Raw genomic sequence first — 72,089 nt, 5'->3', positions numbered from 1 at the left:
ATATATATATATATATATATATATATATATATATATATTTATATATGTATATATATGTATATATATATATATATATATCCCTGGGGATAGGGGAGAAAGAATACTTCCCACGTATTCCCTGTGTGTCGTAGAAGGCGTCTAAAAGGGGAGGGAGCGGGGGGCTGGAAATCCTCCCCTCTCGTTTTTTTTTTAATTTTCCAAAAGAAGGAACAGAGAATTGGGCCAGGTGAGGGCATTCCCTCAATGCCCAGTCCTCTGTTCTTAACGCTACCTCGCTAATGCGGGAAATGGCGAATAGTTTGAAAGAAAAAAGAAGATATATATATATATATATATATATATATATATATATATATATATATATATATATATATATATATATATATATATATGGTTTCGGTGCATTACACATGACAGCTAGAGGCTGAGTGTAAACAAATGTGGCCTTTGTTGTCTTTTCTTAGCGTTACCTCGCGCGGGCTGGTGGATGAAGGCAAGCAAGTATATGTACATGTGTATATATGTTTATGTCTGTGTATGTATATGTATGTATGCGTTGAAATGTGTAGGTATGTATATGTGCGTGTGTGGGCGTTTATGTATATACGTCTGTTTCCTTGCGCTACCTCGCTAACGCGGAAGACAGCGACTAAGTATAATAAATAAATAAGTAAGATATATATATATATATATATATATATATATATATATATATATATATATATATATATATATATGTGATGAATAATTCAACGAACATGTCCTCCATACAATGGTAAATCATTTCTAGATTTGCCAGCAAAATGTTTGCCCAATCGCTATTGTTCGTCTTCTTCAAACTACACTTACCATATAAATTGCAAGTTAATTTATTCATTGCTTCTAATCTTGTTAAAGATGTTCTCACTGTGTAACCTATAACGAATTTCAGTCATTGTGGCCCACTCCACGACCTGTGGCCCTGTATCCCCTTCTGCGCCACCGCCCGAGGGCTAGTTAGGAGCGCCGCTCTTGTGGTAGAAATCAAACAGTAGGTGACTACACGTAGACCAGATCTGTAGTACTGTAGAAAAAGCTTCACGTCGGTTGTATTTTTTCCAGGATGGCGTCAAAGCATGAGGTCACCAGGTCACGCGCGTGGAACGTGTACATGACATGTGGAAACTGGGTTCACGGATGAAGACCAGAGTCATCCCCTACGCAGTCCCTGCCAGAGGCCAGACATACCCACTGTGTGCTCCACCACCACAACGCACCAGGTGAGATGTCATAACCTTTTACCTACGTTACCTCGTGGAGTCTTGTATCTGTTCACACAGAATATTTTGTGCTCCTCTTACTGTCTTTGTTCATTACGTATCATATGATAGGACTTAGAAGTCTTACAAGTTGATACGTAAAAGGAAAGAGGAAAGTATATGTACCGTCAGGTTGTTTGAGCTGAAGGAATGCAGTGAGCGGCCACCGGAACCTTCATACAGTTCAAGGTTGCTCTACGAAGTACCTCAGTGTCACGCACTGACGTTAGCAGACTGTGTTTGTCTCTCTTATTTACGTTAATTTTAGATCTCGTTGTATTTACTTACGTACTTCCTGCTCAAGGAGTCCCTTCTATCTTCTATAGAGCTCCCGCAGCGCTCAGGAAGCCAGCCACGTCCATCGGGCGAGACCATAGTGTGGTGGTGTCTGTGCGCCCTTGTTGAGAGAGTATGAGGCAACTGAGCTGTATATTTCGGTGTCATCAATGTGGTACATGCTCCGTGGGCGTGAGGAGTCTTGGGGCAAATTAAATCGGTGTTTGGTGTGTTGTAGGAATGGCTGATGTACTGAACGTGGACGGAGGAGTGTGGCGAGTGTGACTCGTCTGGGGAACGTAGTTTCAGATGAGTGTATGTCTGGTGGGCTGGTGATCAAGACTAAGATGGGAGGCCGGTTGTTCAGTGCTTATCGGGTCGTTTCAGTATGTTTTCTCAGGCAGGACATAAGTGTTCTCCATCTACTGGGGAGTTTGGCCTTATGAACAGCAAGAATGCGTATGGTTGACTTATCCATAACACCTACTTAAAGTGCTAAAGATTTTTCGGTTGATGGACATAGCTTGCCATCAATAGCCATGATGACATGATGATTCTAGCAGTTGATAGACCTCGTCCCAGACTAGACGGTTCCTGGAGGAGAGGAGTTGACTGCTGCTGTTGATACAAGTCATGCTTACCGCCACGGTAGACGTGCTTCAAGAATTAACTAAAGCTAGTTTGCCGGGCTTGTCTGGGAGTGAGCAGCTAGCGCTAGACAGAAGCACTGCGGCTGGTGAGGCACCGCTACACTAATCCTTCACCTCCCACTCAGGTAGACTCTGACCTTTTGGAAAAAATCCGTCGAGGTGTAAAGCCTCTCAAACGTATGATCTGGTTGCCACCAATAGCGAAAAAAAAGAAAATCGTTTTCCTTCTGGATGATGCGAAGAAGAAACAAGTTTAGGCTGGTTGAAGACTTCTTCATCTGAGATTGACTGGAGGAATTCTCCACCGGGAATCTTTCCCTCCATGAACCATATTGCTGTACAGTGTCCCGGGTAGATGACACCGCTGGTGGTACGTGATAGTGTTGACAGTAATGCTCTTCATATTTGCCCAACGACGTCCTCGAGGAATGTTTAACACATCGGTAATAAAAACGAGAAGGCAAGCTACAGTATGAATTCTGTTGAGCTGCAGAAGGTAATGAGGAAAGACTAAAGCGTTGCAAGTTCCAGTGACGTCACCTTGTAACTAGTGCGTAGATGTTGAAAACGAGACAAAATTCTCCCTTTTTAAGAAAAGGTACGACATCTGCCCTCTTCCTCTCTCTTTTTATTTGCCCTTCCTCCAGCAGCATCATGAACAACATACATTTCAAGCGGCCTGTCAGTCATATCATCACGGTCTTCAGAACATATATATCCAGGTACTCTTACCTGAAACCACGGACGTCGGTGACACCGCTCAGCTTACCATTGTCGTACATAGTACGACTTCAAACTCTGAAGTAACTGAAGACCTGTTCCATTTAGCGAACTTGTAAGGTGCCATTACAGGTGTAGATGTGATCAGTGAAATGATGGATACATTTTTTCAGAACAATTTGAAGGTAGAGAAACTGGATGATATAACAACAGATGGAGCTCCAGCCATGGCTGGGTTGGATATAGGCTCCGCTGCCAGACTTGTGGCTGAACGAGAGGATGAAGAATGGAACTCCAAGATTGCTGTTTTGTACTGCAATATTCACCAGGAAAACTTGTGCACCAAACGAGTGCAAGTGAATCACGTAATGTCACTTGTTATTTGTATACAGTTATCTACATGAGAGTCCTGGCTCTTCATCACTGGCTGTTTAGAGGATTTTTAATCATCTTTGTTCAGGATATCACGACGTCACCCACCATTACCGACTGCGATGGTAATGTAAGGAAGGGAAAGTATTCATGAGGTAATAAAGTTCTTGGATATGCCTGGGAAGCAAGTACAAGAATTGTCCAGCAGTAAGTCACTTGTAGACTTGGCCTTCTTTGGTAGATTTGACTGTTTATCTCAGTGAACTGAAAGCGTAGCTTTAAGGAAAAGATCAGGTTGTAACAGTCTTGTTGATCACATCGAAGAGTTGAAGAAAAAGCTATGTTTATGGGAGGATCAGTCATCAAGAATCAATGCAGTATACATTACAGCGCTCGCTGCTCGTGCCACCAGCGAATATAGCGCAGCTCACTCTGCAGATGATGGACGTGTTTTAGAAGGAAGAATTTAAGTAAAGGTTTGCCACTGTGTGTATGCTCTCGAAATGGAGCTACATCTCCATGTACTGTTAATATCGACACAGGTCTTGTAGTGTTACTGATGTAACTGTTAGATTTGCAGTGAAACAGTGAAAGTGCATTAAAAGATAAGCCTCATTTGCTCGCGGCCATTCTTTAGCTGTCATGTGTAATGCAACGACACCACAGTTCCCTATCCACCACATCCAGGCCCCAGAGGCGTTAATCTATTTGAATGTTCAAAGTTGTATGTGTCACCACAAGCGTATTCTAAGCTAATATCACATGCAATGAAGATAATCTCTGTATTTCCAAGTACTTACATTTGTGAACAATTATTCATAGCATGAATATCGTTAAACATGAAGAGCGAAATGTTATTCCTGATGCTCACCTAACGAACACACTGCGTGTTGCCTGTTCATCGATGAAAAGAGTTCTTGAAAAAGTTCTTGAGACATATCACTGCCATTCATACATCACAGTAATAACCTTCAAATCCCAAACTTTTCTGCTAGCAGCTTTTAGTCAGTACCGCTGTGTGTGTGTGTGTGTGTGTGTGTGTGTGTGTGTGTGTGTGTGTGTGTGTGTGTGTGTGTTTACACCAGTTTGTGGTCATACATTACGTGATTACAATATGAGGTTGTTCTATAAGTATAAATGAAAGACTTTTAAAGTTGTGTTTACTTATCAGATACGGTTCATTCAACGCGAACAGTATAATAGGAAGCGTCACACACACACACACCCACACACACACACACATACACACATACACACACAAACACACCCACACACACACACACACACACACACACACACACACACACACACACACACATACACACACACACACACACACACACACTATGACCGACAATAGCGTCAAAATGTTTAGTAATGGCACACTTGCATTAAAGTTTGGCCACCGCTGGCCAGGTCCTTCTCACAGACAGAGTCCTCCAAGCTTATATCCTTCCGCTATAGCCCATCCTCAATACCCCTACATCTGCTCTTGTTGATCTTCATCATCCATGTACCAGAGGAACTTCAGAATCTGTTTAGGTCTTCATGTGAACTGAGCTAGTCATTCACTTCACATGTTGAAGCTTCTTTATGTTAAGATGTTTTGTTCCACCATTGTTCACTCTTGCTTAACCTCTCCTATGTACTTGTGACTCGAGGTACCGATTGTTCATACACCTCCACTGTAAGTTTCACAGAACCTTTTATTGCACTGGCCTGTTCCCTGGCTACTGAACTGTGTTTCACAGTCTATGTTACCATTGAAATAGCTGAGGACGTATGCATTTCTCCTTTACGTCTTGTCTCTTTTTTTGACATCGTAACTTACCACAAAGCTTAACTTGAACATTGCATGATCACCTTTTTCTAATTGTTTTTTGTTTCTGTGTGTGTGTGTGTGTGTGTGTGTGTGTGTGTGTGTGTGTGTGTGTGTGTGTGTGTGTGTGTGTGTGATGATAATGATAGAATAATGATGATATATAATTTGTATGATATTGAGAACAGTAATGATAATAGATGATATTAATGATAATAATAATAATAATAATGATAATAATAATAGTAATAAAAGTAATGGTATGAATGATAATGATAATAATAATAATAATGATGATAATCCAGCCAATATTAAAAGGTACTGATGGTCCTGGAAGTCACATCATTTGGTTGTAGTTTATGCCAGTATTCTACAACTGTACATCAGGAAGCCTTTTTCCCTCGTTAGTGTTACTGAATGTAGACCCGACTCGTAAAGGTAGAAAGTTTACAGGGAGAGAGAGAGAGAGAGAGAGAGAGAGAGAGAGAGAGAGAGAGAGAGAGAGAGAGAGAGAATATCACAGTTTCCTGTATGTGGAAAGAAGGAGGTGCCATAACGGTCATATCTCCTAAGGTTGGAATCCACAGAAAAACTGTGGGAAGCAGCAGCCACACACGAGCCGCGGCTGTAAGCCTGGGTGTTGGGGACACACTCACACGGCTCACAAGAGCAGTGGCTCAAAATCATGCCTGTAGAACAGGGAGAAAGAGCAGTAACGTCAAGAGAAACTGAAAGCGGTTCTTCGAGGGAGGGAATAGCTGGAGAGTTAACGAGGCGGAAGCCTTTTGACTCCACTCTAGATAATAGAGAGGTGGAGGATGAACCACCCTAGATGTGTGAAGGGTCGTCCACACTAGGACAAATAGAACCCCTGTAAAAGTGAAGCAGCTGCTCAGTTAAAGTGATTAAGGCACCTATACAACACCCCTAGCTTTTGGGAAGCAGACTATTTGATGATGATTATGTGGGGTTTCCAGGAGAGACAGAGAGTGGAATCTCACCACAGAAGTGTGAGCCTTTGTGTCTCTGGCTTTATCTACAACTTCTCCTTTGTCTAGTAAGCATTGGTCCTGTTTGCCTTGTACGTTTTCTAAACCTTCTATCAACTCGCCCATATACTTCCTTGATTACTATATCTCTAACAATACATAATATTCTTTCAACAGCTTCACTTGATTTCCTTTGTGTGTGTGTGTGTGTGTGTGTGTGTGTGTGTGTGTGTGTGTGTGTGTGTGTGTGTGTGGTAAATAGTGGTCACATGTTTGTACATAAGGAGAAGATTTTTGCATCCCTGAGGCCCCATCTTATAGCTGTTATATTCCAGATATTTTTTCTTCATTCAATACATCTTCGTTTATTTTCTTCCACTGGTCTACTGAGCTCTAGCTGCAGCAGTATTTCTTCCCACCTTTCTGACTCGTCTCTTTCTCAGCTCCCTGTTTATATCCTCCAGCTGATTAGTTGCTCCCTCTGTCAAAGGAGCGTCCTACATCTTCAGCGTTAAAGCCACAAAAAAGATATATTAAGCAGTATCCATATTCTGTCCTGTCCAGGACTGCACAAGTCTCCCAGTAGTTACTTCAAGTACAGCTGGTGTTGGCCATTCTTGGACCCTCTCCAGAAAGACGCTTGTGTGTCTCGTAAGTGGGCTGACCTGACTGACGCCCTATGATCTATTTTGACTTTGACAACTGTCTTAGATATTTCTAAAATCCCTTTTTCCTGTAACTGAGGGTAATTTTGACACACATCAGATCAAAAGTGTATATCCTTGAGACAGTTCATTTACTGTGGTGTTCGGTTAACAAACTGGCCACTGTGTCGACCCCTGAGTTCCTCACACACATAAGTGTCTGTAACTTGTTTCCTGTGAGACGGTCGACCTAACCTGACATCATTTCACTCTGTCTCGTGTCACCGGGTCACAATTGGTTCGGTTGATTTTCATCAGCAGTGTGTCTGAGCAGTGCTGGAACTTGAGTCAATTTATAAATTTTCTTTCTGATTATCTTTTCCAAGAGTTTGCACACTGTGCTAGACAGCATTACCAGCTTGTAATTTAGCCTTTTCTTTTTCTCGTTTCTCACGCTTACGATGACATTTGCTTTGTACCACTCCCCTCACAGCGACCCCCTCTTAAAGCAAGTAATGAAACAAGAGTCTGTCGACCTTTCTGTGTAGCGAGATAACTTCGAGGCTTTATGCCTTATACAGATCTCAGACCATCACAAGCTTATTCAGTGGATCATCTGATAATCTCAGTGCTTCCAGTGACTCCTCCTCCATTCCATATTAGTGCCAGTGGTAGTGTGTCTAGTACTGTGAGTACGCTCGGGCACTTAACATTCACTTCTTCACATGAGCTGTGATCTACTGCTTCAGTAAGCCTTTCCCTCTGTGTCCATCAACCCACTTGTTATTTACTGATGATTTATCGTGATGATTTTATGGGATAATTTAGAATTTTTTTTTATGTTGTCTTAGTTTTTTCAAAAGTCTTAGTTTTTTCAAAATACCTCTGATCCTCCTTCCTTGTTCGGCTGTACACATTCCTTGTACAAGCTCGACTTTGATGGAGTATTTGAGAGGGTATACTACACAATTCTGCATGATAATAAAGTATGGCAAGACAGATTAGGGAAGCTTGGATGATGAACGAAGGAGTCTTTAACATAAACACAACTGAAAGTAGTAGCCAATGGTACTGTGCTTCAGGGAAGAGGAAGTTGTATCATGGGCACCACAGGGAATTACGTATATTAGTCTCAGTATTATCTATCATAATGACATCATAAGTAGACAGCGCATAATGACATCATAAGTAGACAGCGCATAATGACATCATAAGTAGACAGCGCATAATGACATCATAAGTAGACAGCGCATAATGACATCATAAGTAGACAGCGTATAATGACATCATAAGTAGACAGCGTATAAAAAGCATAATGATATGTTGTACAGATGGACACCAAAGCGAGGAAGATGATAAGGTCAGAAGACACAAAAAAAGAAAACTGCATGAAAAGCTAAGCAATAGACAGATGGGGAGATAACATGGTGGAACCCAGGAAGAATCTGAGGCACTACATTAAGGGAAGAGTAACAGGACAACAGCTACGGCTTACAAGAGGCCAACAGGGAAAATAAATTGGCGGTGAAGAGCATGTGAAATACCCAGGAGTAAATACAAATGAAATTTGGTATTAGAAGATCACGTTATTAACAATGATGGTTGGTCTTGGAGAATGTTCAGTGCGAGTACCTACTCGGTAGCTTGTGGCGGGTCACTGACGTGTTCCTCCTGTCCTAAAACGGTGTTAGTGTACGTCTTATCGGCGGGCCATCAAAGAGCTATATGGCGGTGGTCATCGTCTGTCTGGATGTTAATGACAGATGCTTTCTTCCTAATGTGAATAGCTTCTGATATCTGTTGTCTCCTCCGATCACTGCAACCAGTAATGGTTTTGGTGTTATACACTATGATCTCCCTCGTTAGTCTCGTTCCATGCTGTCCTTCGTGATGCTGTTTGATTCCACTTTTTTGTAAGAAGAGCGATAGGCGGTGGCTCATGGTGCAAGTTGTATGTCCAGTGTAGTTAATGTGGTGAGGCTGACAGTCCCCAGTATTGCATCGGTATTCATATGCCACTTCGGTACGATTCCAACTTCCAGAGCGACGTGCCATGTTGTTCATAACGAGCGAACATATTTTCGGATTATTGTGGTATATCATCGGGTGATTTACGAAGACAAGGATATCACCGCACTTAACGAAGCACAAAGAACTTATAGAGAAGGTCCAGAGGAGTGCAGCAAAGTTGGTACCAAAATAAGAGCTAAGTTACAGATAAACGCTGGAGGATTTTGATTTACCCAACCTGGAAGAGAGAAGAGTGAGGGGTGGCCTGATCACAACTTTCAAGTCTTAAAAGACATCGACTAAGTGGACATTGGACAGTACTTCTAGAGATGTAGGGACACAGCAACCAGAGGACATAACATGAAATTAAGAAACTTGTAGAAAAGGATGTAAATAAATACTTTTGTTTTAGGAGTGTTGGATGACTGGAGCAGATTGACTGAGGACATGGTTAATGCAGATCACATACATGCAATCAAGAGGTTGTAAGATACTAAGGAGTGTTCAAGAGATGGGGCCTCGTGAGCGTAAGACTCCCTGTCTGTACTGTACAAATATATGATGACAGTGGGAAGTGTAGACAACGGGGAGTGTAGACAGTGGGTCGTGTGGACAGCGGGTAGTATAGACAACAAGGCATATAGACAACGGGGAATGTAAACAGAGGAGAGTGTAGACAACGGGGGTTATAAACGAAGGAGCTTTTGGAATTGGGGGAATATAGACAACGGGCGCGTTGACAACAGGGAATGGAACAACAAGGAGTGTGCATAACAGGAAGAGTAGATACTAGACAGTGTGTGTGAAGCGAGGGCTGTGGGTGGCGGGGAGTGTGGATGTCTAGGATTGTGGGTGGCGGGGAGTGTGGGAAGCAAGGAATGTGGGTGGCGGGGAGTGTGGGAAGCAAGGAGTGTGGGTGGCGGGGAGTGTGGGAAGCAAAGACTGAGAGTTGCGAGGGAAAAGTGGGTGGGTTATGTGGGCGGCAGGAGTGTGAGGGATCGATAGTGTAGGCAGTGTGTGGGCTAGGGAGGGTATAGACAGTAGTGTGAGCTGCTGGGGAGGTATATGTGGCGGGGAGAGTGAGTGGCTGGGGTTGTACATGTAGCGAGGAGTAGGGCGGTTTGGGTGGTATATGTAGCGGGGAAAGTGGGCGGCTGTTGTGGTACATGAAGGGGGAGTATGGGCGGCTGGGGAGGTATATATAGCGGGGAGAGTGGGCGGCTGTTGTGTTGCATGTAGTGGGGAGAGTGGGTGGCTGTTGTAGTACATGTAGCGGGGAGAGTGGGAGGCTGGGGAGGTACATGACAGACGACACAAGAGATGCAGGGGAGGCAGAGGGTACTGGGTGGGTGTAGGTGATAACTGACAACGTTGTGAGAGTTGGGGGAGAGGCGGCCTGGAAGGGGGTGACATGGGAGTGGGTGGTGTAAGCGGGAGAAAAATGGGAGGTTTTGGTTTGGGAGGGAATGGTGTTAGAGAGGGGGACATGGAAGGTGGTGGCGTGGGAGGAGGTGCACTGGGAGGGAGTGGTTTGGAGGGTGATGGTGTTGGACAGGGTGGCATGGCAGGTGGTGGTATGAGCTGACGTAATGTGGAAGATGTTGATGAGGGTGGAGGACGGGGGGGTCATGGGTGTCTATTGAAGAATGGGGTGAGAGGCGGTGGTATGGGACAGGATATCATATGAGGAGGCAGTCTGGGAGGAGATGGCGTTGGAAGAGTGATCTGGGAGCTGGTAGTGTAGGAGGCGATGATCTAGGGAGAGTGGTGTCGAGGGCTGTGGTCTGGGAGTGATGGGTGCGGGAGGTGGTGGCCTGATAGGGGATGGTGTGGGCATTGGTAGTCTGGGAGGGGCGGTGTGGGAGGGGTGGCCCGGCAGACAGTGGTCTGGCAGTAAACAATGTGAGAGATAGTGGCAGGGAGGACGGCTGGTGTGGTGAGAGACCTGAGTGGTAGTAAGTGGCACAGCAGGTGCTGGCGTGGCGGGTGGTGGCGTGAAAGGTGGTTTGTGGCGCACGGGATCGTAGTGTGGGATCTGGTGGAGAAGAAGGATCTGGAGGAGGAGGTGGCATTGAGTTCTGGAGGAGGTGGCATGGAGTTCTGGAGGAGGTGGTATGGAGGTGTGGAGGAGGAGGTGGTCTGGAGCGTTCGGGAAGGACAGAGAACGGGTGACATGATGGTCCATGACGAGTTTATCTGCTGAATGACAGCAGTAGTGTCCTGAGGTCATTATCTTCTAGTTGAGGCAAGGCAGTAAGGCATAGAGCACCTCTCCACCCATACCACTCCCTCCAGCAAAACAGCCGGTAGAGGAAAAACTGGGTAGAAGCATCATGTGATAGAGAAAATATATACTAACATGGGACTAGTGAGCTGGAAGGAGGCTATATGAAACAGTGGTGTGGTAGGTGGTGGCATGGAAGGTGGTGGGCATGGAGGGTGGTGCTGTGGGAGGTGGTGGCAAGGAGGGTGGTGGTGTGGTAGGTGGTGGCGTGGAGGATGGTGGTGTGGTAGGTGGTGGCATGGAAGGTGGTGGGCATGGAGAGTGGTGCTGTAGGAGGTGGTGGCATGGAAGATGGTGTGGGAGGTGGTGGTATGGAGGGTGGTGGTGTGGAAGGTGGTGGCATGGAGGATTGTGTGGGAGGTGGTGGCATGGAGGATGGTGTGGGAGGTGGTGGCATGGAGGATGGTGTGGGAGGTGGTGGCATGGAGGATGGTGTGGGAGGTGGTGGCATGGAAGGTGGTGGTGTGGGAGGTGGTGGCATGTAGGATGGTATAGCCAGTTAAAAGATAATCTACTGTCTATGACGAGATTGTCTGCTGGAGGACAGGGGTAGTATTAGAGTAGTACAGCAGAAGGTTCCTCCCCACCCATCATCCCCTACAACATGTCAACCTACACAATAATAGCTAGGGAGGAACACTATGAACTAAAGATAGAATATACTGACGTGGAAAGTTGATGGTATATGATGAGTGGTAAGGATTGGACTCGTTGCTCTGTGAACAAGTTACAGTACATGTACATTATACCATCATAGACCATAACATTGCTTTTAAACCGTCATAGACCATAAAATTCTTATCCACAGATAATCTGTAGCATTATTTGTCTCGCCTTATTCTAAATGTACTGATAATTTCTGTGTGACGTGAGTGTCTGTTTAATGTGAAGATGTTATTGTGTTACATGATCGAACTTTTTTGGAATTTGTACATTAGTATCAGATCTTCTCAGAGTCGCCTTTTTTATAGTCATTTAATTCTTTGAGTCTTGCTTTATGAGGGCTTTATGAGGTTCATGTGTTAGTGACTGAATCAGTTATGATGTGTTTTCTACGCGTCGTCTTTGATATGGCTCGGCTCGGCTCGTCACAAGGGGTGGGTGTGTGGGTGACCAGCGTGTTCTCTGGGTCGTCTGACGAGGGCGTTTGTAATAAGTATGATTCTTATCTACAGTTTATGCTTCTGGCTGTGAAGCGTAACATTATGATTGCATTGATATATGCAGTCAAGTATTGTTTGGCGTATTGCACATCATAACAGACTATCGTTCCAAAGGTCTCTCTCTCTCTCTCTCTCTCTCTCTCTCTCTCTCTCTCTCTCTCTCTCTCTCTCTCTCTCTCTCTCTCATATGCAGCTGATAATGCCTTATTAAACATTTATTTTTGTCTTATTGAAATTTGTTATTTTGCATCTGACCACGGTATCAATTTCTCTAAATCACTTTTTGTATAACCGAATCGTCTATCTATGTATGGCCATTATTTCCTAATCTCATGTTATCTATAGAATCTGAGGCTTTACAGGCGATACCTCGCCTCTGTATCATTAACAGAGATAATATGAGAATGGACCGAGCATTTACCCTTGTGGTTCCCCTGTTTGACATGCTCAACCAATTGTATTTTTCACCCACAAACACCTGATCCATTGTCTGCTATCCGTAAGGCTGTGCTTAATGCATGGCCATATTCGATCCCCTGTGCTGTGGCACTTGATCCTATGTAACAGTTATTTAAATGGTACATTATAGAAAGCGTTCCTGCTAGTCTGGTTGTACAACGTCTGAAGGTATTCATTGAAGCCCCGTATCTCATACGTAGCCAAGGAATTCTATCATAATAGTTAAACATGATCTTTCAGCAGGAAACCTACATCGAATTTTCAGTTACTAGTTCACTGTTTTCTAGAAATTCCTCCATCTTGGCCCTGATTCCTGTCGCTAACACTTCACCTCACACCAAAGCAAGACTGAGGCACGTTTTCTATTTTTCTGTTATTCCGTTCACCAGCTTACGGTCATCCTGGTGTTGATTTATGGAATAATTCAGTGATCAGAAATGTGATGTATCGACTTGCTCTCTCTCTCTCTCTCTCTCTCTCTCTCTCTCTCTCTCTCTCTCTCTCTCTCTCTCTCTCTCTCTCTCTCTCTCTCTCTCTCTCACACACACACACACACAGTGCTCTAGGATAGGGATCATCAACTTTCTTGTTAGATATTTTTTTTCTTAATCTGTAAATACTGCATATGTCATGAGTCATGTGTCATGTTCTTCTTTACCTTTTCATCATTAGTCGCTGGAAACACGTGTCCACTATGCGGTACACTTGAAGACTTGAGAATACTGAACCGAATGATTTTTTTCTAAAATGTAAGAAATTCTTTTCTAATTCTCTCCTACTGATCAACTTTCCTCGTAAATTGTCTTTATGATTTTAGATACTTTCCATGAACCTGTGTCTTATCACTCTCAGTGTCTCTGTACGCAATGTTTGTATGTCAGATTAGATCTAATTCTTTAGAAATCCAGCCTTATGGCAGCATAAACGGTGATAGTGGTGACATGAAGGATAGTGGTGTGGGAGGTGGTGACATGGAAGCTGGTGGTGTGTGGTGTGGGAGGTGGTGGCATGGAAGCTGGTGGTGTGTGGTGTGGGAAGCGGTGGCGTCGAGAATGGTGGTGTGGGAAGTGTTGATGTGGAAGTGGTGACGCAGGTGGTGGTGGTGTGGGAGGTGGTGGCATGGAAAGTGATGGCATGGAAGATAATGGTGTGGGAGATGGTGGCGTGGGAGGTGGTGGCATGGAAAGTAGTGGTACGGGAGGTGGTGGCATGGAAGTTGGTGGTATGGAAAATAGTGGCGTGGGAGGTGGCGGCGTGGGAGGTGATGGTGTGGGAGGTGGTGGCGTGGGAGGAGGTGGCAGGGAAGATAGTGGTGTGGGAGGTGGTAGTGTGGGAGGTGATGGTGTGGGAGGTGGTGGCGTGGGAGGAGGTGGCAAGGAAGATAGTGGTGTGGGAGGTGGTGGCGTGAGAGGTAGCAAGACAAGGGTGGTGATGGTGAGAGAGTAAGTCAAGGATGGTGGTAGTGAGGGAGCAGAGCGAGGAAGGTGGTAGTGAGGAAACATGTTGAGGAAAAGTGGTGGGGAGGACTGTGGTAGTGAGGCACGAATGGTGCTAGTAATGAGGCAAGGTGAAGAAGGCGGTAATGAGGGAGCAGCGTGGAGATGCGTAGGTCTGATTCTGGAGAAGGTGCAAGATGCGCGTGCATAATACAGGAGGGCGTGAAAGGCATGCTTGTACGTTTGACGTATGGAAGGAAGGCTTAGCTGATGGTGGAGGGTGGAGACAGCTGGGTGATGGAGACGGACGCTGATGGAGGGACATGAAAGATCTTTCACGGGGAACCATAGTGAATGTGATGAAGAAAATTGGAAGTGAGATATAACGATGACGGAGGGGCTGGGCCAGGTGAGGAGAGGGAGGAAGGATGGCCAAAAGAAGAGATGACCATGAATAGGAAGAGGAATGGGTAGTGACAAGGAGAGAAGATGGAGGACATGGCAGGACCAGGAGTAAGTGGGGTGGCAGGGTGGTGAGTAGGAGCAGGAGGAAGTGGAGCTGGAAGGAGAGAGAGAGAGAGAGAGAGAGGGACCAGAAGCAAGTGGAGCTGGTAGGGTGGGTTGAAGGACTAGGTGGAAGAGGACCTGGCAGGGTAGGAAGTAGGAGCAGGAGGAAGAAGACCTGGCAGGGTAGGGAGTAGGGGCAGGAGGAAATGGAGCTGTGTGGATGGTCTTGGTGACTGGACTGTGGAAGGCAGGGTATGTGGATGAGAGATCAGTTCGAGATGGATGAGTAGGTGTGAAGGGGATGACGGCGTGTGAATACAGTGGAGTTGTATGAAGGAAGAGGAGAGGTGTAACAGAGAATAGAAATGTAAGGGAAGAGGAGGATGAGAGAGGGAGAGTGTGAAGGTGTGAGTGGAAGAGGGGGGGGGATTACAGGGGAAGGGTTGTAATGCTAGGGTGAGGGGAGGGTGTAGGGCAGGCACGTGTCATGGGGGAGGGTGTGTGTGGGTGATAACAGGCAGTACCCGACACCCCGTCATCCGATAGTCCGCCTCACTCGCTTTCAACAGGGAAACACCTCTGCCTCCCACCCCTCACTTTTGTTGTACATTCAGTATATATATATGTATATATATATATATATATATATATATATATATATATATATATATATATATATATATATATATATATATATATATATATATTCTATTTATTTTGCTTTGTCGCTGTCTCCCGCGTTAGCGAGGTAGCGCAAGGAAACAGACGAAACAATGGCCCAACCCACCCACATACACATGTATATACATACACGTCCACACACGCAAATATACGTACCTATACATCTCAACGTATACATATATATACACACACAGACATATACATATATACACATTTCCATAATTCATACTGTCTGCCTTTATTCATTCCCATCACTACCCCGCCACACATGAGATAACAACCCCCCTCCCCCCGCATGTGCGCGAGGTAGCGCTGGGAAAAGACAACAAAGGCCACATTCTCTCACACTCAGTCTCTAGCTGTCATATAATAATGCACAGAAACCACAGCTCCCTTTCCACATCCAGGCCCCACAGAACTTTCCATGGTTTACCCCAGACGCTTCACATCCCTGGTTCAATCCAGTGACAGCACGTCGACCCCGGTATACCACATCGTTCCAATTCACTCTATTCCGTGCACGCCTTTCACCCTCCTGCATGTTCAGGCCCCGATCACTCAAAATCTTTTTCACTCCATCTTTCCACCTCCAATTTGGTCTCCCACTTCTCGTTCCTTCCACCTCTGACACATATATCCTCTTGGTCAATCTTTCCTCACTCATTCTCTCCATGTGACCAAACCATTTCAAAACACCCTCTTCTGCTCTCTCAACCACACTCTTTTTATTACCACACATCTCTCTTACCCTATCATTACTTACTCGATCAAACCACCTCACACCATATATTGTCCTCAAACATCTCATTTCCAGCACATCCACCCTCCTCCGCATAACTCTATCTATAGCCCACGCCTCGCAACCATATAACATTGTTGGAACCACTATTCCTTCAAACATACCCATTTTTGCTTTCCGAGATAATGTTCTCGACTTCCAAACATTCTTCAACGCTCCTAGAACTTTTGCCCCCTCCCCCAACCTATGATTCACTTCCGCTTCCATGGTTCCATCCGCTGCCAAATCCACTCCCAGATATCTAAAACACTTCACTTCCTCCAGTCTTTCTCCATTCAAACTTACCTCCCAATTGACTCGTCTCTCAACCCTACTGTACCTAATAACCTTGCTCTTATTCACATTTACTCTCAACTTTCTTCTTTCACACACTTTACCAAACTCAGTCACCAGCTTCTGCAGTTTCTCACACGAATCAGCCACCAGCGCTGTATCATCAGCGAACAACAACTGACTCACTTCCCAAGCTCTCTCATTCACAACAGACTGCATACTTGCCCCTCTTTCCAAAACTCTTGTATTCATCTCCCTAACAACCCCATCCATAAACAAATTAAAAAACCATGGAGACATCACACACCCCTGCCGCAAGCCTACATTCACTGAGAACTAATCATTTTCCTCTCTTCCTACACGTACACATGCCTTACATCCTCGATAAAAACTTTTCACTGCTTCTAACAACTTGCCTCCCACAGAGCATCTCTATCAACTCTATCATATGCCTTCTCCAGATCCATAAATGCTACATACAAATCCATTTGCTTTTCGAAGTATTTCTCACATACATTCTTCAAAGCAAACACCTGATCCACACATCCTCTACCACTTCTGAAACCACACTGCTCTTCCCCAATCTGATGCTCTGTACATGCCTTCACCCTCTTAATCAATACCTTCCCATATAATTTCCCAGGAATACTCAACAAACTTATACCTCTGTAATTTGAACACTCACTTTTATACAATGGAACTATGCAATCAGTCCGCCAATCCTCAGGCAGCTCATATATGTATATATATATATATATATATATATATATATATATATATATATATATATATATATATATATATATATATATCACTGCATGGAAGGCTCAGTCATATGTCCAAGCGAGACACCAGGTTAATGAAAAAATCTTGTTTACTGAAGTGTCAGGGAAGGATCCGGTTTCTCTTGAGCCCAAAAAATGACTAGAAAATGCTAGCGATGCTGCTGCAATAAAATGAATTGTTAACTTGCACAAGTCCTGCATGATTATGCTAATGAGTTATGAATATAAATGTCTGATAAGACCGTTTATGAAACTGCGAATTTGTTCATACAGTAACGAATTGTTATAAATTTTGATTTATTACTGAAAAAAAAAGTGAAAAACGTGTAAATTAGACTATGAGGGGAATAAAAAAATATAGATAACTGAAGACTTGATTATGTATTCAAGCGCTAAGAATAAATCTAAGAATATTGATGCATAACACGTCTGAGGTGAAAAACTGAACTTCTCCCACTGAACATAGACGTTGTTTACTGATGATGCTGTTGAATATACTCATGAGTGAAGATCTTGATGCTGGTGCCACAGCTGGACCCACTCCCGTACACCCTCTCCCATCACCACGAAGGTAGACAGCTATATACAACCTCACACTAGTAAGGAAACCCTAAATTTACAGACACTGTGTAAGTGATACCCTCTCGTCCTCAAGTCTCCTCCTCGTGATTCATGACATTCAGTAAATGTTTTTCAAGAAATCTGCTTCATGGTAACGAGTTCGCTCGGATCATCACGGATACATGTATTGGAAAAGGCCATCAAGGATGGAGGTAGACCTTAACTTGAACTAACTTTATCGCTGTTTCCTGAGTTGTCGAGGTGGCACCAGGAACGTACGGAGATAGGTTGCATTTGCTCACATCCTTTTTCTAGCTGTCATGTGCAATGTACCGAAACCACAGCTTCTTATCCACATCCATAGTTGTTTACCCCGGACGCTTCACATGCCTTAGATCAGTTCATTGACATCACGTCAGCCCCTGTATACCACATGGTTCCAAGTTCATTCTATCACGTGCAGTCCTTTCACCCTCCTGCATGTTTAGGCCCCGATCGCTCAAAATCTTTTTCACCTCATCATTCCATCACCAATTTGGCCTCCCCGTTCTCCTTGCTCCCTACACTCCTGACACATATATCCTCATTGTCAACTTTTCTTCAACTCAATCTCTCCATGTGACCAAACCATTTCAATACACCCACTTCTGCTCTCTCAACCATAGTCTTTTTATTACCACACATCTCTCTTATCCTTTCATTACTTACTCGATCAAACCACCTCACACCACATATTGTCCTCAAACATTCATTACCAACACATCCACCCTTCTCTGCACAGCCTTATGTATAGCCCATGCCTCGCAACCATATAATTTTGTTGGAACTGCTATGAAATATTGTGTTGCGAGGCATGTGGGCCATTATCTATGCGGTGCGGAGGGTAAATGTGATGGTATTGATTATATATATATATATATATATATATATATATATATATATATATATATATATATATATATATATATATATATATATATATTCTTTTTTTTATTATACTTTGTCGCTGTCTCCCGCGTTGGCGAGGTAGCGCAAGGAAACAGACGAGAGAATGGCCCAACCCACCCACATACTCATGTATAATACATACACGTCCACACACGCACATATACATACCTATACATTTCACCGTATACATATATATACATACACAGACATATACATATATACACATGTACATAATTCATACTTGCTTCCTTTATTCATTCCCGTCCCCCCGCATGCGCGCGAGGTAGCGCTAGAAAAAGATAACAAAGGCCACAGTTGTTCACACTCAGTCTCTAGCTGTCATGTATAATGCACCGAAAGCACAGCTCCCTTTCCACATCCAGGCCCCACAGAACTTTCCATGGTTTACCCCAGACGCTTCACATGCCCTGGTTCAATCCATTGACAGCACGTCGACCCCGGTATACCACATCGTTCCAATTCACTCTATTCCTTGCACGCCTTTCACCCTCCTGCATGTTCAGGCCCCGATCACTCAAAATCTTTTTCACTCCATCTTTCCACCCCCAATTTGGTCTCCCACTTCTCCTCGTTCCCTCCACCTCTGACACATATACTCTTTGTCAGTCTTTCCTCACTCATTCTCTCCATGTGACCAAACAATTTCAAAACATCCTCTTCTGCTCTCTCAACCACACTCTTTTTATTACCACACCTCTCTCTTACCCTTTCATTACTCACTGGATTAAACCACCTCACACCACATATTGTCCTCAAATATCTCATTTCCAACACATTCACCTCCTCCGCACTACTCTATCTATAGCCCACGCCTCGCAACCATATAACGTTGTTGGAACCACTATTCCTTCAAACATACCCATTTTTTCTTTCCGAGATAATGTTCTCGCCTTCCACACATTCTTCAACGCTCCCAGAACTCTCGCCCCCTCCCCCACCCTGTGACTCACTTCCGCTTCCGTGGTTCCATCCGCCGCCAGATCCACTCCCAGATATCTAAAACACTTCTTCCTCCAGTTTTTTCCATCAAACTTACCTCCCAATATACTTGTCCTTCAACTCTACTGAACCTTATAACCTTACTCTTATTCGCATTTACTCTCAGCTTTCTTCTTTCACACACTTTAACAAACTCAGTCAACAACCTCTGCAGTTTCTAACCCTGAATCAGCCACCAGCGCTGTATCATCAGCGAACAACAACTGACTCACTTCCCAAGCCCTCTCATCCATAACTCACTGCATACTTGCCCCTCTCTCCAAAACTCTTGCATTCAATTCCCTGACAACCCCATCCATAAACAAATCAAACAACCATGGAGACATCACGCAACCCTGCCGCAAACCAACATTTACTGGGAACCAATCAATTTCCGCTCTTCCTACTCGTACACATGCCTTACATCCTCGATAAAATCTTTTCACTGCTTCTAGCAACTTGCCTCCCACACCATGCACTCTTAATACCTTCCACAGAGCATCTCTATCAACTCTGTCATATGCCTTTTCCTGATCCATAAATGCTACATACAAATCCATTTGTTTTTCTAAGTATTTCTCACATACATTCTTCAAAGCAAACACCTGATCCACACATCCTTTACCACTTCTGAAACCACACTGCTCTTCCCCAGTCTGATGCTCTCTCGCTATATATTGAGGATATATTGAGATATATTGAGGATCAAGGACATGATTAAACCCTTCTTTAAACATGTTTGCTTGGGCCCCACAGATTTACGGTCGTCTCTTGTACATACAGCCGGTGTCCTTGTGGTCGGTGTATGGCAACACTTTGTAACGCGAAATCTGGATAGATTTTGATAGCTGGACTGGATTGATCAGCCATGACTAAACCTCCTTTATCATCAGTAGATAATAATAATAATGATAATGATAATGATTATGATAATAATATATATTATAATGATAGTAATAATGATAAGGATGATAATGATAATACTAATGATAGTAATAATAATAATGATGATAATAATGATAATGATAATTTTAATGATAATATTAATAATGATAGTAATGATAATGATAATGATGATAATAATGATAGTAATAATGATTATAATAATGATAATAATAATTGTAATTATGATATGATAATAATAATAATGATAATAATGATAATAGTAATAATGATAATGCAAAATGATAATGATAATAACAATAATGTTAATAATGATAATGATAATAACGATAATTATAATAATGATGATAATTACATCTATATACTAACATTATAGGAATCAACACACAATAAACAGGACTCTGTGGAAGAGCAATGTTTCAGCAGTGTGTACACTGATACAAAGAGAAGGTAGGAAAGATGGAGGTTGGTAACGCTTCTACTGATGATTATTGATGATATTGGCAATGATTGGTGTGGAGCTGTTCTTGTGGGCAGGGAATAACAGGTTTATCTGACGTAAATAGACATAAGTAGATCCCTCTTCTACCACAAGGAAATGTGTCAGTTGAAACGTGTATGGAGAAGGTAACAAGATCGCTGGGTCAAAATTTGTTGTAACAACTAGAATATGGCTGGGTTGTAGATGCTATTGGCGTCGTGGCTCATCTAGAGATATTTATCATATGAACTCTATGATGTATGGCCAGAGATAACAGACAAATACAAATACAAATACAAATACAAACGAGCCCACAACAAATGGCACGACGCCTTAGTGTTGATGATAGAATACTTGAAATTGTAAGAACTTATTTACTTTGTGCATCGTGTCCATGAAGTCATTATACAAAAGGAACGTCAGCTTTGTAAGTCTGTGTAATGAACCAACTTTGTCACGATTTATATCACAATTATCTGGCCACTGGCGTCTAACAAAGACCCTTTGTGACCTTTATAATCCCTTTGCGCTACCGCCTTCAGGAGGAGCCTCAAGTGCGCGAAGAGCTGGCACCTGATAGCGGCAATAGTGAGAGGTCAGTTGGGGCGATCCGTTCGAGAGTCTTTGGATTCGATGTAGTTGTAACGCTAGACAAGTGATCTCAGGTGGCAGGAGGTGACGGTGGCGAGGGTGGTGTCGACTCATCCATGACTCTCGGTTGAAGTACATGTGCGTACTGGAGAGAGTCGGGAGGACCAGTGTATGTAGTGCCTCTTCATATTTAGTGTAAGAGGAACCGAGGACAGTCTTGAGTGCACATATCTGGACCTTGAAGTCTGCTGTTGTGTATTGGACAAGGATGATGACCAGGGAGGGACACTGTACGTGGGTGTAGGACGACTGCAACGTACGTGGATGTTCTTGAGTTCGGATGTTGAGGATGGTACTGACGTGTTTCAGCAGCCCAGTGTTAATAGATCAGAGAATAATGTTGGGGTAAACAACTGAGCATCTAATCTACGAACTGAATTGTCCGCCATACTCATTGCTCTTGGGCGGGTTGAAATCACTGCCACAGACAGTTTAATTATGTAGGAATCATGATCCTCACTCGTTGAACATAACATCCTGAGATCAGAATGTAACATGTTGGTCTCTGAAGCCAGACACAAATACTCAGACATTATTGCTCGAGGGATTCAAATCATATTGTCATGGATTCCCTCTCATATAGGCCTCCGTAAGCATAACCAAGCTGATGCTTTAGCCAAACTTCAGCTTAGTAAAAATGATGTTGACAACAACGTTGGGTTGTCAATCAGAAGTTTCGAAGCTGTAAATAGAAAGGAACTAACAGATCTTTTTGAAGCACGAAGACGAGTTCAGATAAGCACAAGTAGAAACATTTTTCATCACAGTGAAATGTGTAAAGTAAAACATGTATATGGAGAAGTGATAAGATCAGCAGATTACATGATGTAATTTGTAATTGTTAACCTAAGACTAGGCAATAGGTACTATTGGCGCTTTGGCCTAACTGGAGATGTTAATCATGTGAATTGTAAAGTTTGTGGTCAAAGATTTGGACACAGACTAGAACACTGTGTCTTGGAATGTGGAAGAATAGAGCCTTTTGGAAATAGCTCTAAATGACCCCTACAAGTAATGTCACAACAACCTTATTGTTGATAACAAGATACCTGAAGCTCTAACAATGTATCCACTGTTTACATCTAGTCAGTAACACTTACCATGTGAAAGACTGTTAGCTTATGTAACGAAACAATTTCTTTAACTTGTCAAAATCATCTGGCCAGTGAGGTCTCCCTTTAATCCTCTGTGACCTCTGTAATCCTTTTGCGCTACCGCTCACAGGACGAGCATGGGCGGCACAATAATCTTGCCGCTGATAAAGACATAATCCAAATCAAACGCTTTCAATACCTGTTATCTGCCAGAAATTGTTCTCAACAGTGCTTTCTTGCAACCCAGGGCTTCATCCATACTGCCAGCGAAATTTTTTGTCTGTGTTCTGATAGACTTAGACTGTCTGTGTGTACTTATAGACTGTCTGTGTGTATTTCGACTGTCTTTGGATATTGACGCTGTCTGCATGTACATAGACTGTTTGTATGTACTTACTGACTGTACATTTAGGTCGTCTGTGTATCCTTTGAGAAACAAAGATTTTAAGTTTATATGAATTGAATTGATTGTATAAAAAACTATTAATTTCAGCGCCTGTGAGAGTTAGTGAGGGAGAGTGTGAAGGCTTCACAGGTGCCTGGCCTGTGAGAACTGGGTCGTGTGTGGGCGGCACCAATGGGGAGGAAGTGGGTGGTTGTGTGTGGGCGGCATGCATGGGTAAAGAGGAGAGCAGTATGTTAGGGAGGGAGACTTTGGTGGTGAATGGGCAGCACACATGGGGAGGGAGACTATGATGGTGCGTTAGCGACAAGTATGGGGAGGAAATGTGTGATGGCGTGTGTGCGACATGCATGGGGAGGGAGTGGGCTGTGGCGTGTGAGCGGTACGCCTGGTGAGGGAGTATGTGGTGGTGTGTAGGTGGGTACAGTGGGAGGGAGTGGGTGGTGTTGTGTGGGTAAAATGCATAGGATGGGGAGTGGGGGGAAGTAGTAGTATGTGGTGGGCGCTCGTTGGGAGGAAGTGGGTGGTGATGTGCGGGCGGCACGCATGGGGAGGGAGTGGATGGTCCTTCGTGGGCAGCAAACTTGGGATGGGAGTAGGGACATGCATGTAAAGAAAGTAGGTGGTGGTATATGTGCGGCGCTCGTGAGGAGGGAGTGGATGGTGGTATATGGGGGTCGTTCGGTGTGTTAACAGCACGCATGTAGAGGGTGTGGGTGGTGCTGTGTGGGCGACATACATGGGCGGAGTGAATGGCGCGGTGTGGTATGGGTGGGAAGGGTGGATGATGGCATGTGGGCGTCACTCCCGTGAGAGTGGGTGGTGGTGTGTGGGCAGCTCTGGTGTGAGAATATGCGATGGTGTTTAGGTGGCAAATGGGGGATGATGGGTGTGGACGGTAGGTGACGAGTGGGTGATGGTGTAGGTGGCAGGTGGAGAAGGTTTAGGTGGCAGATAGGGTTGGTGGGTAGGGGTACAAGTGGCGGATGGGTTGGCTGGTGGTGTGGATGGTATGTGATGGGTTGTATATGAGGTGGTGTGGGTTGCAGGTGGAGGGTAGATAGTGGAGTAGGTGGGAGTGGGTGGATGGTGGGTGATGGTATAGGTGGCGCAGGAGAGGGAGGTGAGTGTGCCGCTGTGTGGGCAGAGCTCGATAGATTAAAGTGAGTGCCAGAGTGTGGGAGGCTCGTGGGAGGGGAGTGATGGGCGGCGATGTGTGGGTGGAACACGACAGGGTGGCAAGGGTGGGTGGTAATGTGTGGACGGTGCACGAGAGGGAGGCAGGGGTGGCTGTTGGCGTGTGGGCGGGACACGACAGGGAGGCAGGGGTTGGTGGTTGTAGTGTGGGTGGTACACGACGTGGTAGGAGGGATGGGTGGTGGTGGTAGTGTGTGGATGGGACACGAGCGGAAGGAAAGGGTGGGTGGTGGTGTGTGGGCGGAAATTGTTAGGGTAGCAAGAGTGGGTGGTGGTATGTGGGCTGGACATGACATTGAGGTAAAAGTGGGTGGTGGTGTGTGGTTGGGACACGACATGTTAGCGGGTGTGGGTGGTGATGTGTGGGCGGGACACGACAGGTCAGCAGGTGTGGGTGGTGCTGGACATGACAGGCTAGCAGGAGTTGGTGGCGGTGCGTGGGCGGGATATGACAGGTTAGCAAGAGAGGGTGGCGGTGTGTGGGCGGTGGGTGAGGGGGAAGAAGGATGGGTCGGTCTGTGGGCCGCAGTCTGCCGTGCGAGTAAGGTGGCGGCTGTGTGTAGGCGGCATATGAGGGTGCTGGGAGGGTGTGGGTGGCACGCGAGGGGGCGGGGCAGCTGGTGAGGGGTGGACGACACGCGAGGGGGCGGGGCGGGTGGCGGTGGGTGGAGTGGCTCTGATTACAGTGAGGCGAGCCATGGTGCCGCCCACACCCGATAGCTGTCGAGTCCACGGCTGTAATGGGAGCGCTGAGGCTGCTGGGGCCATGGCCTGCCGCGCCCTGGGTGACGCAGGCTGCTGGGGTCACGACCTGCCGCCCCCAGGGTGACACAGACTGCTGGGGCCACGGCCTGCCGTGCCCTGGGTGACATAGATCGTTGGGGTCACGACCGACCGCCCCTTGGGGTGACACAGGCTGCTGAGGCCACGGCCTGCCGCGCCCTGGGTGACACAGGCTGCTAGGGCCGCGGCCGGCCGCGCCCTGGGTGACACAGGCTGCTGGGGCCACGGCCTGCCGCGCCCTGGGTGACACAGGCTGCTGGGGCCACGGCCTGCCACCCCCAGGGTAACACAAGCTGCTGGGGTCACGACCTACCGCCCCTTGGGTGACAGGCTGCTGGGACCACGGCCAGGAGCGTCCTGGGTAACAGATTGCTGGAGCCACGTCCTGCCACTCCCTGGGTGACACAGGCTGCTGGGGTCACGACCTACCGTTCCTAGGGTGACACAGGCTGCTTGGGCCTATGCCTGCTGCCCCCAGGGTGACACAGACTGCTGGGGCCACGGCCTGTCGTACCTGAGTGACACAGGCAGCTGGGGTCACGACCTTCCGCCCTTAGGGTGATACAGACTTTTGGTGCTACGGCTTGGTGTGCCCTGGGTGACACAGACTGTTGGAGCCGCGGCCTGCCGTGCCCTTGGTGACATAGGCTGCTTGGGTCACGACCTACGACCCCTAGGTTGACACAGACTCTTGGGGTTACGGTCAGGCTCACCCTGGGTGACACAAAATGCTGGGATCAAGACCTGCTGGGGGCCATGGCCTGCCGCCCCCTGGGTGGCACAGGCTGCTAGGGCCACGGCCTGCCGCGCTCGAGGTGACACAGGCTGCTAGGGCCACGTCCTGCCGAGCCCTGGGTGACACAGACTGCTGGGGTCACGACCTGCCGCGCCCTAGGTAACACAGACCACTGGGGCTAAGGCCTGCGGCGCCCTGGGTGACACAGACACCCGAGGCTAAGGCCTGCCGCAGCCTGGGTAACAAAGCGCTGCTTTCACTGTCAGCCGCGCCCTTGGTGGCACAGGTGCCCGAGTCATAGACGTAGGTGTCCTAGGAAGCATACGCTGTCTGGGTTATGGCCTTGGCTGTCCTGGGTGACATAAGGCTGCATAGGTTATGGTATTAAGGGCCCCGGGTAACACAGGGCTGCTTGGTTTATGGCCAATTTATCCCCCAGGTGGCACTGGGCTGCCTAGGTGCCCTGGGTGGCACAGGGCTACCTGGATTATGGTCATAGTTCCCGTTGGTGGCACAAGATTGCCTGGTTTACAGTCATATGTTCCCTGGGTGGCACTGGGCTACCTATCTACCTGGTTTATGACCTCAGGTGCTGTGGGCGGCACTGTTCTGCTTGGTTTATGGCCATACGTGCCCTTGATGGCACAGGGCTGTCTGGATTATGATCTTGTGTGCCCTGGGTGGCACAGGGCTGCTTGGTTTATGGCTGTAGGTGCCCTGGATGACACAAGGCTGGTTTCTTTATGGCCTTATGTGCACTGAGTGGTACAGGGCTGCTTGGCTTATGATTTTAGGTTCCCTGGGTGACACAGAGCTACGTGGTTTACTGCCTTAGGTGCCCTGGGTAACACAGTGCTGTCTGGATTATGGCAATAGGTACCCTGAGTGTGAAAGAGCTACCAGAACTATGAACTTAAGTGCCCTGGGTAACACAGAGCTGCCCTAAGTGACACAGAGCAGCCTGAGTCATGTTCTTACATGCCCTGGGTGACACAGGGATGCTTAGGTTATGGATTTAGGTGCCTTGGTCAACACAAGGCTACGTGGGTTACGACCTAAGGCGTCCTGGGTGACAGAGCGCTGTCTGGGTTATGGCTTTGGGTGTCCTGGATAACACAGAGCTGCCTGGATTATGGCCTTATGTGCTCTGGGTAACGCTGCCTTGGTTATGGCCTTAGGTGTCCTGGGTAACACAGGGCTGTCTGGGTTAAGGCCTTAGGTGTCCTAGATAGCACCGAGGGTTGCCTGGGTTACGGCCTGAGGTGCCTTGGATGACACGGGGTTGCCTGGGTTACGGTCTGCCGTTCCTTGGGTGACAGATGGTTATATGACGTTACAGCCCCTACTGCTTGCCTGATGAAGGGTTTGCTAGACCTGAGCCTCTCGTCCACTGGCCACAACTTGCCGTCCACTGGCCACAGCCTGTCGTCCACTGGCCAAAAAGCTTTCATTCGCTGGCCACAGCCTATCGTCCACTGGCCACAGCCTGTCGTCCACTGGCCAAAAAGCTTTCATTCGCTGGCCACAGCCTATCGCCCACTGGCCACAGCCTGTCGTCCACTGGCCACAGTCTGCCGTCTACTGACCACAACCTGCCCTCCACTGGCTACAGCCTACCTTCCACTGGCCACAGCCTGAGCTCCATTGGTCTCATCCGTTTCTCCAATGGCCACAACTTGCCCTACACTGGCCACAACCTGCCCGCTACCGACCATATCCTTCCCCCACTAGCCACAACCTGCCGTCCGCTGGCCACAGCCTGCCTTCCAAAGGACACAACCTGCCGTTCAGTGGCCACAGCCTGCCCTCAGATGGCCACAGCCTGCCCTTCACTAGCCACGTGATGCCCGTCACTGGCCGCAGCCTGCCCGTTACTGGCCGCAGCCTGCCCGTCACTGGCCGCAGCCTGCCGTTAACTGAACAACACAGCGCTGGCTTGGTTAGGGCCACAACGGGACTGATGAAAATCGAGGAGCAACGGGGAACCATTCGTGAGCAACAGAAAAGTAAAGAATCCCTTTTTCTCTGCCACGTGAAACTAGGGTTGACCTGGAAGGACGGGGTAAATCCCTCATTACACAGAGTCCCGGTCCTGCCAGGGTACAGTCTTATGACCCCCGGGTCACAGAAATATGACTTGGGAACCCATGGAGAGAACGAGGAGGGAGGGGGAACCCGCCGTGGGATATCAGCTCTGCTTTACACTCGGCCACTGTCGTCTGGGACACGTCATGGGAACATTGATTCTGGCTTTACCTTCAGAACACCATTAGCACACTGGCTCCCACCCGGAAATGAAAGTTATAAGTTCGCACAGACGTCCGCACGAGGGAGGAGGGAAGTTAGACGCTTCTGTGGGCCATTTGAAGAATCAGAATACGATGGTCCACGCGTCCGCACGAGGGAGGAGGGAAGTTAGACGCTTCTGTGGGCCATTTGAAGAATCAGAATACGATGGTCCACGCGTCCGCACGAGGGAGGAGGGAAGTTAGACGCTTCTGTGGGCCATTTGAAGAATCAGAATACGATGGTCCACGCTACGCGTCCTTCCCGTACACATTATTAGCCCGGGTCTGGAGTGGGTGTCAGGCCATTCCCAGGGAGGCGGACACACACGGCTGTTCATTTTGTGGAAGTTATTTCCTAAACATGATGTGAACGGGTTGTACTCCAAGGTCACCACATCCAAGGGGTCGTGACATAGTGTTCGCGGGTCGTACCGTCGTGCTTAAGGGTCATATCATCATACCCAAAGGTCGTACCGTCGTGCTCAAGGGTCGCACCATCGTACCCAAAGGTCGTACCGTCGTGTTCAAGGGTAGTGCCATCGTACCCAAGGGTCGTACCGTCGTGTTCAAGGGTAGTACCATCGTACCCAAGTGTCGTAATGTCGTGTTCAAGGGTAGTGCCATCGTACCCAAGTGTCGTAACGTCGTGTTCAAGGGAAGTGCCATCTTACCCAAGGGTTGTACCGTCGTGTTCAAGGGTAGTGCCATCTTACCCAAGGGTCGTACTGTCGTGCTGCAGGGTCGTCCTCCCGTGCTCTAGGTGAGGACATCAGACGACCTGGTTATCAGCTGGATGAATCAGAGTGATGGGTCGTCTTCGTCATGATGATTATGTACACGTCTCCCCGGGCGGGACGACACCTGACTCTTGACTGCTCCTGTTGATTGTAGCTTCTAAGTATTGACGCTGGCTCCCAGCTATTGACGCTGGCTCCCAGCTATTGACGCTGGCTCCCAGCTATTAACGGTGGCTCCCAGCTATTGACGCTGGCTCCCAGCTATTAACGCTGGCTCCCAGCTATTAACGGTGGCTCCCAGCTATTGACGCTGGCTCCCAGCTATTGACGCTGGCTCCCAGCTATTGACGCTGGCTCCCAGCTATTGACGGTGGCTCTCAGCTATTAATGGTAGCTCTCAGCTGTTAATGGTAGATCTCAGCTATTGACAGTGGCTCTTAGCTGTTGACGGTAGATTCTAGCTATAGACGATGGCTCCCAGCTATTAACGGTGGTTCCCAGCTATTGACGGTCGCCCCTAGCCATTGACGGTGGCTCCTAGCTATTGACGGTGGTCTTAGCTGTTGACGGTAGCTTCTAGCTATTGGCGGTGGCTCCCAGCTATTGACGGTGGCCCCTAGCCATTGACGATGGCTCCTAGCTATTGACGGCGGCTCTTAGCTGTTGACGGTAGATTCTAGCTATTGACGGTGGCTCCTAACTCCCAGCCGAAACTTCTGATTGGTGATTCTTTCTCTCAGATGTGAGAAAATGGTGTCCTGGCTCTTGCATACTTTCTTACGTGCGAAATTACTTTCCTTACAAGCTGTGACCCAGAGCCAATAGTGTATGGGAGAAGTTCTGCAGGTTTCTCAAAGATAGGTAGATAAGTAAGCGTCATGTCTGGATAAGCTGGTATAAGTTAGTTACGTTATCATTCTTACCTCAGGATCGATCTGGCTAAGGGAAGAATGGTCACTGTCAGTTAACAGTTAGTGACAATGATCAGACAAGGTCACAAAATCTATTGTCTTCCAGTTACTCACAAGTGAACGGTTGTTCAACTTACCCTTGTAAAACGATGGTCTCACCTCACTTCTGTGACACATGCTATTGTGGTGGTAGATGGATCTGCTGTGTTGATTTCACCTCGCCTTAAGTCTGAGAGATTTGTTCGTGTTCTTTGTAAATGATTGTACCAAGGCTGCTTCTGGGTAGACCCATAGGATGATAATCAACTTCATCCTTCAAGGCAGAAGTTTTAGTCAGTTCGTCAGCTCCATCATGCATTCTGAGCCCAGTAGGTGAAGCAATCCATTCATCATACCTGGACCCTAAAGCCATCATGGGTAATTTGGTTATACATACGTCAGGCTTCAGACATGCATATCCCAATCGTCCTGAAGGGAGTTTAATGCAGGTGGCGAGGAAAGAGAATCGCATGCCACCAGATCATCTATCCTTGAATGATACACGATCCTAAGGGCCATAAGGGTAGCAAAGGGTTCAGCCTGGAGCGCTAGTGGCTGACCCAGAGTCCCAGGTCATGGCAGAAGCCGTCAGTACGTGTTGGTAGAACGGCATGACCAGCCTCACCTGTGGCTTGTGTTCGGGACCCACTCCATTAGGGAGTATGTCCATCGGTGATGGTGTCACTGTGAGAACGGCCGTCATCACTGACCCTTGAGGTCAGCTCAGGTCGCAGCCTGAGCAGTGGCAGTCTTGGGAAAGGTGGGAACAGTGATATCACAGAGGTTATTCTCCTGTGGAGCAGGATCGTGCGACTTCATGAATACCGTACCTTCTAATCCCATGAGCAGGGTTAAGTGACCCGCCTGGATGGATGTCTCCCACCTGAGAGTCAGCTCTGGAAGGCTTCGGTACATGGACTGGATTGTGATTGGCTGAACATCCGGGAACCAGAAAGAAGATTGGTTTCACTTATGTTGTCCCAGAGACTAGGCAGGCCAGGATCTTTCCCCCGCGTTTTAGAGCAGCCTAGAATAATTCTCATGGCTTTTGTTTTGCATTATCCCAAACCTTCCAGGCCTTCTCTCAGGCGCTGGAGGCAGATGAGTCGCAGCGGCGTGATCAGTCATGGGACGAATGTACGTAAGCAATCTGCATCACCTTGACTATATTGATATTTGCCCTATACTGTGGGTCAGGGCCAGCCACAGCTGTGAGTGCTCTACGCCTCTCTCTACACAGCAGCCAGGGTGGCTATCAGCCGTACGTCGGGGCCAGGTCTCGAATATGGGAGGGCGTGATTCATGATGAGCAGCGCCGCCCACCACACTGTCCAGCAGCAAGGGCTGGGTTGGCCAGTATCTTAACTGTATAATTTTTTCTTGTTATCTTCATTGTCTTGTGTGAGCCGACGTGTATATGGGTAACGCACGTCTCACTGAAATATTTATAAGCGATGGATTTGTCACTGAGGTGTTCAAGATGTGCCACAACATTTCACAGGTGACAGATGTGTAACTTAAGGTGTCACATTGTCATGTCTCCCTTAGATTGTCATAGGAGACAGATGTGTCATTAGTCTGGTGTGTTTATAGGCGATACATGTCACCGGACTGTTACCAGGTGACACATGTGCCACTAAGCTGTTTGTGGGTGATATATGTGTCTGAGTTATGTAGAGGTAAGACATGTCTCACGGGACCATCATAACAATATGTTCCGTTTTCTCTCCCTCGACCTTTATAAAACGTCTCTATTATTCATGAATTCTGTGCACCATGACGGGACGCCATCAAACATGCACAGCTTACAGATAATTCATCTGGAATTTTGGTGGGTGTGTTAATGCCTCAGTCAGGTGGGTGAGGAGATGGGCGGGGGTTACAGTGTAGTATTACTGGACCACAACACCGGGTGTTCCCCCAGCCCTTCACCTATAGGACTGAAGCACAGTGTTCCCGCCCTCAGCTTTTGTGGTCTCTGGTCACCAGCAGTCCGGGTGGGCCGTCCACTCACCTCAGCTCCCTGACCTGACTCCCGTCTAGAGAGCACTGTGCTGCCAGAATGACAATATATAAGGTGGATATCTCGTGGAAATATAATGTTCTGTTGATGAATGTTATAGTATGAATTCTTCTTAATATTACGTGGACATAAAATCACACTTACTGTATCTGTTGAGTTAGTAAGACGAGACTAGTGCTATCATGTCGGGCCAGCAAGACGCGTTCTCTTGTAAAATAATATGAGGCGAAATGTATTTCAGAATATTTACATATACTCACAGCTTATCCTCGTAGTAAAAAAGTGTGGTGTGTGAAACAATGTTACGTCTCGCTGTACACTTCAGAAAGAAATCTTCAGACATCATGGTTCTCAACAGCAGGAAAATTCCTTCCCAAAAACCTCAAGTTTTCCCTGAGAGACTCTCTCTTGATGCAAGAAACTCTTTCACAGCTCACGGTCCATAGCCAGTGTGTGTGTAGTGTAGTGTACTGGCTGTGGAGCTGCTGGTAGTGAGGAGGGAAGTGATCTGACATCGTTCAGGGTGGAAGTTACATAAATAGACTTGATAATGAGTTTAATTTGGCTTCTCAATATCAAGTAGGCTAATGACTTGTTGAGATCGTTCCCCCGCCCTCAGTGTCAACGTGTCCCCTGGCCGGCCAGTACTGGCTGCCTTCAGTAACATCAGTTTTCTATTAAACAGAAAAACAATAGTTTTCTTACAATGAAACTTGTTCTATGTACAACATCTGACGTCCCACAGGACAGCTGGACCAGGCTCTGATCCAGTGGTCCAGTTGGTTTAGTAAGTCGGACCGTGGCACCCAGACACAATATATGTTTCCGGTAATTATCTCCCCACGATAAGGCTAGATACTGCCATAATGTTTTAATATTGGACACATATATATATCCCCTGGTGGTGGCTAGGTCGCGTTAAGGGTTAGGGTACGACAGTGTGTGTACGTGCTGCCGGGGACAGATACGTACACACAGTCATGGAGACGTGTGTTTTAATGTAATCAGGAGACGATTGAAAACTTTTTGTTGTCGTTACCGGTGATGATGCTCCGACCACGGTGTCTGGCCCTGGCTGGTACCCCGACGATGGTGTCTGACTCTGGCTGGTACCCCAGCGATGGTGTCTGGCCCACCCTAGTACCCCGTCGATGGTGACGGTGTCTCTCCTTCTCTAGTGCCCCGTCGATGGTGTTTGGCCCTCCCTAGTTCCCCGACAATGGTGTCGGGCCCTCCCTAGTTCGATGGTGTCTGGCACTCCCTTGTGCCCCAGCGACGTTGCCTAGCTCTCCCTACTGCCCGACGATGGTCTTTGGCCGGCTTTACTTCCCCATCAATGGTGTCTGATCCTCCGTAGTGCCTGTGATGGTGTCTGGCCCTCCCTAGTGCCCCGTCAATGGTGTGTGGCCCTCCTTAGTTCCCCAGTGATGGTGGGTGGCCCTTCCTTGTGCTCCGACGAAGGCGTCTGGCCCTCCCTATTTCCCCGTTGATGATGCCTGGCCCTCCCTTGTGCCCGGATATAGTGTCTGACCCTCCTTAGTGCTTGGCGATGGTGTCTGGCCCTCTCTTGTGCCCAGAGATGGTCTGGCCCTCCCTAGTTCCCCGTCGTTGGTGTTTGGCCCTCCCTAGTACCCGGAGAAGGTGTCTGGCCCTCCTTGTTGCCCGTTGATGGGGTCTCTCCCTCCCTAGTGCCCGGCCTTGGTGTCTGGTCCTCTCTAGTGCACCGTCGATGGTGTCTGGCCCTCCCTAGTGCTCTGTCGCTGGTGTTTGGCCCTCCTAAGTGTCCAGTCAATGGTGTCTGGCCCTCCCTAGTGCCCTGTCGATTGTATCTGGCTCTCCATAGTGTCCAGCGGTTTTGTCTGGTCCTCCCTAGTTCACCGACGATGGTGTGTGGACCTCCCTAGTGCCCTGCGATGATGTGTGTCCCTCCTTAGTTCCCTGATGATGGTGTCTATCCCTCCCTAGTGCCTGGTGATAGTGTATGGCCCTCCCTAGTGCCATGCGATGGTGTTCGTCCCTCCCCAGTGTCCTGATGATAGTGTCTGGCCCTCCCTAGTGCCTCGTGATGGTGTATGGCCCTCCCTAGTGCCCTGATGGTGGTGTCTGGCCCTTCCTAGTGCCCTACGATGGTGTCTAGCCCTCCCTAGTGCCATGAGATGGTGTCTAGCCCTCCCTAGTGCTATGAGATGGTGTGTGTTCCACCCTAGTGCCACGACGATGGTGTCTGACCCTCCCTGGCTCCCCGTCGATGATATCTGGCCCTCTGTAGTGCCCGGATATAGTGTCTGGCCCTTTCTTGTGCCCTGCAATGGTGTGTATTCCTAGTGCCCTGATGATGGCGTCTAGCCCTCCCTTGTGCCCTGCGATAGTGTATGTTCCTCCCTAGTGCCACGACGATGGTGTCTGACCCTCCCTAGTTCCCGACGATGGTGTCAAGCCCTCCCTAGTACCAAGAGATGGTGCCTGGCTCTCCTTAGCCCTAGTGATTTTGTCTGGCCCTCATTAGTGTCCCGTCGATATTGTTTGGTCCTCCCTAGTTCCCCGTCGATGGCGTCTGGCCCTCCTTAGTGCCCCGTCGATGGTGTCTGGCCCTCCTTGGTACTCGGCGTTGGTATCTGGCGCGCTCCCTAGTGCCCCGTCGATGGTGTCTGGCCTTCGGTAATGCCTGACGATGGTATCTGGCCCTCCTTAGTGATTGGCGATGGTGCGTGACCTTCCTCTAGTGCCCGTCGATGGTGTCTGGCCGTCCTTAGTTCCCTGTCGATACCTCTAGCCCTCCCTGGTGCCTCGTTGATGGTGACCGGCCCTCCTTAGTCCCCGACGATGGCGTGAGACCTTCTCTAGTGCCCCGTCGATGATGTCTGGCCCACCCTAGTGCCCCGTCGATGGTGTCTGGCCCTCCCTAGTTCCCCGACTATGGTATCTGAACCATCCTCGTGCCCCGTCGATGGTGTCTGGCCTACCCTAGTGCCCAGTCGATTATGTCTGGCCCTCGCTAGTGCCCCGTCATTTGTGTCTCGCCCTCCTTAGTGCACCGTGGATTGTGTCTGGCCCTCGCTAGTGCCCAGCGATTGTGTCTGGATCTCCTTAGTGCCAGACAGTGGTGTCTTACCCTTCCTAATGCCCCGCGGATGGTGTTTAGCCCTCCCTACGGCCCCGTCGATGGTGTCTGGCCCTCCCTAGTTCCCTATCGATAGTGTCTGGCTCTCCCTAGTGCCCAGAGATGGTGTCCGGCCCTCCTTAGTGCTCGTTGGTAGGGTCTCTCCCTCTTTAGTAGCAGGCCTTTATGTCTGGTCCTCTCTAGTTCCCCGACGATGATGTCTGGCCGTCCCTAGTGCCTCGTCGCTAGTGTTTGGCCCTCCCTAGTGCATCGTCAATGATGTCTGGACCTCCCTAGTTCCCTGTCGATAGTGTCTGGCCTTCCTTAGTGCCCGGCGATTTTGTCTGGTCCTCCCTAGTTTCCCGACGATGGTGTCTGGCCCTCCCTAGTGCCTTACGATGGTGTGTGTCTCTCCTTAGTGCCCTTATGATGATGTCTAACCCTCCCTAAAGCCTTGCGATAGTGTGTAGCCCTCTCTGTGCCCTGATGATGGTGCCTGGCCCTCCCTAGTGCCTTGCGATGATGTGTGGCCCACCCTAGTCTCCTAATGATGGTGTCTAGCCCTCCCTATTACCCTACAATTGAGTGTGTTCCTCCCTAGTGCCACGACGATGGTGTCCGACTCTCCCTAGTCCCACATCGATGGTGTCTGGTCGCCTCTAGTGCCCGAAGATAGTGACTGGCGCCCCCCACCCCCAGTGCCTGGCGATTGTGTTTGACCCTCCTTAGTGCCCGATCGATGGTGTTTGGCCATCTCTCGTTCCCCATCTATGGTGTCTGGCCCTCCCTAGTGCCCATCGATGGTGTCTGACCCTCCCTACTTCCCCGTCGATGGGATTTAGCCCTCCCTCGTTCCCAGTCTATGGTATCTACCCCTCCCTAGCGTCCATCGATGGTGTCTGGCCCTCTCTAGTGCTCGGCGATGGTGTCTGGCCCTTGCTAGTGCTCCGTCGATATTGTCTGGCCTCCTAGCTCCTTGCCGATATTGTCTGGCGCTCCATAGTGCCCGGTGATTTTGTCTGGTCCTCCCTATTCCCCGACGATGGTGTCTGGCCCTCCATAGTGCCCGTCTATGGTGTTTGGCCCTCCCTAGTTCGCTGTCGATAGTGTCTAGCCCTCCATAGTGCCTGGCGATTTTGTCTGGTCCTCCCTAATTCACCGATGATGTTGCCTGGCCCTCCCTAGTACCCTGCGATGGTGTGTGTCCCTCCCTAGTTCCCTGATGATGGTGTCTAGCCCTCCTAAATATCATGCGATGGTGGCCGTCCCTAGTGCCTTGCGATGATGTGTGGCCCAACCTTGTACCCTGATAATAGTGTCTAACTCTCCTTATTGCCCTGCGATGGTGTGTGTTCTTCCCTAGTGCCACGACAAGGATGTTTAACCCTCCCTAGACCCCCGTCGATGGAGTCTAGCCCCTTTCTAGCGACCGAAGATATTGTCTTGCCCTCCTTAGTGCCTAGCAATTGTGTCTGGCTCTCTTTAGTGCCCCGTCGATGTTGTTTGGCCCTCCCTAGTTCCCTGTCTATGGTGTCTGACCCTCCCTTGTGCCACCACGATGATACTTGGCCCTCCCTTGTTCCCTGTCTCTGGTGTCTGGCCCTCCCTTGTGCCACCACGATGATAATTGGCCCTCCCTTGTTCCCCGTCCATGGTGTGTGGCCCTCCCTATTTCCCCAAAAATGGTGTGTGCCCGGCGATGGTATATGGCCTCCTCTAGTGCCTGGTAGTGGTGGCTGGCCTTACCTAATGCCCTGTCGATGGTGTCTGGCCCTCCCTTGTTCCCCGTTGATGGTATCTGACCCTCTCTTGTGCCCAGCGAGGGAGTCTGTCCCTCCCTAGTGCCCGGCGATAGTGTCTTCGCTCCCTAATGCCCCGTCGATGGTATCTGGCCCTCCCAAGTGCCTGGTGATGGTGTTTGGCCCTCTCTAGTGCACAGTCGATGGTGCATGGCCCTCTTTAGTGCCCCTTCGTTGGTGTTTGGCCCTCCTTAGTGCCCGACGATGATGTCTGGCTCACTTTAGTGCGCATCTTTGGTTTCTGGTCCTCCTTCATGCCCGGTGTTGTTGTCTGACCCTCCCTAGTTCCCTGTCGATAGTGTCTGGCCCTCTATAATGCCTGGGGATTTTGTCTGACCCTCCCTAGTTCCCCGACGATGGTGTCTGGCCATCCTTAGTGCCCTGCAATGGTGTGTGTCCCTAGCTCGTGCCCTGATGATGGTGTCTGGCCCTTCCTAGTGCCTTGCGTTGGTGTCTGACCATCCCTAGTTCCCCGACGATGGTGTCTGGCCATCCCTAGTGCTAAGAGATGGTGTCTGGCCCTCCTAGTACCTGATGATTGTCTCCAGCTGTCTGTAATACCCCGTCGATGTGTTTGGCCTTCCATAGTTCCCCGTCTATGGTTTCTAGTCCTCCCCAGTGCCCATCGATGGTATCTGGCCCTCAGTAGTACCCGGCGATGGTGTCTTGCCCTCCATGTGCCTTACGATTTTGTCTGGTCCTCCCTAGTTCCCGACGATGGTGTGTGGCCCTCCTTAGTGCCCTTCGATGGTGTGTGACTCTCCCTAGTGCCCTGATGATGGTATCTAGCCCTCCCTAGTGCCTTGCGATAGTGTTTGGCCCTCGTAAGTGCCGTGATGATGGTATCTGGCCCTCCCTCGTGCCCAGCGATGTTGTTTGGCCCTCTCTCGTGCCCAGCGATGTTGTCTGGCCCTCCCTCGTGCCCAGCAATGTTGTCTGGCCCTCCCTTCTTCCCTGTCGATATTGTCTGGCCCTCCCTAGCGCCCGGCGATTTTTTTCTGACCCACCTTAGTGCCCCTTCCATGGTGTGTCGTCCTCCGTAACCTCCGTAGTTACCTGACGATGGTGTCTAGCCCTCCCTGGTGCCCTGCGATGGTGTGTGTCCCTCCATAGTGCCCTGATGATAGTGTCTAGCCCTATCTAGTGCCTTGCGATAGTGTGTGGTCCTTCCAAGTGCCCTGATGATGGTGTCTAGCCATCCCAAGTGCCTTGCATGGTGTGTGTTCCTCCCTAGTGCCACGACGATTGTGTCTGACCATCCCTAGTTCTCAGTAGAAGGTGTCTGACCATCCCTAGTTCCCAGTAAAAGGTGTCTGGCCCTCCCTAGTGCCTAGTAATTGAGTCTAGCCCTCCTTTGTGCCACGACGATGGTGCTTGGCCCTCCCTAGTGCCCCGTCCATGGTGTGTGGCTCTCCCTAATTCACCGATGATGGTGTTTGGCCCACCCTTGTTTCCCCTCGATGGTGTCTGCCGCTTCCTAGTGCCCAGCGATGTAGTCCGGCCATGGTGTTTCGCCCTTTTTAGTGCACAGTAGATAGTGTCTGGCACTCCTTAGTGCCCCGTTGATGGTGTCTGGCCCTCTTTAGTGCCCGACGATGGTGTCTCGCCCTCTCTAGTGCCCGACGATGGTGTATGGCTCTCCCTAATGCCTATCAATGGTGTCTGGCCCTCCCTCGTGCCCGGCGATGTGGGTCTGGCCCCTCCCTGATTCCCAGTCGATAGAGTCTAGCCCTCCCTAGTTCCCCGTCTGTGGTGTCTGACCCTCCCTAATTCCCCATCGATGTTGTCTGGCCCTCCCTAGCCAGATTGTGATTGTGTCTGGCCCTCATTAGTGCCCCTTTTATGGTGTTTGGCCCCTCCTAGTTCCCTGTCTGTGGTTTCTTGGCCTTCCTAGTTCTCCGCCGATGTTGTCTGGCCCTCCCTAATTCCAAGTCTGTAGTGCCCAGGGATTTTGTCTGACCCTTCCTAGTTCTCCAACGATGCTTTCTGGCCCTCCCTAGTGCCCTGCGATGGTGTGTGTCCCTCCCTAGTGCCCTGATGATGAAGTCTGGTACTACCTAGTACCCTGCGATGGTGTGTGTTTCTCCCTAGTCCCACGATGATGGTGTCTGACAGACCTCCCTAGTTCACCGTCGATGGTGTTTGGCCCTCTTTAGTGCCCAGAGATAGTGTCTAGCCCTTCCTAGTGCCAAGTGAATGGCGATGGTGGCTGGCCTTCCCTAATGCCCCGTCGATGGTTTCTGTCCCTCCCTAGTGCCCAGCGATGGTATCTGGCCCTCCTTAGTGCCCAGTAGATAGTGTCTGGCCCTCTTTAGTGCCCGACGATGGTGTATGGCTCTCCCTAATACCCATCACTGATGTCTGGCCCTCCCTCGTGCCCGGCGATGTTGTCTGGCCCTCCCTAGTGCCCGTCGATGGTGTCTGGCCCTCCCTAGTGCCCATCACTGGTTTCTGGCCCTCCCTTGTGCCTAGCGATGTTGTCTGGCCCTCCCCAGTTCCCTGTCGATAGTGTCTGGCCCTCCATAGTACCCGGCGATTTTTTCTGGCCCTCCTTAGTGCCCTTTCGAAGGTGTTTGGTGCCCCCTAGGTCCCCGTCTACGGTGTTTGGTCCTCCCTAGTGCCCTGCGATGGTGTGTGTCCCTCCCTAGTGCCCTGATGGTGGTGTCTCGCCTTCCCTTGTGCCTTGCAATAGTGATTGGTGCTCCCAAGTGCCCCGATGATGGTATCTAGCCCTCCCTTGTGCCTTGTGATAGTGTATAGCCCTCTCTAGTGCCCTGATGATGGCGTGTTGCCCTACCTAGTGCCTTCCGATTGTGTATGTCCCACCCTAGTGCCTTGGTGACGGTGTCTAGCCCTCTCTAGTGCCCTGCGATGGTATGTCCCTCTCTAGAACCCTGAGGATGCTGCCTGGCCCTCCCAAGTGCCCTGTGAAGGTGTCCGGCCCTTCCTAGTGCCCCAGTGATGGTGTCTAGCCCTTCCTAGTGCCGTGCGATGGTGTATATCCCTCCTAGTACCCGGAAATGGTGTTTGGCCCTCCCTACTGCTCTGCGATGGTGTTCGGCCCTCCATATTGCCCTGAGGATAGTGTCTGACCCTCCATAGTGCCCTGCAATGGTGTAGCCATCCCTAGTGCCCTAATGATGGTATCTGGACTTCCCTAATGCCCTGCGATAGTTTGTGGCTCTCACTAGTGCCTTGATGATAGTGTCTGGCCTTCCCTAGTGCCCTCCGATGGTGTATCTCCCTTCATACTTCCTTGATAATGGTGTCTTACCCTCCCTCGTTCCTTGCGATGGTGTGTCCCTCTCTACTGCCCTGCGATGGTGTATGGCTCTCCTTACTGCCTTGATGATGGTGTCTGTCTCTCCCTAGTGCCTTGCGATAGTATGTGGCCCTCCCTAGTGCCGTGATAATGGTGTTTAGCCTTCCCTAGTGCCCTGTGATGGTGTATGGCCCTCCCTATTGCCCTGATGTTAGTGTCTGGCCCTCCCTAGTGCCCTCCGATGGTGCATGTCCCTCCTTAGTGCCCTGATGATTGTATCTGGCCCTCCCTAGTGCCTTGCGATAGTATATGGCTCTCCCTAGTGCACTGTTGATGGGGTCTGGCCCTCCCTAGTGCCCTGTGATGGTGTATGGCTCTCTCTATTGCCCTGATGATGGTGTGTTCACCTCCCTAGTGCCTTCTGATGGTGTATGTCCCTCCCTAGTGCCTTAGTGACGGTGTCTGGCCCTCCCTAGTGCCCTGCAATGGTGTGTGTCCCTCTTTAGTGCCCTGAGGAGGGTGTCTGGCCCTCCCAAGTGCTCTGTGATTGTGTGTAGCCCTTCCTAGTACCCTAATAATGGTGTCTAACCCTTCCTAGTGTCTTGCGATGGTGTATCTACCTTCCTAGTGCCCTAATGATGGTGTCTAGCCCTTCCTAGTGCCATGCGATGGTTTAAGTCCCTTTCTTGTGCCCTAATGATGGTATCTGGCCTTCCCTAGTGCCCTGCAATGGTGTATGGCCCTCCATAGTGCCCTGTTGATAATGTCTGGCCCTCCATAGTGCCCTGCAATGGTGTGTGATCCTCCTTAGTGCCCTGATGATGGTATCTGGCCCTCCATAGTGCCCCTGCGATAGTTTGTGGCTCTCCCTAGTGCCCTGATGATAGTGTCTGACCCTCCCTAGTGCTCTGCGATAGTTTGTGGCTCTCCCTAGTGCCCTGATGATAGTGTCTGACCCTCCCTAGTGCTCTGCGATGGTGTATGACCCTCCTTAGTGCCCTCTCCATGGTGTGTGGACCTCCCTTGTGCTCCCCGATGGTATCTGGCCCTCCCTAGTGCCCGGCAATGGCGCCTCACCCTTTCTAGCGGGCCGTCGATGGTTTATGGCCCTTATGGCCCGGTAATTGTTTATAACCCTCTCTGGTGCCAGGCGAGGGTGTGTGGCCCTTCCTAGTGCCCTATTGATAATGTCTGGCCTTTTCTAGTGCCCAGTGATGATGTTTGGCCCTCCCTTGCTCCCCGTCGATGATATCTGGCCCTCCCTTGTGTCCTGGCGATGTTCTCTGGCCCTCCCTAGTGCCCAGCGATGGTGTTTCACCCTCGTTAGTGCCTGGGGATGTTGTCTAACCCTCCATAGTGCCTGTTGATGGTGTCTGGTCCTACCTAGTGCCCCGTCGATGGTGTTAGGCCCTCCTTAGTTCCCTGATGATGGTGTTAGGCCCTCCTTAGTTCCCCGTTGATGGTGTCTGACCCTCCATAGTGCCCATCGATGGTGTCTGTCCCTCTCTAGTGCCCTTCGATGATGTCTGGCCCTCCCTAGTGCCCATCGATGGTGTCTGTCCCTTTCTAGTGTCCTTCGATGGTGTCTGGCATTCCATTGTGCCCGGAAATGGTGTTTAGCCCTTCCTAGTGCCCCGTCGATGGTGTTTGGCTCTCCCTAGTTCCCCGTTGATGCTGTCTGGCTCTCTCTAGTTCCCGTTGATATGGTCTGGCCCTCCCTAGTGCCTGGCGACGGTTTCTAATCCTCAATGGTGCCCCGTCCATGGTGTCTAGCCCTCCTCAGTGCCCCGTCGATGGTGTCTATTTCTCCCTAGTGCCCAGCGATGGTGTCTAGCCCTCACCAGTGCCCAGTGATAGTGTCTAACCCTCCCTAATGCTCTGTCGATGGTGTCAGGCTCTCCCTAGTGATCATTGATGGTGTCTGGCCCTCCCTAGCTCCCATTGACGATATCTGCACCTCCCTAGTTCCCCGTCGATGGTGTCTGGCCCTCCCTAGTGCCCATCAATGGTGCCTGGCCCTCCCTAGTGTCCGGCTATGGTGTTCTGCCCTCCCTAGTGCCTGTTGATGGGTTTTGGCCCTCCCTTGTGTCCGGCATTATTGTCTGGTCCTCTTTCGTGCCCCATCGATGGTGTCCGATTCTTCCTAGTGTCTCATCGATGGTGTTCAGTCCTCTCTAGTGCCCTATCGATGGTGTGTGGCTCTCTTTATTGCCCGGCAATGGTGTCTAGCCCTTCACGCGCTCCGTCGATGATATTATGCCCTCCTTAATTCCCTGTCGATAGTGTTTGGCCCTCCCTAGTTCCTCGACAATTGTGTCTGACCCTCCCTAGTGCCCTGCGGTGGAGTTTGTTCCTCCCTAGTGTCCTGATGATGGTGTCTTGCCCTATATAGTGCCCTCATTAGTGCCCTGCGATGATGTGTGGCCCTCCCTAGTGCCCTGCGATAATGTGCGGCCCTCCCTAGTGCCCTGACGATGGTGTCTAGCCAAACCTAGTGCCATCCGATGGGGTGTGTCCCTCCCAAGTGCCACGACGATGGTGTGTGACCCTCCCCCAGTTCCCCGTCTATGGTGTCTGTTTCTCCCTAGTGCCCAGCGATGGTACATGACCCTCCCTAGTGCCATGAGATGGTGTCTGGACTTTCCTAGCTCCCCGATGATGGTGTCTGGCCCTCCCTAGTGCTATGAGATGGCGTGTGTCCCTCCCTAGTACCTTGATGATGGGTGTCTGGCCCTCCCTGGTGCCTTGCGATAGTGTATGTTCCTCCCTAGTGCCCTGGTGGTATTATCTGGCCCTTTCTAGTACCCTGCGATAGTGTGTAGCCCTCCCTAGTGCCCTGCGATAGTGTGTGGCCCTCCTTATTGCCCTTATAGTGGTTTCTAGCCCTTCCTAGTGCCCTGAGATAGTGTATGTCCATCTCTAGCTGCCCGAGTATGGTTTCTGGCCCTCCCTAGTGCCCTGCGATAGTATGTGGCCCTCCCCAGTGCCCTAATGATGGTTTTCGGCCCTTCCTAGTGCCCTGTCAATGGTGTCTGGCCTTCCTTGGTGCCCGAAGATGGTGTCTGGCCCTCCCTAGGTGCTGTGTGATATGTGTGGCTCTCTCTCGTGCCTTGATGATAGTGTCTGGCCCTCCGTAGCGCCCTGCTTTGGTGTCTGGCCCTCCCTAGTGCCCTATCAATGGTGTCTGGCCCTTCCTAGTGCCCAAAGATAGTGTCTGGCCCTCCCTAGTGCCCGGAAATGGTGTCTGGCCCTCCATAGTGCCTGATGATTATGTGGGCCCTCCTTAGTACCCCATCGATGGTGTTTAGCCCTACCCAGTTCCGCGTCTACGATGTCTGATCCTCCCTAATGCCCTGTCGAAGATGTCTGGCCCTCCCTAGTACCCAGTGATGGTGTCTTGCCCTCCCTAGCTCCTCGTTGATGGTATCTGGCCCTTCCTTGTGCCCCGAGAATGTTGTCTGGCCCTCCTTAGTGTCCGGAGATGGTCTCTGACCCTCCTTCCCCGTCAATTGTGTCTGACCCTCTGTAGTGCCTGTTGATGGTGTCTGGCCCTCACTAGTGCTCCCATCGATGGTGTTTGGCTCTCCCTTGTGTCCCAACGGATGTGTCTGACTCTCCATTGTGCCCGGAGATGGTTTTTGGCCCTCTGTATTGCCTGGCTATAGTGTCTTGACCTCCCCAGTGCCCCGTCGATGGCGTCTGGCCCTTCCTAGTTCCCCGTTGATAATGTCTGGCTTTTGTTACTTCCCGTTCATGGTGTTTGGCCCCCCTTAGTGCCCTGTTGATGGTGTCTGGCCCTCGCCAGTGCACATTGATGGTGTCTGACCCTCTAGTACCTTACGATGGTATCTGGTCCTCCCTAGTGCCCTGCGAATGTGTACCTCTCTTCCTAGTGTCCTGATGATGGTATCTGGCTCTCCCTACTGCCTTGGGATAGTATATGGCCCTCCCTAGTGCCCTGATGATGATGTATGTCCCACCCTAGTGCCCTACGATGGTGTTTAGCCCTCCCTATCGCCCTGATGATGGTGTGTTGCCCTCTCTAGTGCCCTCCGATGGTGTATGTCCCTCCCTAGTGCCTTGATGATGGTGCCTATCCCTCCCTAGTGCCCTGGGATATTGTGTGTCCCTCCCTAGTGCCCTGGGATATTGTGTGTCCCTCCCTAGTGCCCTGAGTATGGTATCTGGCCTTCCCTAGTGCCCTCCGATGGTGTATGTCGCTCCCTAGTGCCTTGATGATGGTGTCTGGCCCTCCCTAGTGCCCTGTGATGGTTTCTGGCAATTCCTAGTGCCCTAATGATGGTGACTAGCCCTCCATAGTGCCCTGCGATGGCATCTGGCCCTCCCTAGTGCGCTGCAGTAGTGTATGGTCCTCCCTAGTACCCTTATAATGGTATCTGGCCCTCTCTAGTGCTCTGCGATTGTGCGTAGTCATCCCTAGTGCCCTGGTAATAGAGTCTGGCCTTCCTTAGTGCCCTGTGATGGTGTATGTCTCTCCCTTGTGTCTTTATGATGATGTCTGGCCCTCCCTAGTGCTATGCAATAGTATGTGGCCCTCCCTAGTGCCATGATAATGGCTTCTGGCCTTACCTAGTGCCCTGCTATAGTATGTGGGACTCCCTGGTGCCCTATTGATGGTGTCTAGCTCTTCCTAGTGCCCTGCGATAGTGTATGGCCCTCCCTAGTACCCTGATAATGGTATCTTGCCCTCTCTAGTGCTCTGCAATGGTGTGCGGCCATCCCTAGTGCCCTGATAACTGTGTCTGGCCCTTCTTAGTACCCTGCGATGGTGTATGTCTCTCCTTATCTCTACGATGATAGTGTCTTACCTCCTAGTGCCCTGCGATGGTTTATGTCCCTCCCTAGTGCCCTGATGATGGTATCTGGCCCTACCTAGTGCCCTGCGATAATATGTGGCCCTCCCTAGTGCCCTGATGATAGTTTCTGGCCCTCCCTAGTGCCCTGCGATAATATGTGGCCCTCCCTAGGGCCTTGATAATGGGGTCTGACTCTCCCTAGTGCCCAGCTATGATGTGTGTCACTTTCTAGTGCCCTGAGGATGGTGTCTGTCCCTCTCTAGTGCTCTGATGATGGCGTCTAGCCCTCACCAGTGACCTGTGATGTGTCTGGTCCTTCTTAGTGCCCTAATGATGGTATCAGGCCCTCCCTATTACCGTGCGAATGTGTGGGGCTCTTACTAATGCCCTGAGGATAGTGAATGACCCTCCCTAGTGCCCTGATGATGGTGTATGGCCCTCCCTAGTCCCCTGATGATAGTGTCTTGCCATCCTTAGTGCCTTGTGATGGTGTATGTGTCTTCCTAGTGTCTTGATGATGAAGCCTTGCCCTCCCTAGTGCCCTGCGATGCTGTATGTCCCTCCCTAGTGCCCTGATGATGATATCTGTCCCTCCATCGTGCCGTGCGATAGTATGTAGCCCTCTCTACTGCCTTGATGATGGTGTCTGACCGAGTTGAATGCCCTTCAATGTTGTGTGTCACTTTCTAGTGCCTTGAGGATGATGTCTGGCCCTCTCTAGTGCCCTGCGATAGTGTGTGGTCCTCTCTAGTGCTCTGCTGATGGTGTCTGGCCCTTCCTAGTGACCTGTGATGGTGTCTGGCCTTTCCTAGTGCCCTAATGATGGTATCTAGCCCTCCCTAGTGCCTTACGATGATGTCTGGCCCTACCTAGTGCCCTGATGATAGTGTCTTGCCCTCCTTAGTCCTCCTTAGTGCCCTGCAATGGTGTATGTCTGTCCCTTTTGTCTTGATGATGGTGTCTGGCCCTCCCTTGTGCCGTGCGATGGTATGTGGCCCTCCTTAATGCCTTGCGATGGTGTATATTCCTTCCTAGTGCCTTGATTACGGTATATGGCTCTACCTAGTGCCCTACGAGAGTATGTAACCCCCTAGTGCCCCACTGATGGTTTCTGGCCCTCCCTAGTGCCCTGCGATGGTATATGGCCCTCCCTAGTCCCCTTATGATTGTGTCATGCCTTACCTAGTGCCCTGCGATAGTGTATGTCCCTCTCTCATGCCCTGATGATAGTATCTGGCCCTACCTCGTACCCTGCGATAATAGGTGGCCCTCACTAGTGCCTTGATGATGGTGTCTGACCCTCCCAAATGCCCTGCCATTGTGTGCGTGCATTTCTCGTGCCCTGAGAATGGTATCTGGCCCTCCCTAGTGCTGTGCGATAGTGTGTGGCCCTCCCAGGTGCTCAGACGATGGTGTCTGGCCCTCCCTAGTTACCTGTGGTGGTGTCTGACCCTTCCTAGTGCCCAATAATGTAGTCTGGCCCTCCCTAGTGCCATGCGCTGGTGTATGACCCTTCCTAGTGCCCTGATGATAGTGTATGGCCCTCCCTAGTGCCCTGCGATAGTGTATGGCCCTCCCTAGTGGCCTGATCATAGTATCTAACCCTCTCTAGTGCTCTACGATTGTGTGTATATCCCTCTCTCATACGCTGTAGATGGTATCAGGCCCTGTCTTGTGCCCTGCGATAGTATGTGGGCCTGTGTGATGCCTTGATGATGGTGTCTGACTCCTGCTAGTGCCCTACCATGGAGTGTGTCACTTTTTAGTGCCCTGAGGTTGGGGTCCGGCCCTCTCTAGTGCCCTACCATGGTGTGTATCCCATTCTAGTGTACTGAGGATGGTGTCTGGCCCTCCCTAGTGCTCTGGTGATGGTGTATGTCACTGCCTAGTGACATGTGATGGTGTCTGGTCCTTCCTAGTGCCATAATGATGGTACCTGGCTCTCCCTAGTACCTTGCGATGGTGTGTGGCCCTTCATAGTGTCCTGGTGGTAGTGTCTGGCCCTCCCAAGTTCCCTGCAATAGTGTATGGCCCTCCCTAGTACCCTGATAATGGTATCTGGCCCTCTCTAGTGCTGTGCGGTGGTGTGTGGTCCTCCCTAGTGCCCTGATGATTTTGTCTGGCCCTCCATAGTGCCCTGCGATGGTGTATGTCTCTCCCTTGTGTCTTGATGATGATGTCTGCGATAGTACGTAGCCCTCCTTAGCCCCACGATGATAGTGTCTGGACCTCCCTATTGCCCTGCAATGGCGTAAAGTTCCTCCCTAGTGCCCTGATGATGGTATCTGACCCTCCCTAGTGCCCTGCGATAGTATGTGGCCCTCCCTAGTGCCCTGATGATGTTTTTTTTGTCCTCCCTAATGGCCTGCGATGGCGTGTGGCCCTCTCTAGTCTCTAAATCCGTCTTGCCCTCCCTAGTGCCCACCGATAGTGTATGTCCCTCCCTAGTGCCCTGATGATGGTGTCTGTCACTTCCTAGTGTCTTGTGATGGTTGTATGTCCCTCCCTCATTCCCTGATGATAGTATCTGACCCTACCTAGTGCCCTGAGATAGCATGTGGCCCTCCCTAGTGCCTTGATGATGGTTTCTGACCCTCTCTAGCTCCACCATGGTGTGTGCCTCTTTCTAGTGCCCTGAGGTTGGTGTTTGGCCCTTCCTAGTACCATAATGATGGTACCTGGCCCTCCCTAGTACCCTGCGATGGTGTGTGGCCCTTCCTAGTGCCCTGATAATAGAGTGTAGCCCTCCCTAGTGCCCTGCAATAGTGTATGTCCCTCCCTAGTGCCCTGATGATGGTGTCTGTCACTTCCTAGTGTCTTGTGATGGTTGTATGTCCCTCCCTCATTCCCTGATGATAGTATCTGACCCTACCTAGTGCCCTGAGATGGTATGTGGCCCTTCCTAATGCCTTGATGATGGTTTCTGACACTCTCTAGTCCCACCATGGTGTGTGCCTCTTTCTAGTGCCCTGAGGTTGGTGTCTGCCCTTCCTAGTACTATAATGATGGTACCTGGCCCTCCCTACTGCCCTGCAATAATGTATGGCCCTCCCTAGTACCCTGATAATAGTATCTGGCCCTCTCTAGCGCTCCGCGATGGTGTGTGGTCCTCCCTCGTGCCCTCATGATAGTGTCTGGCCCTCCTTAGTGCCCTGCGATGATGTATGTTTCTCCCTTGTGTCTTGATGATGATGTCTGCCATAGTATGTGGCCCTCCTTAGCCCCACGGTGATAGTGTCTGGCCTTCCCTATTGCCCTGCGGTAGCGTATGTCCCTCCCTAGTGCCCTAATGATGATATCAACCGTGGCTAAAGCCCTGCGATAGTATGTGGCCCTCCCTAGTGCCCTGATGATGGTTTTTTATCCACCATAGTACCCTGCGATGGTGTATGGCCCTCCCTAGTCCCCTAATGATTATGTCTTGCCCTCCCTAGTTCCCGCCGATAGTGTATATCCCTCCCTAGTGCCATGATGATGGTGTCTGTCACTCCCTAGTGCCTTCCGATGGTTGTATGTCCATCCCTCATTCCCTGATGATAGTATCTGACCTTACCTAGTGCCCTGATATAGTATGTGACCCTCCCTAGTGCCTTGATGATGGTTTCTGACCCTCTCTAGTCCCACCATGGTGTATGTCTCTTTCTGGTGCCCTGAGGTTGATGTCTGGCCCTTCCTAATACCATAATGATGGTACCTGGTCCTCCCTAATGCCTTGCGATGGTGTGTGGCCCTTCCTAGTGCCCTGATAATAGTGTCTATCCCTCCCGAGTGCCCTACAATAGTGTATGGCCCTCCCTAGTACCCTGATAATGGTATCTGGCCCTCTCTAGTGCTCTGCGATGGTGTGTAGCCCTCCCTAGTGCCCTGATAATAGAGTTTGACCCTCCTTAGTGCCTTGCGATGGTGTTTGTCTCTCCCTTTTATTTTTATGATGATGTCCAGCCCTACCCAGTGTTATGCGATAGTATGTGGCCCTCCTTAGCTCCACGATGATAGTGTCTGGCCCTCCCTAGTGCCTTGCGATGGGGTATGTCCCTCCCTTGTACCCTGACGATGATATCTGGCCCTACCTAGTGCAATACGATAGTGTATGGCCCTTCGTAGTACCCTGATAATGGTATCTGGCCCTCTCTAGTGCTCTGCGATGGTGCGTTACCCTCCCTATTGCCCTGGTGGTAGTGTCTGGCCGTTGTTAGTGCCCTGCGATAATATGTGGCCATCCCTAGTGCCTTGATGATGGCATATGACTCTCCCTAGTGCCCTGCTATTGTGTGTGTCCCTTTCAGTGCCCTGAGGATAGTGTCTGGCCCTCCCTAGTGCTGTGCGATGGTGTGTGACCCTCCCTAGTGCTCTGATGATGGCGTCTAGCCTTCCGCAGTGACATATGATGGTGTCTGATCCTTCCTAGTGCCCTAATGATGGTATCTGGCCCTTCCTAGTGCCTTGCGAATGTCTATGGCCCTTACTAATGCCCTGATGATAGTGTATGGCCCTCCCTAGTGCCCTGATGATAGTGTCTTGCCCTCCTTAGTGCCTTGCGATGGTGTATGTGTCTTCCTAATGTCTTGATGATGAAGCCTTGCCCTCCCTAGTGCCCTGCGATGCTGTATGTCCCTCCCTTGTGCCCTGATGATGGTATCTGTCCCTCCATCGTGCCTTGCGATAGTATGTGGCCCTCTCTACTGCCTTGATGATGGTGTCTGACCGAGCGGAATTCCCTTCCATGTTGTGTGTCACTTTCTAGTGCCTTGAAGATGGTGTCTGGCCCTCTCTAGTGCCCTGCGATAGTGTGTGGTCCTCTCTAGTGCTCTGCTGATGGTGTCTGGCCCTTCCTAGTGACCTGTGATGGTGTCTGGCCTTTCCTAGTGCCCTAATGATAGTATCTAGCCCTCCCTAGTGCCTTACGATGGTGTCTGGCCCTCCCTAGTGCCCTGATGATAGTGTCTTGCCCTCCTTAGTGCCCTGCAATGGTGTATGTCTGTCCCTTTTGTCTTGATGATGATGTCTGGCCCTCCCTTGTGCCGTGCGATGGTATGTGGCCCTCCTTAATGCCCTGCGATGGTGTATATTCCTTCCTAGTGCCTTGATTACGGTATCTGGCTCTACCTAGTGCCCTACGACAGTATATAGCCCCCGTAGTGCCCCACTGATGGTTTCTGGCCCTCCCTAGTGCCCTGCGATGGTATATGGCCCTCCCTAGTCCCCTTATGATTGTGCCATGCCTTACTTAGTGCCCTGCGATAGTGTATGTCCCTCTCTCATGCCCTGATGATAGTATCTGGCCCTACCTCGTACCCTGCGATAATAGGTGGCCCTCACTAGTGCCTTGATCATGGTGTCTGACCCTCCCAAATGCCCTGCAATGGTGTGCGTGCCTTTCTCGTGCCCTGAGAATGGTATCTGGCCCTCCCTAGTGCCGTACGATAGTGTGTGGCCCTCCCAGGTGCTCTGACGATGGTATCTGGCCCTCCCTAGTTATCTTTGGTGGTGTCCGGCCCTTCCTAGTGCCCCAATGATGGAATCTGGATTTCCCTAGTGCCATGCGCTGGTGTATGACCCTTCCTAGTGCCCTGAGGATAGTGTATAGCCCTCCCTAGTGCCCCGCGATAGTGTATGACCCTCACTAGTGCCTTGATGATGGTTTCTGACCCTCTCTAGCTCCACCATGGTGTGTGCCTCTTTCTAATGCCCTGAGGTTGGTGTCTGGCCCTGCCTAGTACCATAATGATAGTACCTGGCCCTCCCTAGTACCATGCGATGGTGTGTGGCCCTTCCTAGTGCCCTGATAATAGAGTATGGCCCTCCCTAGTGCCCTGCAATAGTGTATGGCCCTCCCTAGTGCCCTGATGATGGTGTCTTTCACTTCCTAGTGCCTTGTAATGGTTGTATGTCCCTTCCTCATTCCCTGATGATAGTATCTGACCCTACCTAGTGCCCTGAAATAATATATGGCCTTCCCTAGTGTCTTGAAGATGGTTTCTGACACTCTCTAGTCCCACCAAGGTGTGTGCCTCTTTCTAGTGCCCTGAGGTTGGTATCTGCCCATCCTAGTACCATAATGATGGTACCTGGCCCTCCCTACTGCCCTGCAATAATGTATAGCCCTCCCTAGTACCCTCATAATGGTATCTGGCCCTCTCTAGCGCTCTGCGATGGTGTGTGGTCCTCCCTAGTGCCCTGATGATAGTGTCTGGCCCTCCTTAGTGCCCTGCGATCATGTATGTCTCTCCCTTGTGTCTTGATGATGGTGTCTGCCATGGTATGTGGCCCTCCTTAGCCCTACGGTGATAGTAACTGGCCCTCCTTAGTGCCCTGCGAGGGCGTGTCCATCCTTAGTGCCCTAATGATGATATCCGACCCTGCCTAATGCACTGCGATAGTATGTGGCCCTCCCTAGTGCCCTGATGATGGTTTCTGGTCCTCTTTAGTGCCCTGCGATGGTGTATGGCCCTCCCTAGTCCCCTAATGATTATGTCTTGCCCTCCCTAGTTCCCACCGATAGTGTATGTCCCTCCCTAGTGCCCTGATGATGGTGTCTGTCACTCCGTAGTTCCTTGCGATGGTTGTATGTCCCTCCCTCATTCCCTGATGATAGTATCTGACCCTACCTAGTGCCCTGCAATAGTATGTTGCCCTCCCTAGTGCCTTGATGATGGTTTCTGACCCCCTCTAATCCCACCATGTTGTATGTCTCTTTCCAGTGACCTGATGTTGGTGTCTGGCACTTCCTAATACCATGATGATGGTACCTGGCCCTCCCTAATGCCCTGCAATGGTGTGTGGCCCTTCCTAGTGCCCTGATAATAGTGTCTATCCCTCCCTAGTTCCCTGCAGTAGTGTATGGCCCTCCCTAGTACCCTTATAATGGTATCTGGCCCTCTCTAGTGCTCTGCGATGGTGTGTAGCCCTCCCTAGTGCCCTAATGATAGAGTTTGGCCCTCCTTAGTGCCCTGCGATGGTGTATGTTTCTCCTTTTTATTTTTATGATGATGTCTGGCCCTCCCTAGTGTTATGCGATAGTATGTGGCCCTCCTTAGCTCCACGATGATAGTATCTGGCCCTCCCTAGTGCCTTGCGATGGGGTATGTCCCTCCCTTGTACCCTGACGATCATATCTGGCCCTACCTAGTGCAATGCGATAGTGTATGGCCCTTCGTAGTACCCTGATAATGGTCTTTGGCCCTCTCTATTGCTCTGCGATGGTGCGCTACCCTCCCTAGTGCCCTGGTGGTAGTTTCTGGCCATTGTTAGTGCCCTGCGATAATATGTGGCCCTTCCTAGTGCCCTGCTATAGTGTGTGTCCCTTTCAGTACCTTGAGGATAGTGTCTGGCCCTCCCTAGTGCTGTGCGATGGTGTGTGACCCTCCCTAGTGCTCTCATGATGGCGTCTAGCCTTCCCCAGTGACATATGATGGTGTCTGGTCCTTCCTAGTGCCCTAATGATGGTATCTGGCCCTCCCTAGTGCCTTACGAATGTCTGTGGCCCTTACTAATGCCATGATGATAGTGTATGGCCCTCCCTAGTGCCCTGATGGTGTATGGCCCTCCCTAGTGTCCTGATGATAGTGTCTTGCTCTTCTTAGTGCCTTGCGATGGTGTACATGTCTTCCTAATGTCTTGATGATGAAGCCTTGCCCTCCCTAGTGCCCTGCGATGCTGTATGTCCCTCCCTAGTGGTCTGATGATGGTATCTGTCCCTCCATCGTGCCGTGCGATAGTATGTGGCCCTCTCTACTGCCTTGATGATGGTGTCTGACCGAGCGGAATGCCCTTCCATGTTGTGTGTCACTTTCTCGTGCCTTGAGGATGGTGTCTGGCCCTCTCTAGTGCCCTGCGATAGTGTGTGGTCCTCTCTAGTGCTCTGCTGATGGTGTCTGGCCCTTCCTAGTGACCTGTGATGGTGTCTGGCCTTTCCTAGTGCCTTAACGATGGTATCTAGCCCTCCCTAGTGCCTTACGATGATGTCTGGCCCTCCCTAGTGCCCTGATGATAGTGTTTTGCCCTCCTTAGTGCCCTGCAATGGTGTATGTCTGTCCCTTTTGTCTTGATGATGGTGTCTGGCCCTCCCTTGTGCCGTGCGATGGTATGTGGCCCTCCTTAATGCCTTGCGACGGTGTATATTCCTACCTAGTGCCTTGATTACGGTATCTGGCTCTACCTTGTGCCCTACGATAGTATGTAGCCCCCCTAGTGCCCCACTGATGGTTTCTGGCCCTCTCTAGTGCCCTGCGATGGTATATGGCCTTCCTTAGTCCCCTAATGATTTTCATGCCTTACTTAGTGCCCTGCGATAGTGTATGTCCCTCTCTCATGCCCTGATGATAGGATCTGGCCCTACCTCGTACTCTGCGAAAATAGGTGGCCCTCACTAGTGCCTTGAGGATGGTGTCTGACCCTCCCAAATGCCCTGCCATGGTGTGCGTGTCTTTCTATGATGGTATCTGGCCCTCCCTAGAGCGGTGCGATAGTGTGTGGCCCTCCTTAGTGCACTGACGATGGTGTCTGGCCCTCTGTAGTTACCTTCGGTGGTGTCTGGCCTTTCCTAGTGCCCCAATGATTTGAATCTGGCCCTCCCTAGTGCCATGCGCTGGTGTATGACCCTTCCTAGTGCCCTGATGATAGTGTATGGCCCTCCCTAGTGCCCTGCGATAGTGTATGACGGCCTGATCATAGTATCTAACCCTCTCTAGTGCTCTACGATGGTGTGTATATCCCTCTCTCATACGCTGTAGATGGTATCAGGCCCTGTCTTGTGCCCTGCGATAGTATGTGGCCCTCTATGATGCCTTGATGATGGTGTCTGCCTCCCGCTAGTGCCCTACCATGGAGTGTGTCACTTTTTAGTGCCCTTAGGATGGGGTCTGGCCCTCTCTAGTGCCCTACCATGGTGTGTATCCCATTCTAGTGTACTGAGGATGGTGTCTGGCCCTCGCTAGTGCTCTGATGATGGTGTATGTCACTCCCTAGTGACCTGTGATGGTGTCTGGCCCTTCGTGGTGCCATAATGATGGTACCTCGCTCTCCCTAGTACCCTGGGATGGTGTGTGGCCCTTCCTAGTGCCCTGTTGGTAGTGTCTGGCCCTCTCTAGTGCCCTGCAATGCTGTATGGCCCTACCTAATACCCTGATAATGGTATCTGGCCCTCTCTAATGCTCTGCGAGGGTGTGTGGTCCTTCCTAGTGCCCTGATGATAGTCTCTGGCTCTCCTTAGTGCCCTGCGATCATGTATGTCTCTCCCTTGTGTCTTGATGATGATGTCCGCCATGGTATTTGGCCCTCCTTAGCCCAACGGTGATAGTGTCTGGACCTCCCTCGTGCCCTGCGACGTTGTATGTCCCTCCCTAGCGCCCTGATGATGGTATCCGACCCTGCCTAGTGCCCTGCGATAGCATGTGGCCCTTAGTAGTGCCCTGACGATGGTTTTTTGTCCTCCCTAGTGCCCTGCGATGGCGTATGGCCCTTCCTAGTCCCCTAATGATTATGTCTTGCGCTCCCTAGTTCCCACCGATAGTGTATGTCCCTCCCTAGTGGCATGATGATGGTGTCTGTCACTCCCTAGTGCCTTGCGATGGTTGTATGTCCCTCCCTCATTCCCTGATGATAGTATCTGACCCTACCTAGTGCCCTGAGGTAGTATGTGGCCCTCCCTAGTGCCTTGATGATGGTTTCTGACCCTTTCTAGTCCCACCATGGTGTGTGCCTCTTTCTAGTGCCCTGAGATTGGTGTCTGCCCCTTCTTAATACCATACTGATGGCACCTGGCCCTCCCTAGTGCCCTGCCATGGTGTGTGGCCCTTCCTAGTGCCCTGATGATAGTGTCTATCCCTCCCTAGTGCTCTGTAATAGTGTATGGCCCTCTGTAGTACCCTGATAATGGTATCTGGCCCTCTCCAGTGCTCTGCGATGGTGTGTAGCTCTCCCAATTTCCCTAATAATAGAGTTTGGCACTCCTTAGTGCCCTGCGATGGTGTATGTCTCTCCCTTTTGTCTTTATGATGATATCTGGCCCTCCCTAATGTTATGCGATAGTATGTGGCCCTCCTTAGCTCCGCGTTGATAGGATCTGGCCCTCCCTAGTGCCTTGCTATGGTGTATGTCCCTTCCTAGTACCCTGACGATGGTATCTGGCCCTACCTAGTGCAATGCGAGAGTATGTGGCCCTCTCTATTGCCTTGATGGTTTCTGGCCCTACCTAGTGCCCTGCGATAGTATGTGACCCTCCCTAGTGCCCTGATGATAGCATCTAGCCCTTTCTAGTGCAATGCGATAGTGTATGGCCCTTTGTAGTGCCCTGATAATGGTATCTGGCCCTCTCTAGTGCTCTGCAATGGTGTGCGACCCTCCCTAGTGACCTGGTGATAGTGTCTGGCCCTGCGATAGTGCCTGCGATAATATGTGGTCCTTCCCAGTGCCTTGATGATGATATATGACTCTCCCTAGTGCACTGCTATGGTGTTTGTCCCTTTTAGTGCCCTGAGGATGGTGTCTGACCCTTCCTAGTGCTGTGCGATGGTGTGTGGCCCTCTCTAATGCTCTGATGATGGCGTCTACCCTTCCCCAGTGACCTGTGATGGTGTCTGGTCCTTCCCAGTGCCCTAATGATGGCATCTGGCCCTCCCTAGTGCCCTCCGAATGTGTGTGGCCCTTACTAATGCCCTGATGATAGTGTATGGCCCTCAATAGTGCCCTGATGATGGTGTATGGCCCTCCCTAGTGCCCTGATGATAGTGTCTTGCCCTCCTTAGTGCCTTGCGATGGTGTATATGTCTTCCTAGTGTCTTGATGATGAAGCCTTTCCCTCCCTAGTGCCCTGCGTTGCTAGATGTCCCTCCCTAGTGCCCTGATGATGGTATCTGTCCCTCCATCGTGCCGTGCGATAGTATGTGGCCTTCTCTACTGCCTTGATGACGGTGTCTGACCGAGCGGAATGCCCTTCCATGTTGTGTGTCACTTTCTCGTGCCCTGATGATGGTGTCTGGCCCTCTCTAGTGCCCTGCGATAGAGTATGGGCCTCTCTAGTGCTCTGCTGATGGTGTCTGGCCCTTCCTAGTGACCTGTGATGGTGTCTAGCCTTTCCTAGCGCCCTAATGATGGTATCTAGCCCTCCCTAGTGCTTTACTATGGTGTCTGGCCCTCCCTAGTGCCCTGATGATAGTCTCTTGCCCTCCTTAGTGCCCTGCAATGGTGTATGTCTGTCCCTTTTGTCTTGATGATGATGTCTGGCCCTCCCTTGTGCCATGCGATGGTATGTGGCCCTCCTTAATGCCTTGCGACGGTGTATATTCCTCCTTAGTGCCTTGATTACGATATCTGGCTCTACCTAGTGCCTTACGATAGTATGTAGCTCCCCTAGTGCTCCACTGATGGTTTCTGGCCCTCCCTAGTGCCCTTCGATGGTATATGGCCCTCCCTAGTCCCCTAATGATTGTGTCATGCCTTACCTAGTGCCCTGCGATAGTGTATATCCCTCTCTCATGCCCTGATGATAGTATCTGGCCCTACCTCGCACCCTGCGATTATAGATGGCCTTCACTAGTGCCTTGATGATGGTGTCTGACCCTCCCCAATGCCTTGCCAGGGTGTGCGTGCCTTTCTAGAGCCCTGAGAATGGTATCTGGCCCTCCTTAGTGCCGTGCGATAGTATGTGGCCCGCCCTAGTGCTCTGACGATGGTGTCTTGCCCTCTCTAGTGCCCTACCATGGTGTGTATCCCATTCTAGTGTACTGAAGATGGTGTTTGGCCCTCCCTAGTGCTCTGATGATGGTGTATGTCACTCCCTAGTGACCTGTGATGGTGTCTGGCCCTTCCTAGTGGCCCAATGATGGAATCTGGCCCTCCCTAGTGCCATGCGCTGGTGTATGACCCTTCCTAATGCTCCGATGATAGTGTATGGCCCTCTTTAGTGCCCTGCGATAGTGTATGGCCCTCCCTAGTGGCCTGATCATAGTATCTAACCCTCTCTAGTGTTCTACGATGGTGTGTATATCCCTCTCTCATACGCTGTAGATGGTATCAGGCCCTGTCTTGTGCCCTGCGATAGTATGTGGCCCTCTATGATGCCTTGATGATGGTGTCTGACTCCTGCTAGTGCCCTACCATGGAGTGTGTCACTTTTTAGTGCCCTGAGGATGGGGTCTGGCCCTCTTTAGTGCCCTACCATGGTGTGTATCCCATTCTAGTGTACTGAAGATGGTGTTTGGCCCTCCCTAGTGCTCTGATGATGGTGTATGTCACTCCCTAGTGACCTGTGATGGTGTCTGGCCCTTCGTGGTGCCATAATGATGGTACCTGGCTCTCCCTAGTACCCTGCGATGGTGTTTGACCCTTCCTAGTGTCCTGATGGTAGTGTCTGGCCCTCTTTAGTGCCCTGTAATAGTGTATGTCCCTCTCTAGTACCCTGATAATGGTATCTGGCCCTCTCTAGTGCTCTGCGAGGGTGTGTGATCCTTCCTAGTGCCCTGATGATAGTGTCTGGCTCTCCTTAGTGCCCTGCGATGGTGTATGTCTCTCCCTTGAGTCTTGATGATGATGTCTGCGGTAGTATGTGGCCTTCCTTAGCCCAACGGTGATAGTACCTTGCCTTCCCTAGTGCCCTGCGAGGGCGTGTCCTTCCCTAGAGCCCTGATGATGGTATCTGACCCTGCCTAGTGCCCTGCGATAGCATATGGCCCTTCCTAGTCCCCCGATGATGGTTTTTTGTCCTCCCTAGTGCCTTGGGATGGCTTATGGCCCTCCCTAGTCCCCTAATGATTATGTCTTGCCCTCCCTAGTGCCCACCATTAGTGTACGTATGTTCCTCCCTAGTGCCCTGATGATGGTGTCCGTCACTCCCTAGTGCCTTGCGATGGTTGTATGTCCCTCCCTTATTCCCTGATGATAGTATCTGACCCTACCTAGTGCCCTGAGGTGGTGTATGGCCCTCCCTAGTCCCCTAATGATTATTTCTTGCCCTCCCTAGTGCCCACCAATAGTGTACGTATGTCCCTCCCTAGTGCCCTGATGATGGTATCCGTCACTCCCTAGTGCCTTGCTATGGTTGTATGTCCCTCCCTCATTCCCTGATGATAGTACCTGACCCTACCTAGTGCCCTGAGATAGTATGTGGCCCTTCCTAGTGCCTTGATGATGGTTTCTGACCCTCTCTAGTCCCACCATGGTGTGTGCCTCTTTCTAGTGCCCTGAGGTTGGTGTCTGGCCCTTCCTAATACCATAATGATGGCACCTGGCCCTCCCTAGTGCCCTGCGATGGTGTGTGGCCCTTCCTGGTACCCTGATAATAGTGTCTATCCCTCCCTAGTGCTCTGCAATAGTGTATGGCCCTCCCTAGTACCCTGATAATGGTATCTGGCCCTCTCTAGTGCTCTGCGATGGTGTGTAGCCCTCCCTAGTGCCCTGATAATAGAGTTTGGCACTCCTTAGTGCCCTGCGATGGTGTATGTCTCTCCCTTTTGTCTTTATGATGATATCTGGCCCTCCCTAATGTTATGCGATAGTATGTGGCCCTCCTTAGCTCCGCGTTGTTAGGATCTGGCCCTCCTAGTGCCTTGCTATGGTGTATGTCCCTTCCTAGTACCCTGACGATGGTATCTGGCCCTACCTAGTGCAATGCGATTGTATGTGGCCCTCTCTATTTCCTTGATGGTTTCTGGCACTACCTAGTGCCCTGCGATAGTATGTGACCCTCCCTAGTGCCCTGATGATAGCATCTAGCTCTTTCTAGTGCCCTGCGATAGTGCATGGCCCTCGTAGTAGCCTAAAATGGTATCTGGCCCTCTCTAGTGCTCTGCAATGATGTGCGACCCTCCCTGGTCACCTGGTGATAGTGTCTGGCCCTGCGATAGTGCATGCGATAATACGTGGCCCTTCCTAGTGCCTTGATGATGGTATACGACTCTCCCTAGTGCCCTGCTATGGTGTTTGTCCCTTTTAGTGCCCTGAGGATGGTGTCTGGCCCTTCCTAGTGCCGTGCGATGGTGTGTGGCCCTCCCTAGTGCTCTGCGAATGTGTGTGGCCCTTACTAATGCCCTGATGATAGTGTACGGCCCTCCCTAGTGCCCTGATGGTGTATGGCCCTCCCTAGTGCCCTGATGATGGTGTATGGCCCTCCCTAGTGCCCTGATGATAGTGTCTTGCCATCCTTAGTGCCTTGCGATGGTGTACATATCTTCCTAGTGTCTTGATGATGAAGCCTTGTCCTCCCTAGTGCCCTGCGATGCTATATGTCCCTCCCTTGTGCCCTGATGATGGTATCTGTCCCTCCATCATGCCTTGCGATAGTATGTGGCCCTCTCTACTGCCTTGATGATGGTGTCTGACCGAGCGGAATGCCCTTCCATGTTGTGTGTCACTTTCTAGTGCCCTGAGGATGGTGTCTAGCCCTCCCTAGTGCCCTGCGAGTGTGTGTGGCCCTTACTAATTCCCTGATGTTAGTGTATGGCCCTCCCTAGTGCCCTGATGATAGTGTCTTGCCCTCCTTAGTGCCTTGCCATGGTGCATGTGTCTTCCTAGTGTCTTGATGATGAAGCCTTGCCCTCCTTAGTGCCCTGCGATGGTGGGTATTCCTCTCTAGTGCCCTGATGATGGTATCTGGCCCTCCATCGTGCCGTGCGAAAGTATGTGGCCCTCTCTGCTGCCTTGATGATGGTGTCTGGCCCTCTCTAATGCCTTGCGATAGTGTGTGCTCCTCTCTAGTGCTCTGCTGATGGTGTCTGGCCCTCCCTAGTCACCTGTAATGGTGTCTGGCCTTTACTAGTGCCCTAATGATGGTATCTGGCCTTCGCTAGTGCCTTACGATGGTGTCTGGCCCTCCCTAGTGCCCTGATGATAGTGTCTTGCCCTCCTTAGTGCACTGCAAAGGTGTATGTCTGTTCCTTTTGTGCCGTGGGATAGTATGTGGCCCTTCCTTAGTGCCCTGCGATGGTGTATATCCCTCCCTAGTGCCTTGATTACAGAGTCTAGCTCTACCTAGTGCCCTTCGATAGTATGTAGCCCTCGTAGTGCCCCACTGATGGTTTCTGGCCCTCCCTAGTGCCCTGCAATGTTATATGGCCCTCCCTAGTCCCCTAATGATTGTGTCATGCCTTACCTAGTGCCCTGCGATAGTGTATGTCCCTCTCTCATGCTCTGATGATAGTATCTGGCCCTACCTCGTACCCTGCGATAATAGGTGACCCTCCCTAGTGCCTTGACGATGGTGTCTGACCCTCCCAAGTGCCCTGTCATGGTGCGTCTGCCTTTTTGAAGCCCTGAGAATTGTATCTCGCCCTCCCTAGTGCCGTGCGATAGTGTGTGGCCCTCCCTAGTGCTCTGGCGATGGTGTCTGGCCCTCCCTAGTTACTTGTGATGGTGTCTGACCCTTGCTGGTACCCCAATGATGGAATCTGGCCCTCCCTAGTGCCATGCGCTGGTGTATGACCCTTCCTAGTGCCCTGATGATGGTGTATGGCCCTCCCTAGTGCCCTGCTAGAGTGTATGGTCCTCCCTAGTACCATGATATCTAACCCTCTCTAGTGCTCTGCGATGGTGTATATCCCTCTCTCATGCGCTGAACATGGTATCAGGCCTTATCTTGTGCCCTGTGATAGTATGTGGCCTCTATGGTGCCGTGATGATGGTGTTTGGCTCTCGCTAGTGTCCTACCATGGAGTGTGTCACTTTCTAGTGCCCTGGGGATAGTGTCTGGCCCTCCCTAGTGCTCTACCATGGTTTGTGTTCCTTTTAGTGCACTGAATATGGTGTTTGGCCCTTCCTAGTGCTCTGATGATGGTGTATATCACTCCCTAGTGACATGTGATGGTGTTTGACCTTTCCTAGTGCCATGATGATGATACCTGGCCCTCCCTAGTACCTTGCGATGGTGTGTGGCCCTTCATAGTGTCCTGGTGGTAGTGTCTGGCCCTCCCAAGTTCCCTGCAATAGTGTATGGCCCTCCCTAGTACCCTGATAATGGTATCTGGCCCTCTCTAGTGCTGTGCGGTGGTGTGTGGTCCTCCCTAGTGCCCTGATGATTTTGTCTGGCCCTCCATAGTGCCCTGCGATGGTGTATGTCTCTCCCTTGTGTCTTGATGATGATGTCTGCGATAGTACGTAGCCCTCCTTAGCCCCACGGTGATAGTGTCTGGACCTCCCTATTGCCCTGCGATGGCGTATGTCCCTCCCTAGTGCCCTAATGATGATACCTGACCCTGCCTAATGCCCTGCGATAGTATGTGGCCCTTCCTAGTGCCCTGATGATGGTTTTTTTTGTCCTCCCTAATGGCCTGCGATGGCGTGTGGCCCTCTCTAGTCTCTAAATCCGTCTTGCCCTCCCTAGTGCCCACCGATAGTGTATGTCCCTCCCTAGTGCCCTGATGATGGTGTCTGTCACTTCCTAGTGTCTTGTGATGGTTGTATGTCCCTCCCTCATTCCCTGATGATAGTATCTGACCCTACCTAGTGCCCTGAGATAGCATGTGGCCCTCCCTAGTGCCTTGATGATGGTTTCTGACCCTCTCTAGCTCCACCATGGTGTGTGCCTCTTTCTAGTGCCCTGAGGTTGGTGTTTGGCCCTTCCTAGTACCATAATGATGGTACCTGGCCCTCCCTAGTACCCTGCGATGGTGTGTGGCCCTTCCTAGTGCCCTGATAATAGAGTGTAGCCCTCCCTAGTGCCCTGCAATAGTGTATGTCCCTCCCTAGTGCCCTGATGATGGTGTCTGTCACTTCCTAGTGTCTTGTGATGGTTGTATGTCCCTCCCTCATTCCCTGATGATAGTATCTGACCCTACCTAGTGCCCTGAGATGGTATGTGGCCCTTCCTAATGCCTTGATGATGGTTTCTGACACTCTCTAGTCCCACCATGGTGTGTGCCTCTTTCTAGTGCCCTGAGGTTGGTGTCTGCCCTTCCTAGTACTATAATGATGGTACCTGGCCCTCCCTACTGCCCTGCAATAATGTATGGCCCTCCCTAGTACCCTGATAATAGTATCTGGCCCTCTCTAGCGCTCTGCGATGGTGTGTGGTCCTCCCTCGTGCCCTCATGATAGTGTCTGGCCCTCCTTAGTGCCCTGCGATGATGTATGTTTCTCCCTTGTGTCTTGATGATGATGTCTGCCATAGTATGTGGCCCTCCTTAGCCCCACGGTGATAGTGTCTGGCCTTCCCTATTGCCCTGCGGTAGCGTATGTCCCTCCCTAGTGCCCTAATGATGATATCAACCGTGGCTAAAGCCCTGCGATAGTATGTAGCCCTCCCTAGTACCCTGATGATGGTTTTTTATCCACCATAGTACCCTGCGATGGTGTATGGCCCTCCCTAGTCCCCTAATGATTATGTCTTGCCCTCCCTAGTTCCCGCCGATAGTGTATATCCCTCCCTAGTGCCCTGATGATAGTGTCTACCACTCCCTAGTGCCTTGCGATGGTTGTATGTCCCTCCCTCATTCCCTGATGATAGTATCTGACCCTACCTAGTGCCCTGAGATAGTATGTAGCCCTCCCTAGTGCCTTGATGATGGTTTCTGACCCTCTCTAGTCCCACCATGGTGTATGTCTCTTTTTAGTGCCCTGAGGTCGGTGTCTGGCCCTTCCTAATACCTTAATGATGGTACCTGGCCCTCCCTAGTGCCCTGCGATGGTGTGTGGCCCTTCCTAGTGCCCTGGTAATAGTGTCTATCCCTACCTAGTGCCCTGCAATAGTGTATGGCCCTCCCTAGTACCCTGATAATGGTATCTGGCCCTCTCTAGTGCTCTGCGATGGTGTGTGGCCCTTCCTAGTGCCCTGATAATAGCGTCTATCCTTCCCTGGTATTCTGCAATAGTGTATGGCCCTCCCTAGTACCCTGATAATGGTATCTGGCCCTCCCTAGTGCCCTGCGATGGTGTGTGGCCCTTCTTAGTGCCCTGATAATGGCGTCTATCCTTCCCTAGTGCTCTGCAATAGTGTATGGCCCTCCCTAATACCCTGATAATGGTATCTAGCCCTCTCTAGTGCTCTGCGATGGTGTGTAGCCCTCCCTAGTGCCCTGATGATAGAGTTTGGCCCACCTTAGTGCCATGCGATGGTGTATGTCTCTCCCTTATGTCTTTATGATGATGTCTGGCCCTCCCTAGTGTTATGCGATTGTATGTGTCCCTCCTTAGCTCCACGATGATAGTGTCTGGCCCTCCTTAGTGCCTTGCGATGGGGTATGTCCCTCCCTTGTACCTTGACGATGATATCAGGCCCTACCTAGTGCAATGCGATAGTGTATGGCCCTCCGTAGTACCCTGATAATGGTATCTGACCTTCTCTAGTTCTCTGCGATGGTGTGTGACCCTCCCTAGTGCCGTGGTGGTAGAGTCTGGCCATTGTTAGTGCCCTGTGATAATATGTGGCCCTCCCTAGTGCCTTGATGATGGTATACGACTCTCCCTAGTGCCCTGCTATGGTGTGTGTCCCTTTCAGTGCCCTGAGGATAGTGTCTGGCCCTCTCTTGTGCTGTGCGATGGTGTGTGGCCCTACCTAGTACTCTGATGATGGCGTTTAGCCTTCCCCAGTGACATATGATGGTGTCTGGTCCTTCCTAGTGCCCTAATGATGGTATCTGGCCCTCCCTAGTGCCCTGCGAGTGTCTGTGGCCCTTACTAATGCCCTGATGATAGTGTCTTGCCCTCCTCCTTAGTGCCTTGCGATGATGTATGTGTCTTCCTAGTTTCTAGATGATGAAGCTTTGCCCTCCCTAGTGCCCTGCGATGCTGTATGTCCCTCCCTAGTGCCCTGATGATGGTATCTGTCCCTCCATCGTGCCGTGCGATAGTATGTGGTCCTCTCTACTGCCTTGATGATGGTGTCTGACCGAGCGGAATGCCCTTCCATGTTGTGTGTCACTTTCTAGTGCCCTAGGATGGTGTCTGGCCCTCTCTAGTGCCCTGCGATAGTGTGTAGTCCTCTCTATTGCTCTGCTGATGGTGTCTGGCCCTTTCTAGTGACCTGTGATGGTGTCTGGCCTTTACTAGTGCCCAAATGATAGTATCTAGCCCTCCCTAGTGCCTCACGATGGTGTCTGGCCCTCCTTAGTGCCCTGATGATAGTGTCTTGCCCTCCTTAGTGCCCTGCAATGGTGTATGTCTGTCCCTTTTGTCTTGATGATGATGTCTGGCCCTCCCTTGTGCCGTGCGATGGTATGTGGCCCTCCTTAATGCCCTGCGATGGTGTATATTCCTCCTTAGTGCCTTGATTACGGTATCTGGCTCTACCTAGTGCCCTACGATAGTATGTAGCCCCCCTAGTGCCCCACTGATGGTTTCTTGCCCTCCCTAGTGCCCTGCGATGGTATATGACTCTCCCTAGTCCCGTAATGATTGTGTCATTCCTTACCTTGTGCCCTACGATAGTGTATGTCCCTCTCTCATGCCCTGATGATAGGATCTGGCCCTACTTCGTACCCTGCGATTATAGGTGGCCCTCACTAGTGCCTTGATGATGGTATCTGACCCTCCCAAGTGCCCTGCCATGGTGTGCGTGTCTTTCTCGAGCCCTGAGAATGGTATCTGGCCCTCCATAGTGCCGTGCGATAGTGGGTGGCCCTCCCTAGTGCTCTGACGATGGTGTCTGGTCCTCCCTAGTTACCTGTGATGGTGTCTGGCCCTTCCTATTGCTCCAATGATGGAATCTGGCCCTTCCTAGTGCCATGCGCTGGTGTATGACCCTTCCTAGTGCCCTGATGATAGTGTATGGCCCTCCCTAGTGCCCTACGATAGCGTATGGCCCTCCCTAGTGCCCTGATCATGGTATATAAACCCCCTCTAGTGCTCTGCGATGGTGTATATCCCTTTCTCATGCGCTGTAGATGGTATCTGACCCTATCTAGTGCCCTGCGATAGTATGTGGCCCTCTCTGGTGCCGTGATGATGGTATTTAACACTCGCTAGTGCCCTACCATGGAGTGTGACACTTTCTAGTGCCCTGAGGATGGTATCTGGCCCTCCCTAGTGCCCTAAGATAGTGTCTGGCCCTCCGTAGTGCTCTGATGATGGTGTATGTCACTCCCTAGTGCCCTGTGATGGTGTCTGGCCCTTCCTAGTGCCATAATGATGGTACCTGGCCCTCCCTAGTACCATGCGATGGTATGTGGCCCTCTTACCCCACGGTGATAGTGTCTGGCCCTCCCTAATGCCCTGCGATGGCGTATGTCCCTCCCTGGTACCCTGATAATGGTATCTGACTCTATCTAGTGGCCTCCGACAGTATGTGGCCCTACCTAGTGCCCTGATAATGGTTTCTGGTCCTCCCTAGTGCCTTGCGATGGCGTATGGCCCTCCCTAGTCCCCTAATGATTGTGTCTTTCTTTCCCTAGTTCCCGCCGATAGTGTATGTCCCTCCCTAGTGCCCTAATGATGGTGTCTTTCACTCCCTAGTGCCTTGCGATGGTTGTATGTCCCTCCCTCATTCCCTGATGATATTATCTGACCCTACCTAGTGCCCTGAGATAGTATGTGGCCCTCCCTAGTGCCTTGATGATGGTTTCTGACCCTTTCTAGTCCTACCATGGTGTGTGTGCCTCTTTCTAGTGCCCTCAGGTTGGTGTCTGGCCCTTTCTTGTACCATAATGATGGTACCTGGCCTTCCTATGCCTGATGGGTCGTCATTGCCTGCATAGTGTCTCCTATCCTGAAGTCTGCCTCCTATGCTTGATGTGTGGCTCCTAGTTGATGATGTTCTGACTTCATCCCCACGTGTGTTTCGTCTGGTGGTGTGGCCCTCTTCCTATGTCTGCCCTGTGCCGTGTGTTGCTCTAGCCGATGATGTGTTCCCTAGTGCCTCATAAGTTGCCCTCTGTCTGAATGTATTGGCTCTAGTGCTGGTCTGTAAGATTGCCTTAGTGCTGGTGTGTCTCCTTGTCTTTTGTTGCTCCTGTGCTGTGTGGTCTAGTCCGTATAGATGGCCCCCCTATGTTGTAGGCCCTCTTCCTGATAGATGCCCTCCTATGCTCATGGTGTGCCCTATCGCTGACGCTACTAGTGCATCGATATAGTGCCTCATCTTATGGTTGCTACTATGCCATATGCTCTGCCGATTTCTAGTGCCGTGTGCCGATACGATTGGTACTCTATGCTGAGTGGCCCCTAGCTGTGATGTCTGCTTATCTGCGTAATATGTGGCTCCTGCCTGAGATGTTTCTTCCTTCCTGATGGTGTGCTTATGCCTGAGAGGTCTGCCCACTGCTGGCATGTGTGCCCTCTATTTGAGATGGCTTACCTCCGTGATGGTGTGCTGTCTCATGCTATGATGGTGTCTGTCCCCAGTGCCCGGAATGTGTGTGGCCTTCCTTCCCTGATGATAGCTATGGCCCTAGTTGATGAGCTTCTATGCCCTCCCTAGTGTCCTGGCCTGTTAGTCCCTCTTATGTGCCCTTTTGTGTCTCGATGTGTGTGTTCTGTCTGACTGAGCCCTGCGATAGTTCCCTCCCTATGTGACCTGCTGCCTGTGTCTGCCCTATCCTGAGTCTGATGTATGGCCCTCAGTCCCGTGATATGTCTGGTTTCCCTGTCTCTGATGGTGTATGGCCCTCCTTTGTGCCTGATGCAGTTATGCCCTTGCCACCGTGTGTATGTCCCTTCCTTGTCCTAGTGTCCTGTGATCTGTTGCGTGGTGATCCTCCTAGTCCTCTGATGATAGTGTGGCCCTCCTAGTGTCCTGGATGATGGTGTGGCCCTCCCTAGCTGCCGTTGATGTGGTTTCTGCCTGTTCCTCCATGGATGATCTTCTAGTCCTGCTTCCTAGTGCCTAGTGAATGTTGCCCCTATGCCTCCTAGTGTTGCCTCTGTGTGGTCCTGCTGTGTGTCGCCCCCTGTACTGTGATGTGTCGGCTCCTAGTCCCTTAATGTTGGCCCTCCTAGTTACCCTGATATGGACCCTCTGGCCACTCTAGTGTGTATGTGTCTAGGCCCTCGATGTGCCCTGCCTAGTCCTACCGATAGTATGCAGCACTAGTGGCCCTCTACCCGTATGTGGCTCTTAGCCCTAAGCGTGCCTGCGATAGTATGTGGCCCTCCATAGTGCCCTGATGATAGTGTCTACCCATTTCTAGTGCCCTGCGATAGTGTATGGCCCTCCGTAGTACCCTGATGATGGTATCTGGCATTCTCTAGTGCCCTGTAATGGTGTGTGGCCCTCCCTAGTGCCCTGATGATAGTGTCTGGCCCTTCTTAGTTCCCTGCGGTAATATGTGGCCTTCTCTAGTGCCTTGATGATGGTGTCTGACTCTCCCTAGTGCCCTGCTATTGTGTGTGTGTCCCTTTCTAGTGCCCTGAGGATGGTGTCTGGCCCTAACTACTGCTGTGCGATGGTGTGTAGCCCTCCCTAGTACTCTGATGATGGCGTCTACCCCTCCCCAGTGACCTGCGATGTGCCTGGTCCTTCCCAATGCCCTTATGATGGTGTCTGTCCCTCCCCAGTTCCCTGCGAATGTGTGTGGCCCTTCCTGGTGCCCTGATGATAGTGTATGGCCCTCCCTAGTGATCTGATGACAATATTTTGCCCTCCCTAGTGCCCGGCGATGGTGTATGTCCCTCTCTAGTGCCTCGATTATGGTGTATGTCCCTCCCTAGTGCCCTTTTGATTGTATCTGACCCTGCCTAGTCCCCAGCGATAGTATGTATCCCTCCCTAGTGCCCTGATGATGGTGTCTGGCCCTCTCTAGTGCCCTGATGATAGTGTCTTGCTCTCCTCAATGCCCTACAATCGTGTATGTCTGTCCCTTTTGTCTTGATGATGATGTCTGGCCCTCCCTTGTGCCGTGCGATAGTATGTGGCCCTCCCTAGTGCCCTGCGATTGCTTATGTCCCTCCCTAGTCCCCTGATGATGGTATCTGGCCCTACCTAGTACCCTCTGATATATGTGGCCCTCGCTAGTGCCTTGATGATGGTGTCTGACCCTCCCTAGTGCCCTGTCATGGTGCGTGTGCCTTTCTAGAGCCCTGAGAATGGTATCTGGCCTTCCCTAGTGCCATACGATCGTGTATGGCCCTCCCTAATGCCATGCATAGTGTATGGCCCTCCCTAGTGCCTGGCCCTTCCTAGTGCCCTAATGATGGTATCTGGCCCTCCATAGTACCCTGCGATGGTGTGTGTCCCTTCCTAGTGCTCTAATGATAGTGTCTTGCCCTCCTTAGTGCCCGGCGATGATTAGTATGTGGCCCTTCCTAGTGCTTTGATGATGGTGTCTGACCCTCCCTAATGCCTTGCCATGGTGTGTGTCCCTTTCTAGTCCCCTAAGGATGGGGTCTGGCTCGCCTTAGTGCCTTACGATATTGTGTGGCCCTCTTTAGTGCTCTGATGATGGTGTCTGGCCCTCATTGGTGACCTGTGATGGTGTCTGGCCTTTCCTATTGCCCTAATGATGGTATCTGGCCCTCATTAGTGCCATGCGATGGTGTGTGGCCCTTCCTAGGGTCCTGATGATAGTGTCTTGCCCTTATCAGTGCCATGCTATGGTGTATGTGTCTCTCTAGTGTCTTGATGATTGTGTCTAGCCCTTCCTAGCGCCGTGCGATAGTATATGGCCCTCCTAAGCTCCACAATGATAGTGACTTGCCCTCCCTAGTGCCCTGCGATGGTGTATATCCCTCCTGTGTGCCCTGATGATGGTGTCTTGCCCTTCCTAGTGCCCTCCGGTGGTGTATGTGCCTCCCTAGTGCCTTGATTATGGAGTCTGGTCCTCCCTAGTGCCCTGTTTTGGTGTCTTTTCCTTTCTAGCGCAGTGAAGATGGTGCCTGCCCCTCCCTAGTGCCCTGCAATAGTGTATGGCCCTCCCTAGTACCCTGATAATGATATCTGGCCCTCTTTAGTGCTCTATGATGGAGTGTGGCCTTCCCTAGTGCCCTGATGATAGTGTCTTGCCCTCCATAGTGCCCTGCGATGGTGTATGTCTGTTCCTTGTGTCTTAAAGATGGTGTTTGGCCCTCCCTTGTGCCCTGATGATAGTGTCTTGCCCTCCATAGTGCCTTGCGATGGTGTATGTCTGTTCCTTGTGTCTTGATGATGGTGTCTGGCCCTCCCTATTGCCTTGCAATAGTATGTGGCCGTCCCTGGTGCCCTGTGATGGTGTATGTCCCTCCCTAGTGCTCTGATGATGATGTCTGGCCCTCCCTGTTGCCCTGCCATGGTGTATGTCCCTCCCTAGTGCAATGGTGACGGTAACTGGTCCTACCTGGTCCTACCCTGCGATAGTATGTCGCCCTCTCTAGTGCCTTGATGATGGTGTCTGACCTTCCCTATTTCCCTGCCGTGGTGTGTGTCCCTTTTTAGTACCCTAATCTTGGTGTTTGGTCCTCCCTAGTGCCTTGCGATAATCTGTGGCCCTCCACAGTGCTCTGATGATGGTGTCTGGCCCTCCCTAGTGACCTGTGATGGTGTCTGGTCTTTCCTAGTGCCCTAATGATGGTATCTGGCCCTCCCTAGTGCCCTGTAATGGTATATGGCCTTCCCTAGTCCCTACTGATAGCGATCTGCCCTCCTTAGTGTCCTGCGACGGTGTATGTCTCCTTAGTGTCTTGATGATGGTATCTGGCCCTTCCTAGTGCCGTGCCATAGTATGTGGCTCTCCTTAACTCCACGATGATAGTGTCTTGCTCTGCCTAGTGTCCTGCGATGATGTATATTCCTCTCTAGTGCCCTGATTATGGTGTCTAGCCCCCACTAGTGATGGTGTATGTCCTTCCCTAGTGTCCTTATGATTCTATCTGGCCCAGCTTAGTGCATAGCGTCAGTATGTGGCCCTTTCTAGTATCCTGATGAAGGCGTCTGTCCCTCCCTAGTGCTCTGCGATTGTTTGTGGCCCTCCCTAGTCCCCTTATGATGGTGCTTTGCCCTCCCTATTGCCCCCCGATTAGTGTATGTCCCTCCATATTGCCCTGATGATGGTATCTAGCCCTCTCTAGTGCATTGCGGTGGTGCATATCCCTCTCTAGTGCCATAATGATGGTGTTTATCCCTCCCTAGTGCCTTGCGATGGTGTATGTCCCTCCCTAGTGCCTTGCTTATGGAGTCCGTCCCTCCCTGGTGCCCTGTGATGGTGTGTGGTCCTTTCTAGTGCCCTCAGGATGGTGTCTTTCCCTCCACAGTGACCTGCGGTAGTATGTGGCCCTCCCTAGTGCCCTGAAGATGGTGTCCGACCCTCCTTAGTGCCCTGTTATGATGTCTGGCCCTCCCTAGTACCTTGCGATAGTGTGTGGCCCTCCCTAGTGCCTTGCAATGGTGTGTGTCCCTCACTAGTGCCCTGATGATGGTGGTTGGCCCTCGCTAGTGCCCTGCGATAGTGTGTGGCCCTCACTAGTGCCCTGATGATAGTGTCTGGCCCTTTCTAGTGCTCTGCGATGGTATGTGGCCCTCCCTAGTGCCCTGATGATGGTGTCTTGCCCTTTCTAGTGCCCTGCAATGGTGTATGTCTCTCCGTGATGCCTTGACGATGGTGTATGATGCTCCGTAGTGCTGTGCGATGGAGTATGCTTCTCCCTATTAGCTTGATGATGGTGTCTGCCCTCCCTAGTGCCCATTGTTGGTGTCTGGCCTTCCCTAGCTCTCCGACGATGGTGTTTGGCCCTCCTAGTGCCATGAGATTATATGTATCTCTCCCTAGTGCCCTGATATGATGGTGTTTGGCCCTCCTTGGTGCCTTACGATAGTGTATGTTCTTACGTAATGCCCTGATGATGGTGCCTGGCCGTTTTTAGTACTTTGCAATGGTTTTACCCTCCCTAGTGCCTTGATGATGGTGTCTTGCTCTCCTCAGAGCCCTGAGATGCTCTATGTCTCTCCCTATTGCATTGAGGATGGTGTCTGGCCCTCCCTAGTCCTGTGCGATAGTGTGTGGCCCTTCTTAGCTTCCCGGTGATAGTGTCAAGCCTTCCCTAGTGCCCCTGCCATAGTGTCCGTCCCTCACTAGTGCCCTGATGATAGTATCTGGCCCAGCCTAGTGCCCGGCGATAGTATGTTGCCCTCCCCAGTGCCCTGATGATGGTTCCTGTCCCTCGCTAGTTCCCTGCGATGGTGTATGGCCCTCCCTAGTGCCCTACGGATGGTAGCTAGCCCTCCCTAGTGCCCTACGATAAAGTATCTCCCTCCCTAGTCTTCTGATGATGGTGTATGTCCCTCCTTAGTCCCCTGCGATGGTGCATGTCCCTCTCTAATGCCCTAATGATATCTGGCCCTACCTAGTGCCTTGCGATAGTATGTGGCCCTCCCCAGTGCCTTGATGATGGTGTCTGACCCTCCCTAGTGCCCTACCATGGTGTGTGCCCTTTCCTAGTGCCTTGGAGTGTTCTCTGGCCCTCCCTACTACCGTGCGATAGTGTGTGGCCGGCCCTCCCTAGTGCTCTTATGATGGTGTCTGGCCCTCTCTAGTGCTCTTATGATGGTGTCTGGTCCGCCCTAGTGAGATGTAATGGTGTCTGGCCCTTCCTTGTGCCCTAATAATAGTGTGTGGCCCTCCATAGTGCCCTTCGATGGAGTGTGGCCCTTCCTAGTGCCCTGAAGATAGTGTATGGCCCTTCCTAGTGCCCTGCGATAGTGTGTGGCCAACCCTAGTGCCCTGATGATAGTGTCTTGCCCTCCTTAGTTCCCTACGATGGTGTATGTTTCTCCCTAGTGTCTTGTTGATGGTGTCTGGTCCTCCCTAGTGTAGTGGTAGTAGTAGTAGTAGTAGTAGTAGTAGTAGTAGTAGTAGTAGTAGTAGTAGTAGTAGTAGTAGTAGTAGTAGTAGTAGTAGTAGTAGTAGTAGTAGTAGTAGTAGTAGTAGTAGTAGTAGTAGTAGTAGTAGTAGTAGTAGTAGTAGTAGTAGTAGTAGTAGTAGTAGTAGTAGTAGTAGTAGTAGTAGTAGTAGTAGTAGTAGTAGTAGTAGTAGTAGTAGTAGTAGTAGTAGTAGTAGTAGTAGTAGTAGTAGTAGTAGTAGTAGTAGTAGTAGTAGTAGTAGTAGTAGTAGTAGTAGTAGTAGTAGTAGTAGTAGTAGTAGTAGTAGTAGTAGTAGTAGTAGTAGTAGTAGTAGTAGTAGTAGTAGTAGTAGTAGTAGTAGTAGTAGTAGTAGTAGTAGTAGTAGTAGTAGTAGTAGTAGTAGTAGTAGTAGTAGTAGTAGTAGTAGTAGTAGTAGTAGTAGTAGTAGTAGTAGTAGTAGTAGTAGTAGTAGTAGTAGTAGTAGTAGTAGTAGTAGTAGTAGTAGTAGTAGTAGTAGTAGTAGT

The sequence above is a fragment of the Panulirus ornatus genome, chromosome 1, assembly GCF_036320965.1.
Source record: "Panulirus ornatus isolate Po-2019 chromosome 1, ASM3632096v1, whole genome shotgun sequence".
NCBI lineage: Eukaryota > Metazoa > Arthropoda > Malacostraca > Decapoda > Palinuridae > Panulirus > Panulirus ornatus.
This window is presented reverse-complemented; position numbering follows the sequence as displayed.